We start from the raw sequence: 71658 nt of genomic DNA on the forward strand, positions 1-71658 counted from the left end.
GCATTTCCTCCCCCTTCCCTGCTACAGTGACTCGATGCTTCTTTTTCCCGCTACAGTGCATATCCTTCCCTTTTTCCCGCTACAGTGATTCGCCTTCCGCTTCTCTTTCCTGCTACAGTGCTTTGCCTTCCGCTTCCCCTTTCCCGCTACAGTGCATGTCATCCCCTTTCCAGCTACAGTGCTTTACCTTCCGCTTCCCTTTTCCCCGCTAAAGTGCATATCATTCCCTTTCCCGCTTCAGTGACTCGACGCTTCCCATTTCCCGCTACAGTGCGTGCCCTCCCCTTCCTCGCTACAGTGCTTCGCCTTCCGCTTCACCTTCTGCTTCTCTTTCCCGCTACAGTGCATGTCCTCCCCCTTTCCCACTATAGTGCATTTCCTCCCCCTTTCCCGCTACAGTGAATGTCCTCCCCCTTTCCAACTACAGTGCATTTCCTCCCCCTTTCCCATTATAGTGACTCAACGTTTCTCTTTCCCGCTACAATGCATGTCCTCCCCCCTTTCCCGTTACAGTGCTTCACCTACCACTTCTCTTTCCCACTACAATGCTTCACATTCCGCTTCCCCTTTCCCACTATAGTGCATGTCCTCCCCTTTCCTGCTTCAGTGACTCGACGTTTCCCATTTCCCACTACTGTGCATGTCCTCCTCTTTCCCACAACAGTGTTTCGTCTTCCGCTTCCCCTTTCCCCACTACAGTGCATGTCCTCCCTCTTTCCCACTATAGTGACTTGACGCTTCCCTTTTCCCTCTAGAGTGCATGTCCTCCCCTTTCCCTCTTCTGTGACTCGACGATTCCCCTTTCCTGCTTTCCTGCTACAGTGCATGTCATCCCCTTTCCTGCTTCAGTGACTTGATGCTTCTTTTTCCCGCTACAGTGCATGTCCTCCCCTTTCTCGCTACAGTGACTCAACGCTTCTCTTTCCCGCTACAGTCCATGACCTCCCATTTCCACTATAGTCATTCCACTATTCCCGCTATAGTGCTTCGCCTTCCGCTTCTCCTTCCCGTTACAATGTTCGCCCCCTGCTTCCCTTTCCCGATACAGTGATTCGCCTTCCCCATCCCCTTCCTGCTACAGTGATTCGCCTACACCTTCTCTTTCCACGCTACAGTGTTTCGCCCGTCCGCTACAGTGATTCACCTTTATCTTTTCCGCTACGATGATTCACCTCCATCTTTTCCGCTACAGTGATTCACCTTCCCTTTCTGTATCCCGCTACAATGATTACCCTAACCCTTTTCCGCTACAGTGATACGTCTTCCCTTTTCGTTTCCCGCTACAGTGTTTCAATTATTCACCTTCAGCTTTTCTCGCTACAGTGATTCGCCTTTTGCTTTTGCTTTTTCCACGCTTCCTAAGGTGTGGAAAGGGCACGTTTCCCAATACACAAAAAGATGCACGCTAAACGAGGTGCAAAAATGTCCACGCTTCCTGGGGCGAGGAAAGGGTCACGCTTCCTGAGGCGCAGAAAGAGGCACGTTTCCCGAGGAATGAAGCTGGAAGGGGCACACTTCATGATACGAGAAAAAGAGAACGCTTCCCAATGCGTGAAAAAATGTACGCTTAACGAGGAGTGAAAATGGGCACGATTTCCAAGGAACAAAACGGTGCATAATTCACGAGGCATGGAAAGGGGCACGTTTCTCCATGACATGAAAAGTGGCACGTTTCCTAAGGACCAGAAAGGGGCACGCTTCCATTGCGCAGAAAGGGCCACGCTTCACGATGAGCGAAAAGGTGCACGCTTCACGAGTAGCAAAAATGGCACGCTTCTTGGGACGCGAAATGGGACACGTTTCCTGAGGAACGAAACAGGGCACGTTTCCTGAGGAACGAAACAGGCCATGCTTCATGATAAGCAAAAATGAGCACGTTTCTCCATGACATTGAAAGGGGCATGCTTCCCAATGCACAGAAAGGGGCACACTTCACGATAAGCGAAAATGGGCATGTTTTTCGATGCGCTAAAAGGGGAACGCTTCCTGGGCGTGGAAAAGAGGCACCCTTCTCGAGGCGTAGAAAGGTGCATGCTTCCCGAGGAGCAAAACGGGCATGTTTCCCGATGAACAAAAAAGGCACGCTTTCCGATGCACAAAAAGTGGGCACGTTTCCCTATGTGTGGGAATGGGCATGCTTCCCGATTAGCGGGAAATGGCACGAATTTCGATGCACGATAAGGGGCATAGTTACCGATATGCAGGAATGGTGCACGATTTCTGATGCGCATATAGGGGCACGCTTCCCAATGCGTAGGAAAGGGGGACGCTTCCTGATGAGCAGTAAGGGACACGCTATCTGATGCACGAAAAGCGGCACGCTTGCCAAGACACGGAAAGGGGCATACTTCCCTCTGAGCAAAAAGGGTCATGTTTCCCTAGATGCAAAAATGGGCACACTTCCCGAGATGTAGAAAGGGTGATGCTTCCCGAGATGCGAAAATGGGCATGCTTCTCGATAACCAGAAAGAGACACGTTTCCCGATGACCGGAAAGGGCACGATTCCTGATGTGAGAAAATGGGCACGCTTCCCGAGCGAAAATAGCACAAAAGAAGTAGCGGCTTACAGAACAAGCTGTGATAGTTATCTTGAGTTGAAGCCTAAAGCGACAGGTTTAACGTTTATGCGACAGGTTGAGGCTTTGCCGCGACGAGCTGAGAGTTTGGAGTTTAGGGTTTAGTTTTGTTGATTAGGGTGTAGGGTTAGTCAATAGGCGACGGGTGAAGGTTTTAGGCGACGAGTTAAGGCTGTAGACGACGTGTTAAGGCTTTAGGCGATGGGTTAAAGCTTTCGGCGATGAGTTCAACCTTTAGGGAACGGGTTTAGGGTTTGGGGGTAGGATTTAGTTTATGGTTTAGGTTTTAGTTTTGTGGTTTAGGTTTTAGGCAACGGGTTCAAGCTTTAGGAAACGGGTTGAGGCATTAGGCGACGGGTAAAGGCTTTAGGCAACGGGTTAAAGTTTCTGACGACGAGTTGAAGCTTTATGCGACGGGTTTAGGGTTTAGGGGTAGGGTTTAATTTATGGTTTAGGGTTTAGTTTTGTGGTTAAGGTTTGAAGGTTTAGGCTTTAAGCGACGGGTTCAAGATTCGGGGTTAGGGTTTAGTTTAGTGGTTTAAGGGTTAATGATGAAGCAAAATACACGACTTAGTAGAGGACTCTTGGTGAAATGGTTTATTTACTCTCACTCCTAATAAGGCATTGCGTTTTCAACTCTTAGGACGATTACTAAACCTGATAAGTCGTGGAGATAGCAAATAATGGGTTTGTAAAGCACTTAAGGATACAAAAAACAAAATACACAACTTAGTAGAAAACTCTTATGAAGGGGTTTATTTACTCTCACTCCTAGCAAAGCATTGCGTTTTCAACTCTTAGGACGATTACTGAACCTGATAAATCTATTATTCATGCACCTCATCGTTATTTACTCTCACTCCTAACAAGGCATTGCGTTTTCAACTCTTAGGACGATTATTGAACCTGATAAATCTATTATTCATGCACCTCATCGTTATTTACTCACACTCCTAACAAGGCATTGCATTTTCAACTCTCCGGACGATTACTGAACTTGATAAATCCATTATTCATGCACATCATCATTATTTACTCTGACTTCTAACAAGGCATTGCATGTTCAACTCTTAGGACGATTACGGAACTTGATAAATCTATTATTCAAGCACCTCATCATTATTTACTCTCATTTAATAAGGCATTGCGCTTTCAACTTTTAGGACGATTACTGAACCTGATAATTACTTAGTATAAGCCACCCGACCTCAATGAAGTAAACGAAAGACGAAGAACGACCGACAAAGGAAGAAAGACGAAAGACGTAGGACGAACAAACAAAGACGAAAGACAAAATACACGTGTACCGCAACTTTAAACCTAAGGCGTAAGATTATCGCGACGAGTTAAAGCTTTACGCAACGGGTTCAAGCTTTACGCAAAGGGTTAAAGCTGTACGCGACGGGTTCAAGCTCTACGCGACAGGTTGAAGCTTCTCGCGAAAGGTTCAAGGCATCCCAACAACACAGAAAACGAGTGGGCCCAAAGTCGCGAAAATCGAGGAAGGGGACCGACATGGAAATCGAGGAGGCCCAACAGGTCTTGAAACAATGAGAACCAGCAAAACACAAATCAAGGCGACCCTAAACCCTAAACCCCAAACCCCTAAACCCCAACCCCTAAACCTTAAACCCTAACCCCTAAACCCTAACCCACCACACAAATCGAGGTGACCCTAAACCCTAAACCCCTAAACCCCTAAACCCCAACCCCTAAACCCCAACCCCTAAACCCTAAACCCTAAACCCTAAACCCTAATCCCTGAACCCTACACCCCAAACCCCTAAACTCCTAAACCCTATACCCTAAACCCTAAACCCCTAAACCCTAAACCCTAAGCGGAGGAATTGTATATGGAGGGCAGTTCAAAACCCTTTCAATTTCGCGGTTGTTCGGAAATTTGTAAAGGATGCGTGTTATTTGAGGATCCACCTCAACATAAAATAGGTTCGACGCCAGTGTTCAAAACTACATCCTCAGCTGCAGATATGAATGAATATGGAACTCCTACCATTCAACAAATAAGGGTAGAAAATTTGTCTTCAGGTGAAGGTACCATACCTAGGGCTATGGGACAAAACAAGGCACGAAGGTTGAAGGAAAAGAGCAAGGCAAATGATGATTACACCGCTCAACAGGAAGTGGCGGCCTCATTGCGATTAATGGCAGAACAAAATGCCTTTGCCGCGGAAGAAAGGAACGATAGGCATGAAGAACAGGCCAAACAAATACAAGAAAAGATGGATGATAAGAATATGGAAATGAACACTTCGAATTACACTCCAATGAGTAAGGCCTATTTTGATAGGACAAAAAAAAAAAAAAAAAAAATTATGACCCGGTGGCAGTTGTTTACCTCCGACTATACTCCTACAATGGTGGATAATGAAGATAATGATGATTTTAAATATTAAATTTAAGTTGTAGTTTTTAAATTTAAGTTGTAGTTTTTAAATTTTAAGTTGTAGTGTTTAAATATAAGTTGTTGTAGTGTTAGTAGTTTTTAAATTTAATTAATAAATTATGTTTGGCCCTTTGGCTCTCGGTTGGAGATGGTAAGAAATATGACCCTGCATTTTTCATTAAAATATTAATTTCTTGAAGGATCAGAAGACTAAAACGAGCTCTCTAACCCTCCTTCGATTAGAGATGATCTAACTAACTTGGCAGGCATGCATATATATGCATGCGTACGTACGATAACAGGTGAAGGACCTGCTCTCGTTTTGGGAAATGAATGATTTGAATTTCTCAAAATATATTAAAATCATTTGGATTTGGTCATTATCCTGACTGATTCCGGTTGTTCTAGAATAGCATTATCTGTTATATATCAAACCCCTTCCGACCTCGGCTCATAATGTTTACTCATATTTTTATTTTATTTTTAATAAAAGAAAAACAAAAAGCATGTTCCACTAGGCACTAATTTAATCTAAACTCCAGAAAATTAGTTTGAACTTGTAGCTATTCGCTGGTCTATATTTCCTCTTACAGCTATATATATATATATATATATATATGTGTGTGTGTGTGTGTTGTTTGAACTTGTAGCTATTCGCTGGTCTATATTTCCTCTTACAGCTATATATATATATATATGTGTGTGTGTGTGTGTGTGTGTGTGTAATATGGAAACATTTTTGTCATGAGTGTGATGGTAAGAATTTAAACTACTCTTATATCTGTTTTGCCAACGTGGATTTTGACAAGTTCGTACTGTTAAATTTTAATAAATTATACGAATTAGACATGCATGTATATGCATATGCATAGCCATGACTTAGCAATTGCTTGCTTGCTAGGAACAAGAATATTCATCAAAAGGACAGGATTTTATGGGACCTCATGAGATCTCTTGTCCAGCTGCGATGCATCATCATCTATATATATTGAAATCTTAGTGTCGTATCATAACTAATTGTCGTTACCATTAAAAAGTGTTTGATTTATGACTACATATATATACATATACAGATAATGATATAGTTACAAAACAAGTTAGACTTATTTTCGTCGTTCATTTTCATTAGTTTCATCTTTGATAAGCAACTCATCATTCCATAATATATGCATGTTGCGTGGACAAATGGGAAAAATATGGAATCTCTCTTTGCTTTTTTTTTTTTTTTTCATTTTTCAACAATAAACTCTTTAATTTCGAGTACAAAAATAAAAACAAAAAGTAGCACTAAATACGTAGCTTTTTTTTTTTTTTTTTTTTTTGTTAATTAAATTGAATTCCCCATCGACAAATGAAAGAATAATACTTGTATACATTTTGCTTGTTTCAAGAGTACTCTACATCCACACTCTTGATATATATAGCTCGCTCGCAGTGTTTTACTGTTGGACAGACTTTTGAGTATGTGTTTACAGAGGGTATGTGGGGGCTGGTTTTATGTGGGAGCTAAACCAGTGATAGCGAGACCGGACATCGACAACGGCAGAGCAGCTCCCATGAAGCCCACCGTCAAAGAGCTGTAAGCACTCCACGTGCCTGAACATGTGGCATCATCGAAGTGTATGTATATCTAACTCCAGCCTCTTATTTGCAGGCCGGTGACTAGGATGGAAACAAATCTGAAATTTCTCATTTTTCAATAGAGGGGAAGAAACACGTGGCGAGCGGTGGCTGTCCGTTCCATACTTTGGCCGATTTCGGCTGAGCTTGTGGCATGCAGTTGGTGTTACGTTGGGATGCCGCTAGCTACCACTACACTGGACAAGGAATGGTTAGGGCTGGAAAAAATTCTCGAAATTCTCAAACCAAATCGAAAAAATCTCGAACTCAAACCAAAATCATCCCGAAGTTCGGTAATTCTATCCCAAAAAATACCAAAATATTCAATACGGGATTGGTTTCTAAATCTCATATGTTCAGTATTCCCGAAATCCCGAAACGTTTTGTTTCTTTAGCTTTCAGTTCACACTTCCCAACTCAAAAGCAGGAGCCTTTGGGCTCCCACTAACAAAAGGCACAAAAAATAATATTAAAAAAAGGGGAAGGCACAAAAATAATATTAAAAAAGAAAAGGCACAAAATTGGCTTTTGGCTTTCGGTTCTCACACTTCCCAACTCAAAAGTAGAGGGTTTTGGCTCCCACTAATAGAAAGCACAGAGAGCAGCTCTCTTGGGGTTGAGAAGCAGAGAGAGGAAGGAGCTACTGCCAAAAGCTCTTGAGTTTGGTTTTGACTCCTGAGACAAAGAGCAGCACTCTTCATGTTGAGAAGCAAAGAGAGGAAGCAGCTACTGCCGAAAGCTCTCTCAAATCTTCGAAGCTCGACACATTTTCTCTATCTTCTATGACGCTTTCTCTAAATTAGGGTTCGAATTAGTATTTATAAATTAGAGATTTACTATTTAGAGCTTTTAACTGTTTCGATTTGGATTTGGATTTGGATTTCTTGATTAATTTTATGGGATTTCTGGATTAATTTTATGTGGATTTGGTTTATTTGGATTTCTGGATTTCCATGGTCGATTTCTGCTTTGCATGTTCGATTTCTTTTCTACTTTGCATGCCCAATCTGCAGGTATCAGCTTCTTCCATTAACAAGAAGCCAAATTTCTATTGAATTGGAATCCCGAGACCATACCGAAATCCCGAAAATATTTCGGGAATACCGTCTATTTATTTTATTTTATTCATGATGAACCGTCTATTTATTTTATTCATGATGAACCGTCTATTTATTTTATACCTTTGAATGATTAAACTATCTCCAATACAATGGAAGATTGGTAAATAAAACGGCTCAAATAATTGCCTTTATTTGGTCAAGCTACATTCGCAAATGAGAAAATACGTGTATCTAAATTACTAAACATAATATATTATGTGACGACTTATTTTTAGGGAACCCATAAAAGTTCTTCTCAAATCACAAGGATGACCATATGAGGCTGAAGTTGAAAGCATGACCACAACTGCAGACACATAGCACCAATCATGCGTGAGGGTGAGGCCTTCTCTTTGATCATCTTTCCCTCCGTGACCTGATTTGAGCTGTTTTGATTTGGGCCACTCCCGGTTCAAGCCTTCTTATTGCTCCAAAGTGTTGGAGTTTTGAGAGGAAATTTCCTTCTATCTCATTTGTCCCAAATTGGTCAAGTTAGAAAGTTTCACACACATTAGAACATGAAGTCCGCTTACAAAGTGATGGGAGAGATGAACCAGAGAGACCAAAATTGGGCTTAAACTTTGGGTTTAGACTTTAGGTTATGATAACTAATATATAATCAATATGTATTTAATTATCAAAAGATGGCCCTTGGGCCTCTTGAGCTCGGGTTGTAATAATTAAATTCAATTATTAATTATTTTATTAATTTCAGATTAGTTAATTAATTTTTTAAATCAACAGACTCATACTTTTGGATGAAGTCTGAGATGATGAAAGAATACCATAGCAACACACACCCCTTCTGAGAAGATGCCTCCCATAAGACTAGGGGTGGTTCGGTATGGGATACTGAACCAAAACCTTAGTCCCGATTCCCAAACCAAAATTTTCGGGATTCCCAGTTTCAAGACCGATCCCAAACCAAATTTTCCGGAATCCCGAAATATTTTTGGGCTTTTCGGCTATAATAACTTGGCTGTGGCTATGCAGTATGCAGAATAGCAAATCTGCACTGCATATCTTAGTAGTGCAGTGATCAAAATTTGGCTGGGCTATAACTTGGATGTGCCTGTGCAGTGTGCAAAATAGCAAATCTGCACTGCATATCTTGGTTGTGCACTGCGTATCATATCTTGGCTGTGCAGTGAAGTGATCATCAAAATAAATTAACAATATGCTGCCTATTCTACACTGCCAATCTGCCTATTCTACTACAAATCCATGCAACAAAAATAAATTAACAAATCCAAAACCAAGAGTTTACTAGGTTCCTTCAGAAATTCTTCTACGACTGGCATAATTTGAGTCAAATAAGCGAGATATGAACTTATAGTTTACATGTGTGCAAGTGTTTCCGTGAGTGAGGATCTATGCATGTGTAAACAGTTTAAAAGCACAAATAATCTCATGCTTTGATGACCATTCCAGTAACATTACGTTATGAGCAAAATTTATTTTACCTCGTAAACATAACGAACTATTCAAATCAAGGTTTCTTTTCTTGTTCTAAATAGTAAAAGAAATCATGATTTCACACCAGGAAGGATAAATCATACACAATTCATATTGGAGATGCATTCGCATAGCCTATAAGAATATATACATAACCATAATCGGTTGAAAAGAACGAATGGGGTACCTCGCTAAAATCCATATAAATGAATTCAAGTAGACAACCATGATAATTGATTTCTATAAAGAGAAACCATCAAAGCTCACAACTAACTGGTAGAAGACAAGGATCCCAAACACGATAAAAAGAAGGAAAACGTTTTACAAGGAACAAAGAAACAAAAGTAAAAAAGCTCTGATTGCATAAGGTATTTTAGAAAATATTTAAGTCAGGCTCCCTCCCCCCTTTAACCTCTCATTCTCTCTATATATATTCTAAATATATATTTAAAAATTAAATAATATATATATTTTTTTTTTCGGTTTGATTTGGGATTACCGAAATCCCAAAAACTTAAGACCGATTCCCGTACCGAAATTTCAGGATCGGTTCGGTATTGGGTACTGAAATTTTCAAGAATTTCGGTTTGGGATTTTTGGGAATTTTTTTCAGCCCTACATAAGACACATTCCAAATTCATACTTGTTGCGAATAGGTATATGTACATCATATATACATTCATGTGCACTGCATTTAGAATGGAGAAGGAGAAGGAGAAGGAGGAAGAAGAAGAAGAAGAGGAAAAAAAAAAAAAAAAGGAGAAGGAGGAAGAAAAAAAAAAATTTGAAAACCCATCAACCCCCCTGTGCGAAAGAAAAAGAAGAAGAAAAGGAGGAAAAAAAGGAGAAGGGAGGAAGAAAAATTGGATTTTTTTTTTTTTTTTTGGAATTTGCAGGTGGGGGAAGAAGATGAAGATGGGGAGAAGAGAGATGAGGGGGGAGGGGGAGGGACGAACTGAGGGTTTTTTTTTTTTTTTTAGTTTTTAATAATATTTTAATGATTTTTTAATATAAAGTGGGCCCCGAATCAAACCACGTCAGTATTTAACTAAAAAGTAAACATCCAAGTAATGGACGGTATAATATTGGACCAAATTCTAAAGATGAGGTATGACATTGTCAATTTAAAAGATAAGGTATGAAAGTGTCGTGACGCCAATAGTTGAGGTAGTTTTTTGTATTTTACTCTTTTGTTTAATATTAGTTTGGTATCTGTTTAATATTGTTTATTAGCATATTTGAATTTTTCATTGTCTTTCCACTTATAACAAAGAGTTCATCTTTTCCTTTCCTTTTTCAGATAGTTGTTGTACAAGCATCTTGCTCAAATGAAATTTATACTTCTGGAAGCCATAAAGGTAGTATTTTGGTGCAAGACAAGAAAGCTATGTGAACCAATCCATATATGAATATCACATTGCCAGTTGGTGTTGTACAAGCTTATTCTCCAATATCTGACTTTATAACTGTTTGGATTAATATTTGAATATTGGGCTAGACTGAAAGAAGATTTAATCAAAACAAGGTGAATCTACCCGAAGCCCAGCATCAAGCCCAGAAGAAAATTGAAGCCTTCTCAGCCAAGACACAAAACACGTGTCTACAACTGAAGTGACAAGTGATGGAGACTAACCTACTATCAGCTAAAAAACACTTTCCAGTGGCATCACAAGTAAAAAACTAATGACTCACTACCTTCCAATAGCTTTCGGGCAAGAGCAATGCCTGATAAGCTCATGTTTATATATATTTTACATCAAATTCACTTGTCTTTTCTTAGTTAGTTCCTTATATTTTTGAGCTATGTACTTTGTTTTTGTGTTTTGTAGGATTTGTCAAGCAAAGGAAAGAAAAATAGCACAAGTGAGATTTTAAGTAACAAATTCGTCAAAACTGCATGTGTAGGTTAGCTGACTTTGGAAGCAAGTTGCGAACAACTCAAAATGAATTAGAGAATGAACCTTATATTTTTGGAAAGCTACAGATGTCTATTTTCTGGAGCATTTCACGGATTGTTAATATCATTTTTCTAGAAGAAGTTATGGTCATTTTAACACTAAAAGGTTCACAATAGACTGAGCAGTTTGTAACTACAATGAAAGCAATAAACCCAATAAATCTAGCAGTGAAAACTGATGCAGTCAAGAACAAGTCAGCTGACACTTATTCAAATATAAAAGGGAATGGAATTAAAGATGAGAATTAAGAGGGAGTAATTGGCATAAAGGCTACCAAAAGAGTTACAATTCTTTTACCATTTCCTCTCACTTATTGTCATCACTAAATGGCTATCAGTGGGTGAGTTAAGGAGAAGAAAATGATGCAGCAAGAATTGGTTTAAAAGTAGCGTTGAGGAAGGAAGGAAAGAGGAGGAGGCCTCAGTCGATTTCTTTTGGTTCTATCTTCTCAAACTCATGTCTATCTTTTGTTTTAACTTAAGGATTATGTGTAACTAAATTTTTAGTAGTTAGGGGCTGTTTTGAAGCCCCGAATATGATTGCAAGTTTGTTATGACATTTCGTTTGAATTACTTTTATGAATGGATGAAAATTGGTTCACTACTTATGTCAGTGATGAATTCTTTATGTGTTTTCTAAGGATGCATACTTTGTAAGCATATCTAGGATTCTAATGCTATGAATATGTGTGTGTCTGCCCTTGTCAAATGAGGACCTACATATGTTCTAGAGTAGTACTTGTTAATTGTGATTAACATGTGAATCAATTTTTAGGATAAGTAAGATAACGCTAGTACTTACGATGCCTTGTGATGACTTAAACTCTTTTCGTTCTTAATGATTTCTACTTGTTAAATCTATGAACATGCCATTCTAGGGACTAAGTTAAGTTGAAAACGTCATTTTCTTAACATACTATATAAGAAAGAGTAATAAGTTGAGTTCTAACATTGAGCCAACTTAAGCATCTTCATCCGGAAATAAAAGGAATTTGAATGAAACCTAACATGCTTGCATGATTATTTGGTGGTGGATAGCAATTCCCCTAACTCGTTTTTCTTAATTTGTGAACTATTTAAAATTTGTTTCTGTCCTGTTTTTGTTTGATATTTGTGTGAGTGTAGCTCTGTGTGTCTAGTGTGTTCATATAAAATTTCGTAGACTTTAGATAAGTGTAAGTTGGTCTAATAATTATTTTTGGGTGGCTGGTCAATAGGGACAGCAGCTCAGCTTTTGTGACATTTTAAGTAGTTAGATAAAACAATCTTCTGCGGGAAAGACCCTTATTTTCATATGCTACAATTGACAAATCTTAGTGTTAATAAGGAAAATCAATAGGACATTTGTGTGCTACTTTGTGGTGTGCTTGTAATCCTATCAATGCCTTGATCCTTGGGCCAAATCACTTATAAAAGGAAAAAGAGACAACAGAGACAAGGACACTTAACCAATCAAACAAACAAGCATACAAACTCTGCTCTTAAGACAATTTGTACTCTTCAAGCCTGAAATCAACTTAGATTTAGTCATTTTAGCAATAGTTTCCTTATAAAAGCTATCTTTTGTCTAGTATAAAAGCTATGCTACCTCCCTTAGTGTTGTAGTATCGGTTTCCTCATGTAAACCTATTTCCCATCCATCTCTTTTAGTGAACAACCCATGAAAACTCAAAGAGAAGCGGATGCAAGAGATTCAACATTGCCAGACAAGGTGAAATCTTGCCTGAATCTCCTTGTTTGTTCTCTGAATTAGTAGATCTATTACTTAATGCATTCTCCAGCATGTATTCAAGTTATTTCCACTAGTTTTTCTATTTTAAGAGTCTCATTTGCATCTAGATCTGGTTAACTTAATAGATCTGTTTTCATTAAGAGTAACTTAGAATCAAACAAATGACTTAAAGGGCTCTAAACTCCCTCCATTTGAACATTCAAGATCATGAACTAGAAGTCCTTGGTCATAAGGCAAGAAAAAAAAACTTAAGGCAAACTTAACTCATCTGCGACAATCCTTTTATTACAAGAAGTTTGAGTAACTTAGGGTGTAAGTAACCAACTTAAAACACACTTGTTCTACATCTACTATACTGAGATAGCAGTGGCACGCCCAAACATTTAGTTAGTTTTGATTGTGAGCCTCAAGACCTACACCTAAAGCCCCACAAAGGTACCTTTGATAATTAACTTCAAGCTCTTATTGCCGTACACAAGACAAGCAAGAGCCCGACTACCAAACATACACATCCAAAGTGCCAATCCCTTGAAGAGCTGTGCTGAGGTCCAGAGACATTCTCCAAAGAAATCTTTACCCGAACAATAGCTCTACGCCAAGTTTTTAATTCTAGGTTTATTCATTTCTTTGCCATGCATCCTGAGGTACGGTTTCTCTTTTTGAATTTTTTTCCTCACTATTCCTTCTTCGATTTGAAAGACTGCTGTAAGCTCCTTGATTGGTCCTAATAAGTATGTTTTAGCAAAAGAAAATTTGAATATATAAACAAGAGATGTGGATCTCAACTGTATAGGACATGAATAATGCCTAAAAAGTGTTATATTTGGTTGATTTGGGTGACATATGACAGATTGAATTGACTTTTAGTGATTTTACTTGATAGGACCGAGAGTGATTATTTGGTGGCACCTGAGATGAAACAAGGCATGTCAGAAAGTTTGATCGAAGAATATTAGATGACAATCTCATTCTGTATGAAATGTATATGGATCGGATTAAGTTGATTTCAACAGATTAATTATGTTTCCTTCACTTGGGTATATACCTCTTTGCATCATGTATTTGATCAATCAGGTAGGTGATATTTTATATATTTGGGTGTTAAAGGATAAAATAAATTTTGGTGCAAAGGATATAATTATAACCAAATGCATGACATGAACTATAATCTTGATCAACATGCTTAAGTTTGCTAATTCCACACTACTAATTCAAAAGTCATTTTGGTTTATCGAATAACATACTCAAAAGAGAAGGCACACGTTGGAATGGAAATGGCTTTGCAAAATCAGTGAAGATATAGCTTAAAATATAATACTAGTACATTAAAACACTTTAGTTATATAAAAGCTTTATCATTACTATATATATATAGACACACACACACATACAGACTCTTTATGCAAATGGATCTTCATTTTTTTTCAAAAATTAGGACTAGGTGTGGGGCCCACTCTATATCGAACTTCAACGATTTGAACCGTCTAATTTGTAAGTTTCAATTCATAGATCATTCTTACGAAAATTCAATTCAATTCAAAATCATTTGCCTATTTAATTATCAAGATAAAATTTTATTGTTTATTATATAAAAAAGTATTCGTTAATTTTTTTGAACCCAATTAGATGTCTTAAATATTTTCGATTTGGCTAATCTTTTGCAAGGATAATCCATGAGGTGCAACTTGAAAAATAAATGGTTCGGATCGTTAAAATTCGATATCATGTGGACCCCACAACTAATCCTCAGGTTTATAAGAAAAAATAGAAATCCCTTCCCTTAAAAGCTTCATGTACGTATGTGTGTGTGTGTGTGTGTGTGTGTGTGTGTGTGTATGTTTGTATGTATGTATGTATATCATGTCAGTGAAGAGTATAAGCATATTAAAAGTATGAACACTGGTTACCAACATACTTCTTTAATAATACACACACGTCCATACATATACATATACATACAATATATATATATATATATATATATATATCTATCTATCTATCTATCTATTGACTCTACTCCCTACAATAGAACATTGTAGAGCCTAAAATAATCTCAAATATTCTGGAGGCAACACATGGACTTTTGGCCAAGAAAGTCAAGATTGTCCTCATTAAATGGGCACGCTTCTCAAATACTCTCATCCGCAGCTCATACCCCTGAAGATCCCCTGCAACTGAATACGACTGCTCATAGTTCACCTGCCCTTGGCAAGGACAAGGAAAAGTCAAAGCATTAAAAATAAGGATTAATTACCCTAATCATATCTTTAATACATTCCCAATTGAAGATTGACTTCATTCAAGTAAGTAATCCCTATTTAAATCAATTAAGGATAATTACTCCATTATCTTAAGATATTATTTCCTATTTAATATCTTAAGAATATTTCTCCATAAAACCTTGACCAATAGGATGCCGCCATATGTAGGGTAAAACCCTGACATCATGGTCGGCCACTCCCTTATATATACGCCATATTCTACCAAATTGCGGGAAGCTTTTACAATTCTAAAAGGCCCTAAACGCTTACTCTTCTAAGAGAAACTTAGTCATCGAAGATCCATTGGCCTTACCCTCCCACCTCGTGGGCACATGAGGCTTAGGTCCTTGATTAAAAGTGTTGATTGTTTTGCAGGTGCATTTTCGTCAAAGTTAGAGACAACAAAAATTTGCATCAACAAACATCATGTAAATCTCTTACAATTAAGTGCCCTTCCAGGAGTAGGAATCAATATGATATCGTATGTAATATGCACAATACAATGCATGAGAGCCAGCTATCATTACAGAACAACGCGAAGAGAAAGACTATTCTATAAAAACCAAAGTAGCAGAATAGACGAATTTAAATATGTAAACAGAATGATGCCCAGCAGCCCATTTTAGTTGATATTCAAACATATATAATTCACTAATATTAGCACAGAGATATTAAGTGGAAAATCAAGAAAGTAAGTCTTTAAACTTGAAAGAGAGCAAACCCTAAGAGAAAACGTCTCATCTAGCTAGTGAAGAAAACTGAAGAAAATAACATCTATTTACAGTGTGTGTGTGTGTGTAAGTCCCTGCAATAGAACATCATGTAAGTCTCTTATGGCTCATTTACTCATCCGTAATCAAAATAGGTGGAATTGAATTGAGAAAGAATTTGATTGATGGGGAATCAGAAATGGATTCCTATGAAAGGTGTTTACTAAACTGTCGAGAAACGGAATAAGAATGATGTCAATTCCATGTAAATTGTTTACCAATTCACTTCTGAATCAGAATCGAAACCATTTGATTACTAAACTGCCATTGGTCTAAATGAGTCATTTTATGTGATAATTAATAAAATTGAATTTTCATAACAACATTAACCCATAAATAATTGAATTTTCCATCTCTTTATAAACTAAACTTTTAACCCTTTTTAACCTTTTTAAACCTAATTTTTTATACCCACCCCTTTCCCAAGCAGCCCAATTTTACTACTTCTCCCAGTATCCTTCATCAGTTCTCCCCAACCAGCATTGCCATCGCCACCACCATCTCCCTCCCTCCCCTACATTTTATTTTATGCGCATCCTTCATTACCATTTCTTACAGCTCCGTCTCTCTCCCGCTCCTTCATCCCCACACAACCACGATGCCACAATCATAGAAGGGAGGCAGGTGGAGAGTCGTGCTTGTTGATTTTAGTGGCAAAATGGAGTTTTAGGAATTAGGTGGGGTTATAATAGGTAGAAAAGTTGTATTCCGGATTCCGATTGTCTCCCAGAATTCAAATGACACCTCCCACCTCAGGAATACAATTCTTCCAAAATCAAGAGTGCAATTCCATTTTTCATATGCATACCCATTTTGATTCGTCCAAAGTTTAGTAAACACAAGTATAACCCGTAATCAGAATCACACTCCAACTTTTGATTCCGATTACGGACACGTAAACACGCCCTTACAGTTAAGTGCTCTTCTAGGAGTAGAAATCAGTATGGCATTATTTACAGTACATGAGAGGTTGTCACTAAAGAACAACACGAATAGAAAGACTATTCTATAAACGGCTCACCTAGCTAGAGGAGAAAACTGAAGAAATTATATTTTATAGTACTAAAACCGGTGGGGAAATCTGGATTTTCAGTTTTACTCTAGCTTACTTTGCTGTTATTTCAATTTTGCCAGTTTGGTCAAACAGCGAACAAAATGGGATGCATGGGTGTTCACCGTTTCTTCCCTCTCCCTCCTCGACTAATTTATAGAAGTTCATCCTGCTTCTTCTTTTGTCTCACGCTCAACGCTTCATCTCGTTTATCCCTTCTGTTGCTCGCAATCACGACTTCATTCTTTCACTCATTTCATCATACTTCCCTTTTCTTCTTTCTCGACTCATTTGCGAAAATCTCTTCAATTTCAACAGCAACGGTCACCATTCTTCTCCAAACGTAAATTTCTCTTCTCTTTCTTACATTCAGAATCTTCAAAATCATTGTCTACAACGTTTGATTTCTGCACTTTCGATTCCACATAGACATGGACTTGCTTTGTTCTCTCTGCAACACTACCCATTACACCAAAATCACATCCCACACTGTTCCAATTTCGAACACGACATGGCCGGCAAAGGTCAATACCCTCACTTATACCCAATTTACCCAAAGATAATCTAATATCAGAGATGGGTTTTTAACAGGGGCTTCAATTGAGTTAGGGTTTTGTTCAATTAAATCTCATTAGTTTGATTCTAATTCAATAAATTTGAGTTAGGGTTTTGTTCAGTTCAACTTTATTAGTTTGATTCTAATTCGGCGAATAAATTTTCTCTCATAGTCCATTCACTTTGTTTTATTTTCTAATTTGGATTTTGAGAGTGATTAAATTTTGTATTTGTTTGCTTGCTACAATTATTCAACTTATGCCGCTACAATATTTGTTTACTTGTAGGTGCCGCAACCTCTAGCCATCGTAAGGGTTAATCTATATCATTTTTGTTCCTTACTGCAAACCTACATCTTTGCACCAACTTTTGAAATGACCATGACTATAGTCGAGCTAAAGAAAAGGACCGAGATGATCAAAAGCAACAATCTGTAGCACCTTACTTTGTTAAAAATATCGAACTAATCTTTGGTCAGAAGGAGCATTGATATGCAATAATTTAGTTCCTGAGAAACTAGTGTTGAATTTACTTTTAGTAAATGTTCAATTGATAATATAATCTTAATTTGTCTTCAATTTCTTTAGAAATAAGAATTTCAATTTCAATTTTATTTTGAGAATTCATATACTTACCTTTCTTTTACAGATTCCTTAAGCCTATGATAAACCTTCCTCTTTAGATATAGATATATCTTCATGCACTTTGATGCTTTAATTTTTTATGAACAATTGTTTTGGCTAAACAATTTGTATGTGCAGAGTAATGAAATCTATCATTGGCATCAGGGGCATTCAAACACATCTATCTAATGAATAACTGGAATGATGGAAATAATATGCATTTTCTTTGTCATTTCAATGCAGTGATAAGTTAGGTTTAAGCGTTGAATTAGGTTCTTTTGCGGTTGGACTAATTATATCAACTACTGATCTCATATGGTCAAGAAATATGTAAGCTATCTTTATACTCGAGAGAAATTAAGTACATTGGACACAATCATTCGTCCTCTTTGTTTTTTTTATTTACTTTTTTTAATCTAATTTTCCCCTCAATTTTCTGCCATGTTCTTTCATTTGGTTTTTGATTTTCCTACAGGTTTTCATTTGAAAGGAAAATATTGCATTCAAATGAATTCTTCGTTACTCAGGTTTATAATTTTTTTTTGTTTTTTTCCCTTGCTCAGGCATTATTTTCTTTTCACTGCATATTGATATTGAGTTTTTGTTTGGAAATGCCTCTGTTTTTTTTTGTTTTTTTTTTGTTCACTTGCTAAAAATGCCTCTACCAAATTTTAAGGGCCTTTTCTTTGTTTCTTTTTATCTTCCTCTTTCTTTGTCCAGTTATAAAGCAGTTTTTCATTTTTGTTGCTATAAAGACCTTTTCTTTGTCCAATTATGCCTAACCCAACTCTTTCTAATTTAAATGCACACATTGTATATGATAGAGCAGATGAATAAAAAAAAAATGAAAATCGGATTATATATGCTCCTTCTTTATCATAAGAAAACTTTGTCTTAACTTTTGGGTATGTGTCCCCCATTTGTTTACTTTTATGTTATACTGTTTTGAGTTAAATTTAACAAACCATCCACACTAAGAGCTTCCTTTTTCAAAATGCGAACCCATACAGAGAAAATTGCAAATTCCTTTTTTTTTTTTTGAATAACAAATTCCAATTCCAGCCTACTTTATATATATTCTACATATGTATGCCCTCCTCCAGTACAACATTGTATATCCATGTCTTCTCTATTTTAACTTTACATGTTACTCATTGGTATGTTGTTGCTCTCAGACTTCATATAATCCTCATTCGCTTTTTAACACGATTCCTTTATATATGGTTTCTTCGTGAAATTAATCACATCATATTATTACATCTTCGTCATAACGATACCTTTTTTACTATTTTAATTTCTTCATAAACATTTGTATTTTACTGTTTTTGTTGCTATAAGCGATTGATTTGAACTCTCCGACTCTGTTTAATTAGTATCACTGAGATATATTTGATATTTGACTGAAGTGCGAATAATGGGTTGGTTTGAATGCACTCATTTTAGCCTTTTTTGCATCTGATAGAGCATATGAAAATAGAGGGAGACAAAAATCTCATTTGCACCTTCAGGATCACAAATGAGCTCTATCTTTGTCTTTACTTATATGTCCCCCTTTTGTTTTCTTATATGTCCGCACTAACAACTTTTTTTTTTTTCAAAATTTGTAGGAACTAGCTGAAATTGTAAACCTCAACATAATGAAGATGAAGATGAGCTGAAAAGTGAAGAAGGAAAATCTAGACTCAGTAACATGTTCATAATCTATCTAAATATTTTGAATAATGATCAGTTTAATGTTGTTAATCTTTTTATCACACTAATATGTTGCTAATTTACCTTCTCAAACAACAGACATGTAAATATTGATATATAAAACTTATTTATATTAAATACCATTGTTTTAAACAGTATTCTTAAGGACATCTCCAACTGAAGGGTCCAGAGGGCTAGAGGGCCAAAAATAGCCCGAAAACCTTCTCCAACCGAGGGTTAGGCCAGAGGGCTCATGAAATCTGAAAGGGCCCCACGAAATCTGAAAGGGATGCAGGGCTGACCAGAAAACTGATTAATTCTGTATTTTGAATCCAACGGCTAACTGGTACTAGTTACCGTTGGATTCAAATTTTTTTTTTTTAAATTCTATTTTTTTCAATAAATACCTAAACCATTCCTCACAAAATTTTCACCATTCCTACACCATTTCAATTCTCATATTTTCCCTCCTCTTTCAAAATTCTATCCTTCAATTTTTTTAATAATTTTGAAATGGCCTCGTCTACAATGAAAGGTAGGGCTTGGACCCGAAAAGAAGATGAAGTTTTTTGCAAGGCTTATAGATGGGTGTCGAAAGATAGTGTGAGAGGGAATTGTCAAACAAATGACGGTGTTTGGACTCGTGTGTCCAAAAAATACTTAGAGTTCTATGAAGACACCACTCCAATGAATATTCGAAACCACGAGAGTTGTTCTTCAAGATGGAAGAAACATCTTCAGCCAAGTTTGAACAAATGGCATCAAGCATTGTTAGCAGCCGCAAGTAATCCTGAAAGAGGCACTAATTACTACGACGAAGTAAGTGTTTTCACAATTTATTTTAAATATTTAATTATATTACATTTAATTTCATAAATTAATTTCCTTTAATTTTTTTCTAGGTACTCCAAGCGGAGGAATTGTATATGGACAGCAGCTCGAAACCCTTTCAGTTTCACAGTTGTTGGGAAATTTGTAAAGGATAGGTGTTATTTGAAGATCCACCATAGAGAGCTCCTATGCCGATGTTCAAAACTGCATCCTCAGCTGCAGATATGGATGAAGATGGATCTCCAACCATTCAACAAACAAGGGTAGAAAATCCATCTTCGGGTGAAGGTTCCATACCTAGGGTTAGGTGACGAAACAAGGCGCGAAGGTTGAAGGAAAAGGTTAAGACAAATGATGATTACGCCGCTCAACATGAAGTGGCGGCCTCATTGTGATTATTGGCAGAGCAAAATGCCCTTGAGGCAGAAGAAAGGAAGTGTAGGCATGAAGAATGGGCCAAACAAATACAAGAAGAGATGGATGATAAGAATATGGAAATGAACACTTCGAATTACAATCCAATAAGTAAAGCCTATTTTGATAGAAGAAAAAAAAAAATTATGAGCCAATGGCAATTGTTTACCTCTGACTATACTCCTACAATGGTGGATGATGAAGATGATGTTGATTATGGATATTAAATTTAAGTTGTTTTAGTTTTTAAATTTAAGTTGTTGTAGTTTTCAAATTTAATTTGTAGTTTTTTAATTTAATTTGTCGTTTTTTAATTTTAGTTGTAGTTTTTAAATATAAGTTGTAGTTTTTAAATTTAAGTTGTTGTAGTTTTTAAATTTAAATAATAAATTATGTTTGGCCCTATGGCCCTCGGTTGGAGACGATTTTTTGCGACAGGGCTAAAACAAGCCCTCTGGCCCTTTGGCCCTCGGTTGGAGATGGAGGCAAATATGGTCATGTACTGTTCATTAAAATATTAATATCTTGGAGGACTAGAGGGCTAAAACGAACCATCTGGCTAACCCTAAGTTGGAGATGGTCTAAACCTCGCAGCAAAGTACGAGTATTCATGCTTGTAACATCTATTCATAAGAGAGGGAAGTCAGTCGGCATAGAGGAAGATGAGATCAAACCAAAAGCAAACTTACACCGCCTAAAAACTATGGATAGGTAATAAGAATAATATAAAATACTAAAGATATTTATAAATCCTTTCACACATGAATATTATAAAATATGATTTTAGGAAATGTACATATACACATAATCACAATAGGAAATAATTATTTTCTTGTAAATAATATATGCATTTAAAAATATAGGTCTTAACAGCTATTTACGTAAAACTAGCATATTGTACCTTTTCGCCTATCAGCCAGATATTCAACGGTGAAGTGATAGGTGTTCAGTTGAAAGTGGTGTGAACCGAGCATCTTGCTCAACCTTGGTTATCCTACACGTCTCTTCGAGCACCGCTCCGAACACTTTTACAAAAGCAAATATTTATGTCAAGGGTGGGGATAAATTGATATTGAGCTCCTAATCTATGAAATTTAAACATAAGGCATCTTCTTACAAATGAATAAGAATAGCAATAACTGTATTGCTAAGTAGCAATTAAGCAATTGTTTAGAAAAACTTTTAAAGTCAAAGATGAATAAATTTTGAAGAAAGCGAGACATATGACCCTTTATTATAGTGATAGAGAGGAGTGTTACATTTGTATCACTGTGTGGATTTGAATTTCGTCGATTCTCTAATCTAACATTTAATCTAACAAACCTATTATTTGTTAAGGAAAAAAAAAGTTTAGAGATCTTAGATGGCACAAAAGATAAAATTAATGCAAGAGGTTTGGCTTTTCATCATTGCAAAAATGTAACGTAACTTGACAAGGTTTTTATATAAATTAATATCTTCGTAGACCTTGTTTATCACCTTAACAAATATCGTATTTGAAAAAGAAAAAAAAATTTCGTCCTTGATGCATCAATTGTATCAAAGAAGATTGAAGTTGATGTATTAATTGTATCAAAGGAGATACGAACATGATGGACCAATTGTATCTTATCAAATTAAAATCCAAAATAAGTATAAATTTAAATTTGTTCATCATTTAAAAAGAGAATTATTATTGACACTTTAAATTTTTCATTCTACACTTCAAATTTTCTATATTTAGAAAAAAAATTTAAAATCCAAAATAAGTATAAATTTAAATTTGTTCACCATTTAAAAAGAGAATTGTTATTGACACTTTAAATTTTTCATTCTACACTCCAAACTTTCTATATTTAGAAGAAAAAAAATATACTCCTTTATTTAGAAAAAATACACTTATAAAGGATGTAGAATAAAATTTTTAAAATGCCAATAACACTTCCTAAAAAAAAAAAAAAAAAAGTGTATAACCTTTGGGTCTTATTTTCATTTTCTTTTTCAGTAGCCCATGCAGGCTAGTGTACATCGCATCAGACCCTAGCAGGAGGGCGGACGATCTGCCTCCGAAAACCTAACCATAGCGCCGTCTGAGGTGAAGGCTTGGATTCATAATCTTTATATCTTTATCCCGAACGCAAAAACCATAGCAGGGAAAAAACCCCCAAATCCCCCAACGCCAAGGTGAAGACTTTCTCACTCACTTGCTCTCTCTCTTTTTGTCAATCCTTTATTTTATATATGGAATCTGTTTGTGATTTGTTTACTGGAAAGCTCGTTTGTTTTGATTTCGCTTGTGCTTGTTTGCTGGTTAATCAAATGATTGAGGATGGATTATTTAGCAGAGCACCCACTGTGTGTGTGTGTGTTTGTATTTTTCGCTGTTTGTGTCCTTGGAGGAGCTTGTTCGTTGGTGGGTAAAGCTAAATCAATCATTTCTGGTGCAAATATTGTATTTTTAGATTTCTAGTTTTGATCGTGTGGGATTCCGAATGAATCTGCTCAAGCTGTGCACTTAACGTTATTCACAAAGTTTAGAGCTTTGGATGTTTTTTTTATCTGTTTTGGAGAAAATATCTACTGGGTTGTATTCTTTCATTGTTTCTGCATTCTGGGCATTACCCAGATGAGATGATTAATGTGTTGAATCACAAAAATTTGAATTTGGATTTTGATGTTGATCCAATTATCTTGGGGGGCAAGTGTACAAGCATGTATGATTGTATTCAGTGATGGGTTTGTTCAGATGCGTGGATTGAGTTATTTCAGTTATTTTTGGTAGCAGGTTGGTTGTACTGAGGCTTATTTGCATTTTGTTTCGAAGCGAAAAATCGAAGCTTGATTTGGAAGAGATGGGGTATATTGGGGCACATGGTGTGGCTGCTTTGCATAAATACAAGTACAGTGGCGTGGATCACTCTTACACTGCCAAATATATCTTGCAACCCTTTTGGAGTAGCTTCGTTAAAATCTTTCCCCTTTGGATGCCGTAAGTTTCTTAATCTTCTTCTCTGATTTTATTGATTACTGAGTGTTATGAATCTTATGATTGACTGAAGTTAAGTTCATATACTCTTCTCTTTGGCTTTAATTGGTGGGTAAGATCATGAGTTTTCTGGTGTTATAAGCGCTCATGTTTTGTTCTCGAATTTAGGTGCATAAGTTTTCTGTTTTAGTAGTTTCTGCTGGGTTTATCTTGGATTTATGTTATTCACTAGTCTACATTTGATACATTTATTTTAAGAAAACTTCCAAATAGACAAGCAAACATTTGTAGTTTGCATGATGAGTTCAAGACCTTTAGCTGACTTACTTCATGTAAATTTACAAACCCATCAATATGCAGCTATGTTTTGCTTAGAAGATGGAGTACATCTTTTAGTTGATATTGCGGACTTACAAGAATGAAAATTCATAGCATTTTTTTTTCTGAGACTAGATAATCTCTCCTTAACTGATTATGAGTTTTAACATCACCTGTTTGTGATTTTTGCTGATGTTTGCTAACATTTACCTTTGTTCCTTGGTTTCTTCCCACGCTTCCATTTCTGACTTTTTCTTCAGGCCCAACATGGTAAAGTGACCTTTACTCCCAACTATGCTTTATCATTTTTTGAAACTGTTGCCTTTTCATTGATGATTTTGTTTTATTTTTTGCCAGATAACTCTAACAGGATTCATGTTCTTGCTCACATCCGCTCTGCTTGGCTATGTGAGTGGTTTTTTCTATCATCTTTATTTTCTGCTGTTAGGTTTTCCTGTTTATAATGCTAATCTTTTAACTCAAGCTTCACATTTAGTTTTAAAAATGTTCACATTTATCTTTACTCTGGTTATGGTGTGCATGATGCTTAAAATGGGAATGTTATTACTTAGTAAGCTTCCCATGAATTTGTGTTATGTGTTTTTCCCAGATATATTCACCACGACTGGATTCAGCTCCTCCTAGATGGGTTAATTTCGCTCATGGATTGCTACTTTTCTTATACCAGGTTTGCTTAAATACATCCAAGCAGAGTTGCCTTTGATTTTTCTGTGGAGTCCTCTTTATTGTTACACATTGCTATTTTATTTCTATCTTCATTGTCTCATTTCCCATCACTTTCCTGTTTGACCTTTTTCACAAAAATCTTAAGACGTTTGATGCCGTTGATGGGAAACAAGCAAGACGGACAAATTCCTCAAGTCCACTGGGGGAACTTTTTGACCATGGTAATGCACTGCTATCATGTTTTTTTTTTCTTCTGTTGCCTTTGTACATTCACAATTGAATATTGATGATTTATATTCTGGTGGATCTCAATGAATTGCAGGTTGTGATGCCCTTGCCTGCGCGGTATGTGTCTTCGTCTTTTCTAGTCATTTGGTACCCTGGAATTCAAGTTTCTTTTTCATGTTTTATATGTGTTTGTTTAGTTTGAAGCATTGGCCTTTGGAAGTACCGCGATGTGTGGAAGATCTACTTTCTGGTTCTGGGTGATTTCAGCTGTTCCATTTTACTTTGCTACTTGGGAGTCGTAAGTTGTCCAACTGAGTTTGATTTTGTTATTAGTCATTCGGGAATTTACCACCTTCTTTTTCTTTTTCTTGGGGAAAGGAGTGGGGGAGTGGGTTGATTCGATATGCTAGCATATAAGTTTGTTCACTCCATGGCCCTGCATAGAATATTTCATATGCAAAAATAGAATGTTCTGATTTATGACTTTGTTGATCCAGTTACTTTACTAATACCCTAATCCTTCCTGCTGTTAATGGGCCCACGGAAGGTCTAATGCTTATATATTTGGCCCATTTTTTCACAGCTATCGTTGGTAAACTCCTAATTTCATTCTGCTACTCTACTTGTATGTACAGCTTGAAGTTAACTTCTAAACCAATATCTAAAAACTCTTCTTTTCTTTAAGTACATTTATTTCTTTACATTTTCAGGTTCTGAGTGGTGGGCTCTACAATTTGGAAAGTCTTTGCCTTTTCTGAGTTGGGTCCCCATTCTTAGTGGTAAGGCCAAGCCTGATTTAGTTGATACCATACAATTGATATTTGGCATCAAACACTACATTTTGCGAGACTTGACTGCATGCTATATTTCCGTATATAATTTGCAGTACCTATCTATATAGAGCTCGTATGCAGTTTGATTACCTTTTTTATATTTGTTGTGGATGACTATTTCTTTGGCTGCTTCACAACATACACTACTTCCATTGCAGTTGGTCTGAAATTTAATTCCTTTTTTTTTTTTCACTTCAGAAATCCCAACATACAAAGCTGTGTTGTATCTAATGATAGCTTTTGCTGTCATCCCAACACTCACATTCAAGTATGTAATTTTCTGTTCCCTAATTTTTTGAAATTTGAGTCTAACTTTCTCATGTATAATAGTTCTTTCTGTTTTTTCTATTATAACTTATTCCTGAGCTCTTAATACATGTATCATGACGTTTTCAACTCAATTGTAATTTTTCTAATTGTTCTATATGGAACCTTGTAAATTGTTATCCATACTACGCTTGGCATATCTGTGAAGACTTAAGCTACGGAAGCAGGGTTGCATTGCTAACTACACATTGTGGGCATGAACTTAGAACTATTATGTTGCTATCTTCATGATCTTACTAACCTAGAATTCCTTGGGGTATGGGATTGAATTGATATTACTATTTTCTATAGATATAACAGCAATCTGGTGTTAATATTCACAAGATTTTTTTTTTTTGGCTGAGTGCCTTGGTATAGTTTACCACTTCCCCAAACCATTCATGTGTCCGAGATTCAGAGCTCACGTATAAACTTAAAAATAGTCCTTTGAAGGCCATTAGACACTTGGACCTTATGTTGGATTATGCTTGTGTGCAGTGTATCCAATGTTCATAAGGTTGTTCAAGCAAGGAAAGCAAGTATGCTATTGGCACTGGCAATGGTATTGTTTTTATCTTTCGGATTTTATGCTAGTTCTAGACACTTGATTGGCCTAATGGGTGTTTCATGTTGTTTCTTCTCAGATTTACCCTTTTGTAGTCCTTTTGGTAGGAGTTTTGGCATGGTATGTCTTTATTCTTTGCGTCCACCCCTGTTTTTTTTCCTTAAATTTATTGCTATATTTTATTTCTTTTAAAAAATGGTTTCAAAGTAGTAATAATTTATTTGCAGGGGTTACTTGTCACCAGCTGACATTATGGGGAACTATCCACATTTAATCGTTTTGGGAAGTGGGCTTGCTTTTGGGTACCTTGTGGTAAGATATCCGTGTTTCTTTATAACCGTATCTTTTGAAAGTGTGGGTTTTCCATTCGAATGTAATTGCTTACTATCGGGGCTGTGAGTGCTAGATTTCCAATGTCGTTCTAAGGGGTCTTGTAGACAACCAAATTGTTTATTCTACCATTGTTGTTGAAAGGAAAGCTCTGTTTTGGCAGGGAAGATTGATTCTTGCGCACTTGTGTGATGAGCCAAAGGGTTTGAAAACTGGAATGTGCATGGTATGTAACAATCCCAAAACTGCTGGAAATTTAGAGTCTGTTGAGTGTGTATTTCTAGCAACGCAGTAATAGCAGCATCATATTTCTCAGAATTGGTTTATATCAACAACTTCTGCATGCTTTTTTTTTTTTTTTTATAATTCAAGACCAGATTATATTACTAACTTCAATATTTATTATTCTGTGCAGTCATTGTTGTATCTTCCATTTGCCATTGCAAATGCACTCACAGCTAAACTGAACGATGGGTATGTTGTATTTGATATAATGTCGGGAGCTTTAAGTAAAGACGGGATTCTTCTGTTCTTGACAGTCTAGATGTTTCTGATTTCTTGAACTTCCTGTGTACCTTTTTGTTGCAGAGTTCCTTTGGTTGATGAGAGCTTGGTTCTTCTTGGTTACTGTGCATTTACAGGTATGGTAATTTGTTATGAAGGTCTGCGTATTGGAAATACATGACACACTACCATTTTTATGGATGTAGTATGTACTTACGAATTTCATTACACTGTACCATACCTCGTGGCTGAATTTCACTTTTCCCTGAATGCAGGGACACTCTATCTTCACTTTGCAACGTCAGTCATTCACGAGATCACAACAGCCTTGGGAATCTATTGCTTTAGGTGAGAATGTGTGTTACATTCAAAATCGAATCATATTACTCACCAAGTCCAAATAATTTTTTGACTAATACAGCCTGAAATTTGATTAAGCGCGGTGTTCTGTGCTCATTCTTTCACCTCGACAACAGTTTGCTTCCGTTCACCAAATTTTGTTCCTTTTCTTTGGAGTGCCCATTGATACCGTACCTTTGATCCTAACTTGCGGTTTCTTGTTGAATTACAGGATAACTAGGAAGGAAGCTTGAGTGACATTGCATCAATAAATAGAACATTAGAAATATTGACATTGCAACCATTTTCTCCCTTCTCTACATCTTTTCCAATTTTTGTTTCAGCTCTGCGGGCTAAGTCGAGAATGATGCAGTTTGAGCGAGTTTTCTCGTCAGTATAATTTTGTTTTAAGATGAGTGAAGAGTGATTAAAATCCATTTCCATTCATTCTTGCTGTTGTATAAGATTTTGTTTTGTTTCTTTCCGAAGAGAGTTACCGATTTAGGCATATTTTCTCTTCCCTTTGATGCATCATTTGAAATCTATGTAAGTACAAGTTTGAGCATCCGATGGTGTCCGTTTTTTCTTCTCTTTCACCTCGTAAAAAGTCTCCAAGTCTGAAAATGTGAGCAGTGGATATCGACATTTGCCTGTTTTCAATCCAAAATGTAGTTTTATGTATACATGACAGGAACGTAAGCAAACAATGACAACTAATGTGACGATACATGATACTGAATCTTCGCCATGTTCTTACTTACAGAAATGAAACCACAGTTGCGGTTTTATTTTTCCGACCTATAACATATGGGAAGTCAAATTATATAGCCTTCTCCAGCCATCTTGGCAATCGTAATGATACTTTCATCCCGTGCCTCGTAAGGAACACCGAATACAGTAGGTGGAACAAGAACATGAAGGATCCGCTATTAATCAATACATGTTACAAATATAAAGCCTTAATATATAAAGAGTGCATATGCGAGAGGCAGAGCGAGAGAGAGAGATACCTGAGAACCAAATAAAGCATAAATCGCTTCCATTGACGGGACTGAATAGATGCCCGATGCAGTAAATATGAATGTTAGAGAAGCATGAATGTTTATAGTGATCTGCAAGCAAACCAAATCACAAACAAAAAACATATCAAATCTCGGTACTACAAAAAACGAATATCAAACAAAGGATGGTTAATTACCAAAGCAAGTATGTTTTCCCTTATCAAGAATGATGATATCAAGACATACCCTACAGCACCCAGTGATCGAACCTGCACATATAATAAAACTGTTACCATCAACTAAAGCGTTTTAACTGGTTAAGAGACAACCACTGCTTCGAACAGATTCAATTAACTTTGGGGGATAAGGGAGAGAACATTACAATTGTGCACAAGAATATTGAAAGACCCCAGCTTGCTCCTAACCTGAGAAGTTGAAACATAACAGTTAAAACTGAAGTAGACTCACCATAAAACTGTGATGTCAAAAAAGTAATCCGTAGCCACTGCGTAAACTAATTTGAATCACTTCATACCTCCATAAACTTCCCATTGTAAAACCAACTAAACCGTGCTTAAGCTGCACAAGATAATTAATTAGCATGTTAAGTGCATATCATACGGTTCTTACCAAAATTTTCAAGAAAAAAAGTTCAAAGTAAAAGTGACGGTGGCTAGAACAACAATGAACTAGCTAGTCCATCTTGGTCAATCGGTATGGATCACTAGTCTGGAATGGCTTGAGAACTATGAAACTAACCTATCTCAGCTATTCTACGAGAGGAGAGATTCCCAAGTATTAAGAAGCAACTTTTTTGAACACGAAGAATCAGAATACATACTAATTCACAATAATGAGAACAACAACAGGACAGATAGCATGCTCACCAAATAGGTTAAGGCTTTCACCGGACCAGACAAGACTAGCAATAGCATAGTTGTTGCAACCTAGCACGATCAGAAAACAATGGCAATTATGTAATGAAAACGCCACATCAATCTCTTAAGTTTAAACATGGCGGGTCATTGATGGTCACAAACCATAGTTTTTCTTCCAGTAGCGAAGCTCCACCTCATTGAGGTGATCACTATCGGCAGCGAGAAGAAGCAGCCAAAGTAATCCTGCACGAAAACCAAGCCTTTTTAAGATAACCTATACAAGAATGCATAAACTCTCGTTAGCCCTATGCCTCTTAGGCTCTTATCATTACGTCTTCCACCACTAGCTCCGACCATCCTTGCCTTCTCTACTTTGAACTTCTTCACATAGACATGAAATGACTCTTTTGGGGTTCTTCTTGACGTTGAACAAATGGTCGGACTTCTTTTTGATCGAGCGATAGGATGAATATTCTTTGGTAAAAACCAAAGAAAGTTCGTCGAAACTTCGGATAGATTGTGGCAGTAGGGTGTAGAACCAATCTTACGCCTCGCCTTGTAGAGTGGTGGCGAATATCTTGCACATGAGATCGTCGTTGTTTCGATAGAGGATCATTACACTTCGGTAGTGCTTTAAGTGTCTCTCCAGGTCTTCATCCCCTTTGAAAGATGTGAAATGTGGCATACTGAACTCGCGTGGAGGCTCTGCCTGCTCAATCTCGTCCGTGAAGGGTGACCTGCTTATGTTGGTCATGTTTCATCATAGTGCCTTGTCGGTGACCTTGTTGCGTTGGAAATCACACAATCGCTTGGTCAAGAGTCTCTCTATTTCTTCCTGAATTTTCCTTTATTAGGGTAACAGAGTTCTCGGCTGCCCCCAGTCGTGACTTGTTGTTCTAGGCTGCTCTTCCATGTGTTTGGCTCGTCTATGCCACAGATGCGGTGCGTTCCTAGCAGGTGAGCGAGTTCTTCGTAGGCTGCCGGTTGAACTTGAGCCGAATTGAATGACTACTTCTCTCCGTCCGTCATGCTGCCTACTCCGATGTGAGGTGGATGATGCTCATTGCGGGCTTAACCGTGAATGAACACTTCGCTTGGAAGGTTACTCATGTTGACTATCAGAGTGTGACCCCAATCGTGAATGTATGCTCGTCCGTGGGCCTAGCCGAGAGTGCACGCTCCTTCGCGCACTAAGACGGGAGTATACACTATCTTAGGGGCCCAATCAGGAGTGTACACTGCCCAAACGCTTGGTTCATGGCTGGTCGAGTGGCTGCTTGCAGGGACGCTGCTGAAGGGGTTCTTTGTCTGCCTTTGTCCTACTTCAGGACACCTCGTTTGGGGCATGTTGCATCTTGGTGCGCTACAAAAGCTGGTTCACCAAAGTCATTTGTTGTGCGAGGGCGTTCGTCAACTCTATGACTTGTCGAGACAAGTGTTGTTCTCCATTTGGGTTGGAATAGCTTGGAAGAAATGTGTCTCCTTGAGCTATGGAAGTGTGGTAGACTTCGAGCGCTAGATTTGAGTTAGGAAATGTCAAATCCGCATAAGAATGTGGTGAAAATGCTCCCAGTTCGATCGTTGGTCCGAAAATTTGGAGCTAGGACAGTTGAACTAATCTTGGATTGATTTAGGCTGCTTAGAAGGCCACGGGAGCAGGCTGGGCCACGGGAATAGGCTGCTCGACGGGAGCAGGTTGGGCCACGAGAGCAAGCTGCTCGATGAGAGCAGGCTGGGCCACGAGAGTAGGCTATTCGGCATATGGTGCACATGGGTGCGAGGCTAAGGCTTAGCTTAGCAATGCATTGGGCTCGCGTTGGGCTTGGAGTGACATGGATTGGGCCATGGTTTTGGTTCCGTGGGCCTTGGATGGCACGACTTGGGCTTGCTTAGATGGCACGGTTCGGGCTGTGGTGGTGGTGCCATGGCCCTCGTGCTCACCGCGGTGGTTGCCATGGTGGAGCCCCGTAGCGGTGGTGCCGCTCTACTTATGATCACATTTAGCCTTGTGGATTGCTGCGGTCCCATTTCTTGACTATTGGAATTTTCACTTGTGGAATTTTCTAAATTTCTAGCCATTATATTTCTCTTTTACGTTTTATCAAATAATCTTTGCAAATAAAAAATTCTAATAATAAGAACGTACGAAAAATATACAAATGGACAAGAAAAAATAAAGAAAAACTTTTTATGCGAGAGTCTTCTACGAGTGTGTGTACTTCAACTCTCAATGAAAGCACCAATTTGTGGATGCAAATTTCCGCCTTCTTCTTCTTGGACAAAATTGCACCTACAAAACAATTAACACCTTAGGTCAAGGCCAAAAGCCTCACGCGCCCACAATGAATGGGGGGGGCTTTGACCAAAGAACCTTGGATGTCAAAGTTAGAAATTAGAGAGAAAAATGTTTAGAGAGTTTTTGGAAGTTTTGCAAAAGTGTCGAACCTCCCTTTTTAGAGAAGATGAGGTTGAATATATAGAACATGGCTGGTCCCCTAAGGAGAGAGGGTGGCCGGCCTCTTGGGTATTTTTTGAGTGTAATTGGTGATTTAATTGGTAATTAATGGATTAATTAGGAATAAATCCATTAATTAGCCAATTAAATCAATTTATATGGAATGTTTTGAAGGTTATGAAATAATTACGTTGTTGAAAATATAGGATGATGATAGATGAAATAACTTTGAATTTGTTACCTATTTTGGGCATTTTTGACTTGATTGTGGAATGTTTGTCCACTGCTCGCGCGTAGGAATTCCAGTGCTTCTCAAAGGTAATTTTGTCTTTTTTGTCCAAAATTCCACGTGTCACCTCTTGATTATTTTTTGCTCCACAAACTGTATAAAAAAAAAACATAGCAAATTAAATGGCTTCAACACAATTTTTATGCAAAATAATTATGAAGTGCAGGTACTTCCTGCAATTTGCAACAACTAAGTCAATTCCAACCATTTCAAACACAAAAAATTATCATGGTTGCAAGCAATCATTTCTTATTTGACAATTGGAAAACTTTTACATACACCATATTTTAACCCAAAAGCATTGCATCACCTCAAAGCTATTGGGGCAATGCTTTCCTCTTTTAAATTTTAAACCAAATGCCAGTTTATAATGTAGATAATCTACAGTTAACAATTACATGCATAACTACTACATGTAGGAAATGACAGACCACCATCTCAAGATATCGTATCACTTGCTCAAATAACTTTCCCTCTGGCCTTGCGGTGGGGCCTTGTCTATGGAGTCTATGTTATACTCGTACGGAAAATATATTTACCATTTAAGGTCTACAACTTACAATGACATATGTGACAATAGCTTTCACTTTTCCCCTATGTGTCACGGTCAACTCCGCAAATCTTGATATGGTTTCAAGGTTCCTTAGCCTCCCATTCACAGTATTTCTATAATTGAATATTAACTCTACAATTAGTCACATGTACTATCATTATTTCTTAAACTGAACAATGATTATTTCTAGAACTGAACAATGATTTTTTCTAGAACTGAACACGAGTATCATCACTATTTCTTAAACTAAATACTGATTATTTCTAAAACTGATACTGACTATTTCTTAAATAGTGTAGGTTATTTTGCTGTATTTCTAGAAATAATGTTTATTTTATTCACATCCAGAAATAGTATGAATTATTTTGGTTTACTTCCAAAAATAGCGTAGATTATTTGGGTTCATTATCAGTAATATTGTGAGTTATTTTGGTTTACTTCCAAAAATAGTGTAGATTATTTGGATTCATTATCAGTAATATTGTGAGTTATTTTGGTGTTGTTCCATAAATAGTGTGAATTATTTTGGTTCGTTTCAGAAATGATGTGGATTATTCTGATGTAGTTACAGAAATTGTGTGAGTTATTATAGTTCATTTTTAGAAATAATGTGGATTATTTTGGTTAAGTTTTAGAAATAGTGTTGATTATTTTAGTGTAGTTCTAGAAATAGTGTGAGTTATTTTGGCTTATTTTCATAAATAGTTTGAGTTATTTTGGTTCAATTTCAGAAATAGTGTGTAATTTTGCTTATTTTGCTTCCAGAAATAGTGTTTATTTTGTTCCCTTCCATAAATGGTGTGCGTTATTTTTGTTCAGTTTCAGATAAAACGTGGGCAATTTTGTTATAGTTTCAAAAATATTATTTATTATTTTGGTGTAGTTCCAGAAATTGTGTGAATTATTTTGGCTTATTTTCAGAAATAGTTTGAGTTATTTTGGTTCAATTTCAGAAATAGTGTGTAATTTTTCTTTAGTTCCAGAAATATTGTAGGTTATTTTGGTTCAGTTTCAGAAAAAGTGAGTTATTTTGCTATAGTTCCAGAAATAGTGTTTATTTTGTTCCTTTCCAGAAATACTGTGCATTTTTTTTGTTCAGTTTCAGATAAAACATGGGTAATTTTGTTATAGTTTCAGGAATTGTATGGGTTATTTTGGTTTAATTTCAGAAATAATGTTCGTTATTTTGTCGTAGTTTCAAAAACAATGTTTATTTTGTTCAATTTCAGAAATATTGTGAGTTATATTGTTGTAGTTTCAGAAACAATGTTTATTTTGTTCCATTTCATAAATACTGTGAGTTATTTTGCTTTAGTTCCAGTAACAGTGTGGGTTATTTTGGTTCTATTTCAGAAATAGTATGGGTTCTTTTGTTCCCTTCAAGAAATAGAATTTATTTTGGTTCTATATAAACGAGCAACATGCAGCAGGACTGGGAGAATTATTTGTTTTGATCTCTATCCTTTACAAGCATCTTAATATGCTGAACGTCTAATCACCCCATGTGTGTTAAGATAAAGAACAATATAGTGATTATTTCCATAATTCAATTTTACTGAATGTCAGGAGCGAGATCATGTTTTGCTGTGTCAATGGAAGTAGAATCAATCTACACGAAATCAGAATTACAAATATAATTACATGGATTAACAAATCAAAAGGAACAAAGACTACAGATGCAAGCACATAAATGATCACGAAATAGGCTCAACGGAAGTAGTATTATGGTTATAGTATTTTCCTTTGAAAAAATGTTACTAAAACAAAATTTTATCTGGACATAAAATGGTTAAAATATTTTCCTTTTGTGTCGACTGCCATCAACATACATACATGATCTGGACAATAAATATATCGTGTCAGATGTCAATGCACTAAGGTTGAAGATGCTGTGTACTTGAATCCATGGGTGTACAACTACAATTTTTCAAGATCAAGGGACTATATAATGTACAACTTTCAGGTCCATATGCTGCATCTTCTTCAACCTTAGTCATAAAACAAGAACATTGAATGGTTTAAGGAACTCAAGCTATACCCTTACTTGAATCCATGGGTGTGGAGGATTTTTCGGTTGCTATTCGAAGACTCCTTGTTACTCTCATTGTACAAATCCTCTCCACCTTGTGGCATATGCAGTTATGCACCCGGCATTTCTTCATCGCAGCAACTAAGACTTGGCAAAACCTAGAGAGTGGGTTGCCATTTTTGGCTTGAAGTGCCTGTACCTAGCAGTCCCACCAAGGAACAAGACCAAATTCCTTCATCCTCGTAGAATCATAATATGGTGATTCGAAAAAAAAAAACGGTGGAATTCGGATTGAATTGAAAATGAAAACAGAGATTGGGTGGAGAGATCGAGAGAGATATTCGATTGCTTCGATTGCAAAAATGGAAGAATTTTATTTGTGCAGGAGAGATAGAGAAAGGGAGACAGAGAAATGAAGAATAGGTGGAGAGATCGAGAAAGGGGGAGAGGGATTAAACGGCGGAGTCTGCAACTTTTTTCTCTTTGAGTTTTGACATCATACACTAGGGCTGGGCACGGGCTGGGTTGGGCCCAATTTTGAAGGGACCGGACCGAATCCGAGTTTAAAAGAAACGGGCCTGGTCGGGGCGGGTCCAACAAATTCTAATACAAGAACCGGACCTAACCCGACCTGTTTGAAATGGGCCAGTTTGAGCCGGGTCCACGGGTCCTTTTTTTTTCCCTCTTCTTCTTTAGTTCTCTCGAATCACGATCGTTCCAGGAGATCAATTCTTACAGGAGCTGTTCTTTAGCTCTCTCGAATCACAACAGATTTGAAAATTATAGGAGCTATTTTTTAAAACTGAGGTTGCATTGCACATCAATTCTTACATATATACACACACACACACATACATATACATATACTCACACACACAATCGATTCAAATTCAATTTAATTCAACAGAGTTTCAAACTCAGTTGATTCAAATTCAATTCAATAAAAGATTTGAAATTGGAACATAACAGAGGTCAAGGTTCAAGAACCCAACAAAATCCCTAAATCTAGAAAACCCTAATTTAATTTTCAATCCTAAATCCCTAAAATGTAATACCTTAAAACTGAAGAGGACTATAAGCAGAGTTGTGCGCTGCAAATATGAGTTCTGAGTCAGACGGAGGAGATGATTGGGAGCGTTCCCAACCACCTCATGCTCCGCCACCTCCGACGCGAGATTGGCGTATCGCTCGAAATCAACAGGACCCGGTTATGGCGTCGGACTCAGCCTTGCTCACGCTCCGCAGCAATCAAGTCGATAAGGAGACTTTGGGGGTGACGTACGTCAGCACCGATAGCGTCAGGGTCACCGGTGGGGTTGAATTTGAGGTGTACAAGAACAAGGACATGATTCTATCTTCTGTATGGGTCTCTGGAGCGGATGGAGGATGTTTGGCTCAATGGAAATGCAGGGGGATTTGAGAGCTATTCGAGAACCGGGTGGAGTTAGAAGGAGAGATCGAGCTCTGAGACTGAGTGAAATAAAGGGAGTTAGGACTCAGGAGGAGAGATCGAGAAGACTAGGATGAGGAAAATTGTAGAAATGGGCCAGGCCGGGGGCCCGTTCCCTCATATTTTAAGATCTGCCCCACCCTGCTAATTTCGTATACTCGAACCGTCCTGCCCCGTTTTGTGTTTAAAAATTTTGGACCTGCCTCGAACCTGAATTACCCACCCCTGCCCACGGTTCTTATACCCGTTTGCCCACCCCTATCATACATTAATACAAATCATTGCCCTTAGTGTTGTTATTTTGGTTATATTTCAGAAATAGTGTGAGTTATTTTGCTGTAGTTTCAGAAATAATATGGGTTATTTTGATTCAGTTTTCAGAAATAATGTGGATAATTTTGCTATAGTTCCAGAAATAGTATCAGTTTTTTAGCTTAGTTTCAGAAATAGTGTTTGTATTGAAGCTGAAACATATTAGCCCTTTAATCCTAGATAGGAGCTGGAAGAAGGCATCCCTTAAACCTCAGGAAAAACCATCACTTACATGTCAAGCAATTGCATTGGTGATGTATGGTATATGATAATGGTTATAAAGAAAGACTTGACACTTCACGGCAACAAGCAGCGGCCAACAAACTAAAAATTCCATTTTGGGGGGCTTGGTCGAATATGCTCAGATACAACCTTTCTTAAGCAAAATTCAAAGTTCTTAGTAGTACTTTTCATATATTAGATCCCTCAAAGGATTTTCTTATCCTCTTTTTGTTTCTTACTGATTAAATTAATAGGATCATCCATGTCGTAATTTGATTAGTTAACCAGAAATGCAATTCTTCTTCAAATTAGAGGTAAATAAGAAGGACAGCAGCTACTTCCTAAACTAACCCACCCAAAAGGAAAAAGCCATTCATAAAGCTAAAAAAATGGCACTCCTCCATCAAACCTCTTTGTTGTACTTTCAACAATCATGGGAGCAGCAAACCCGCACTCAGTAACTTTAAATGAAAAAAGAAAAATATTTCCTCACTCAAGAATTTCAATGCCGAAAATTCAATAACAAAAACAAACACAGCAGCTCCAGCTTCCCGGTCACTGTCGTCTCCACCTTCATCATTATTCCATTGCAGAAATTCAATAACAAAAACAAAGCCGTAAATTGAAATCAGAAACGAAATCGCAATAAGCAAATCTTTTAAACAAGAAACCGATCGAACGAGAAAGAAAGCGTGTTATATTGACAGGAGAAACAGAGCTCCACAGGTTCGATGCTGAGACGCTCGCCCGTGCTATCGGATTCGATCGATTCAGTTGATTCGAAAAATGGTGGAATTCGAATTGAAAATGAAAAACAGGTTGGGTGGAGAGATCGAAAGAGGGAGAGAGAGAGAGAGATTCGATCAATTCAGTTGCAACAACGGAGGAAGTGGAATTGAATTGGAAATAAAAATAATAGCAGAGAATAGACGGAGAGATCGAGAATGGGAAAGAGTAAGGTACCGTTTGGTACGTGGGACGGGACGGAACAAAGTGGGACAAAGCGTTCCGTTCCACGTTTGGTGCGCCTAAAACGGGTGGAACGAACTGTTCCACGGGACTAGTTTTGGATGAATTTTCGTTCCACCTCACCCCATGTAACGACTCGTTCCACATCTGTGGAACATAAAATTATAACCTTTCCGTCTCCTTCTTCTTTCTCATTGTTTCCATCCGAGAGCATCTTTACTTCCGTTTCGTTCCGTTTCGTCTTGTCCCGTCCAGTCTGCATACCAAACGATACCTAATTGAACGAGCAAAGCTTGGCATCAGGGTAAAGTAGAAAACTTAATGTTTGAGACATTTTGATTGAACTGGTTTAGTGGTAGGCTTCGTCTTAATTATTAATTATTAAATAAGAGTATATTTTGCTCACCACTATTTTGTATGATATATGTTCATCATCTTATTTATTACTATTAAATATGTTTAAATTTTGAAATTTGTACTTATTCATTATATGAATCTCGAAATTTAAACTCATTTAACAATGATAAATAGGATGATGAATATGCATCAAATGATGATAAGCAAAAATGCTCCCATTAAATAAAATTATTACAAGATTTTTGATTAACTTTTAAAATTTTAAAATTATTTTCATTAATTTTTTTATTAAAAAACTTAAAAAAAAAAATTAAAAAACTAAACCTAAACCTAAAAAATTTAAATTTGATTTCGTCGCCGTCACTCCTTCTTCGCACCCCACCTTCTTCCTCTATCTGTTTCTTCTTCTCCGCCCAGCACAGAAAAACACCAACCCCTCTTTCTTTTCTCCCTCTCTGCTCTCCTTTTTCACTTTTTCTTCAGCCTTCCTCCCCTCTCTCTCTCTTCTCGGTGCGAAATCATTCCGTGGTTTGAGATTGACCCATTAAAAAATCATAACTTTGACCGCATTCGTAAGCACCCCAAACCCACCAACAAAATTAAAGGGATGGGATTGAAAGAAAGACCTCATCTTTGAGCCTATGAAGCAACGTCGTCTTGCCGGCATTGTCGAGACCCAAAAACAAGATCTTTGCCTCCTTCTGCCACAATCCGAGCAATGCAAGAACCCCATAGAAAAAACCCAACAAGAACATGGTGTCTCCACCCAAAAATAGTTAGATCGAAAGCCTCGCCCCAATCAGAGTAACAGAGAACTGTTACTGGGTTTGGTGCGATCAGACGGTTGTGATGTGGCTGTGAACCATTTGGGCATCGTGGGCCGTTAGATTCTAAATTTCGACCAGTAGGCCTCACGACCCAGTAATTCACATCACAGGTTTGGGAAAGGGGATGCTGCGTTTTCAACTGGATTAGATTGAAATTGAAATTTTCGAATTTCTTTCTCTAGAAGTTGGCGGCGAGACACGAATCCCAGGGCGGTGACCCAAGGTCGTGACGAACTGCGGAAAGGGAATTGAGGGTTTGGGAGAGGGAATTGAAAGTAGGGCGGGAGGGGGGGGGGGTGGAAAGAGAGCAGCGGAGAGAAGGAAGAGAAGAAAGGCGATGAGAGGAGGGAAGGAGATGAGGGTTTGACGCCGGCGAGAAATAGAGTGGGTTGAGGTCTAGGAGTAGGAAGTGCTGCGTTTTCAACTTTATAATTTTTAATTTTATAATATGCACGGAGACATAGATTGACACGTGTCGTCTAGTTATTGTCTATGTTTAGAGATTCTAACGGAAAATTTAGTCGATGTATGAAACTATTTTAGAATTATAACTTTAAATATCATACTGGGACGAAAAAAACACTTGATGTATGAAGGTTGAAAACAAATAAATTTCAAGACAGTAAATTGAGATTGATCATTAATTTTATTAATATTGAGTATTTATTTTTTAGCCCAATTTTTAAACTCAAATATCTAGAAAGGCAAACTTGAAGCCCAAATGTTTTGAGCCCTCTTCTTTCTCCCAAGCAACTATCTTATTTTTCTTTTGTTTCTCTCCGAATGTTCTACAAGTGTTTTACTTTGCATTTTCTCATTGTCAAACTGTAAAAATTGTGGTGGTGAATTTGATTGTGTCTCAGTCTGTATAATCACAATCCATCTTGTGATTTTATACCTTTACCCCTGCTATGGTATAATCATTTGATTTTCTTGCAGTAAGAGATTGCGATTTTTAGGACAACATTCTTCATCAATTCTCATATTTTTATAAATAAAAAATTCAAATCAAACCGAAAAAAAATCGAACTAATTTGAACCGAAAAAATCCGAAGAAAAACCAAGTTGAACCGAACTATAAGTTAAGCTTGATTTTCAATTTCAACTAAAAACCAAACCGAATGGAACCGCTCCGAATGTAAAGTGGCTAGTGGAAACTGGAGGCCGAGTCTGAGTGGGTCAATCTCGCCCTCACATGACATTCCCAAGGCCCAAAACCCTAGATTGCATAACTGGCAATCGAGGAGCAATTCCAAGTTGAGAAGTGAGATCTGAGGGCTGACACCTACCAGGTAGCAAGTTACCCATCAACCAGGGGTCCACAGCTTCCGTCGGTGGTTTGTTTCAACTCTCAACTCAATAACCAGTACTAGTGGCGAAGTGGCAAGTTTTATTTATTTGAACTAGGATTAGGATTACGAAATAACATAAACAGAAAGATTCGGAGATGGAAGGGAGTTCGGGGGGCGTAGGAGGCGGTGCGGCGGCAGTAGGTGGTGGAGGTGGAGGTGGCGGCGGCGGTAATGACGTTGAGCTCCTGTGTAAGACGCTGCAGGTTGAGCACAAGCTCTTCTACTTCGATCTCAAAGAAAACCCTCGCGGCCGCTATCTCAAAATTTCCGAGAAGACGTCGGCCACCAGGTCCACCATCATCGTTCCCTTCTCCGGCATCTCTTGGTTTCTCGATCTCTTTAATTACTATGTCAATTCCGACGACCAGGAAGTCTTCAGCAAGGAATTGCAGCTCGACACCAAGGCAAGTTCCCTCCCTCTCTCATGCTTTCTTCTTCTTTAATTTCTTTTTTCTGACTGACCTAAATTTCTCCTCCTTAGGTCTTCTACTTTGACATTGGCGAAAATCGCAGGGGCCGCTTCTTGAAGGTCCGTTTTTCCCTTTCTCTCTCTTCTTCTTCTTTTTTTTTTTTTTTTTTTTTTTTTTGCAATATATTCTATCGTCTGTTTCAAAAATCTTACAAGTATCCCATCCGATCAAATTTTCATGCTAATTTGCAACCACATCCTTGAATTAGTTACAGACTCTACTTACTGGGGATCAATTTTTGGTATTTTACTTACTTGCATCTGCCTGCGTGTGCATAATGACATTTGACTACACACTAGGCACACACCAATTTAGCCTTGCATCTGCGGTTGCCTCATCACCTTGACCTGGCCTTAATTTAGTTTTTCGAATTATTTTTTTCATAATTAAGATTTGTATGCTAACAATTATGTTTCCATCTGTGTACATATATTTATGGGTGTGTAGATATGTTCTGGATTACATGGTATTGACATGTACATCCTTCATCCTTGTTTTAGGGAAACTATCGATAAATTAAGCACGGAAATCTATGCAGTTGAATAGTCAAGGACTATTTTAATTTCACAGTGAATTGTTTTAGAACCCTTTTTCTTCAAACTTTACACAAGAGAAGTGCCTGATTCTATAAGGAGTCCCCTGAAATGCCTTAGAAGTTGGCTTCTTTAGTTGGACGACAAAAGTAATGAATCTACAACAAGCAATATTTTACCTCCGCTCCCCTGCCATTCCCACCCCACCACCACCAAATTCATAAATACTTTTTCCTCCTCTAATGGATAATGAGGATGATTTTCTAGTTTAATGTTGTTTTCAAACTTTTCTCTCACTAAATGTTTCTAATCCCCAAGTTTCGAAAGTGTATCCATGAAATTTCATATTAAAGTAGTTTAGCATCTACTTGTTTTTGTGCATTTTTCTGTTAAATATTCCAACGCACTTGGGGTAATAGTCACTTGTTAAGTCAAGGTTTGGATGGAGGATTATGTAGTTGGTGAATGTATGGGTCCTTCAAGTAACTCTGATGGTTTTTGTGAGGTAAGAAGAATTAACAGGATATTTAATGGTAGAGATGGAGATTGGTTAACACTTTGGGATCCAGTTTCATGTGAAGAACCATCAGTGGTGCTGATGTCACGTGCAGACATTTTATGTGTGTTGTCTCTGTTTCCTGAGTGTCTTCTACTGATTTTTGCTTCACCTTTGTACTTATATGTACTTTGCTTGTATCTTTTGTTTTTTTATAAAACTTTCCCTTGTTTATTTCTATTGAGGAATATCTTTAGTCTTGGGGGTTTTTATCACCTACCTTTGACCAATGGCAGCTGACACGTCTTTACTTTTTATGATATATGATTGCATAATAGTGTATCATGGGTGAGGTTGAAAATTTGGATATAGATGAACAGATCAGTAGAAATACAAGTAAAGGTTCCCTTAAAATTGCTATTTCATTCAATTCATGGAGATTCTAAAGGGAACTTTAGGAAATCTCTACTTTATGCCCCAAAAGGAAAATACTTAGATATTTCTAAAAATAAACATTAACCCGCATTTATCCCAAATCATTACAATTTCAGCCCATTTAAATGTTTACTATAGAACTTGAAAAGCCAAAACTTGAAAATCTATATCATTGGAATGAATAATTCGTAATCCTTCTAGCGTTTCTTTTCACTGTTCTCCTTTTTATTTTCTTATAACATGCCATAAAGTGTTTTTGTCTAAAGTGGGTAGGATATTTTGTTTTCCCATCTCCCCAAAGACATGGTTAGGGCAAGGTGTTGCATTTGCTATAAAGACGGGAAGTTGTGGGAACCCAACTAAGTGCTTCGTCTGCGATTGATGGTGGTGACTTGTAAGTTCATGTCCGGTGGTGATGAAGCTAACTCTGTAAACCAGCTATTTCAGAGATATTCCTGTATCTTGGAAATTTAATTGTATTGATACGGTTTTGATGTGTTGCCGAAATTTCAGAATTTCAGCAACACCTTGGGAAGAAATCAAATGACCCCCTATTCCATATGGGTTCTCTATAAATTCTTAATGTCATCAATATCTTAGACAGACTTCCAGATTTTTGCATCACTGCTCAAATCTTATTAAGACTAAGGTAAAGTTATTTGTGCTTGACACAATTGTCGAAGAACTATATCTTCTACTTCTCAGTAGCTCATGTCTGCTGTTGGGCTGGAGCAGCTTGTGAATGATTTGAATATTTTTGTGGGCTTGATATAACATGGAGCCCTACGGTACTTACTAAATGGTATTTGTTGCCCAAATTCCTTGATGTGAAGTAATTTAAGGGGAAAGTTTCTATGCCTAAGTCGTTGGATGAAAATCTGACATCAATAGGAAACATACCATTTACTTAAGATCTTCAACTCGTTGACATTCTAAATGTTGGGATTTTTATTTTTATTTTTATTTCTCCAACAACTTAAGAGCTTAGTATATATCCTATTAAGGTACTTGGCATCAAAAGCTTAAAACATTGTTGTGTATGTACACAGCTTCACAACGTGTTTGGTGCAGGTTTCTGAAGCTTCTGTTAGTAGAAATCGCAGTACTATCATTGTTCCTGCAGGAAGCACCCGAGATGAAGGGTGGGCAGCATTTAGAAACATTTTAGCTGATATCAATGAAGCATCAAGGCTTTTTATACTGCCGAATCAGGTGTCCTTGTTTTTCATGCATAAACTCTTTCCTACTTTCTAGGTAATATTAGTTTCTCTTTTGGGAGTGACTTACAAGTCTTGTGAATTTTCACCTGGTTGTTTCCATGCCAAAGCAGCAAAGTTCTGAACCTTCAGAGCGCCTTGTTGGGCTTTCAGATGATGTAGGCGCTGGCTTCATATCTGGCCACAATAGTCAAACTGCTCCAACTTCTGAACTGAATGTTGACAGATCCGCAGAGTTGCCGGCACAAGATGAAATTGGTAACATGGGGGTGTCTAAAGTGATCAGAGCTGATCAAAAGAGATTTTTCTTTGATCTTGGGAATAATAATAGGGGACATTTCCTAAGAATATCTGAGGTATGCTTTAGGAAGTGAAAGAATTTTTTCTTTGAGACTCTAGAAGGATTTGCTTGTTCATTTTATATTTTATATTTTAGGTTTCTGGCAGTAAATGAAATCATAATATCTTTAGAATTCTGTTTAAATTGCAGGTTGCAGGTTCTGATCGGTCCTCCATAATTCTCCCCCTGTCAGGGCTCAAGCAGTTCCATGAAATAGTAGGTCATTTTGTGGAGATAACCAAAGACCGAATTGAAGGAATGACAGGTGCAAATGTTCGGACTGTGGATTCTCCCCAGAGATGAATCCTTCCCCTGGGGTTTGGTGATTAAACCAATAATTCCAGTATATCAAGACTGCTTTAGAGGTACAAGTAGGTGTTGATTAGGGTGGGATTCTCCTTACAGTTGTGTTCTGTTATTTTATTCTCTTCTTCTGTTCTCTCATTCAAGTCTGAAATAATATCCGTTTTCTGATTGCTCAACGTAGAATTCGGAGATGATTGCCAAGCTTAATTTAAACATCAATAACACAAAAAAGAGACAAGATACTTGTAACTTGAGTTTGATAGTCTGTCAACCTTCCACTTTAATAATAATGACCATTCTAGCTCTGCTATATTTTGTTCAGTAGCACAAATGCATCTACTTGATTTGTTTCTAGTTTTATGGCTTGTGGTGCAGGTTTTCACTTGTCACCTTTTTTAAGTGTAACCTTGTGGTTGGTAATGTTACCCTTGAATGTTAAAAATTACGAGGAGAGGGAAAAAACTTGGTTTTGAGGAGGGCTATACTAGTCGTCACTCTGCTGGCAGTAGAGATGATTTAGCTTGAGCAGCAAGTGTTACCGTGCCAGGCAATCGTGCAATATTATATCTACATAACTGGGGCTGCATTTAATTATTTAGTTATTCATCTTTTCCTGAGTATATTTTCTCTGAGGCATTGTGTTCGCACATTTGCCTTACAGATTGATCTAGTATTTCATGGAACTGCTTTAAAGGAAACAGAGCTACCCGTAAACATATCGTAGTTAGTGAATAAACCTTGTAGGCCCTCCATTTACCATCTTTACTTAAATAGCCTTCGTAAGTATCTACCTATCATTTCTGTAAAATACCCTTAGAAACTACTCACCAAATTACTTAAAATACCATTTCCAAGAACCAAGAGATACCCATCATTGTGAAATAGATTTCAACATGTAGTGAGTATCGACCCAACACCTCGATCCTAGTGGCTCGTGCTCCAGCCGAAGTTGTACACCCATTGTTAATGACGGCTGACGAAGATGATTTAAGCTACTGAAGATGCGTTGGTAGAAAGCAACTGAAAAGGTTGCAGATTTTAAGATTTCAACTATTGAATATGTGTGCCACTTAGTATTACGGTCTAATAGTATTCTTCTTCATTTGTAAGTGAGAGGTTTTAGGTTTGATTCTCGCCAAAGGCGAATTCGCACTAAATTATTATAACTAACTCATTATGAGACTTCGCACATTCCTCCGTCAATTAGATAATATCATATGTTTTCAAAAAAAAAAAAAAAAAAAAAAAGCACTGAATATGTGCACAATTTTCGGATGGTTCATATTGAATGATGGGACACATGATGATTTCAAATCTTCAGGAAAAAGCAAGAGCAACCGAGATTTTTAGTTGCTGGCCACTGAAAATTATATTGTCTTCGGTTCGTTTCTACCGAATACGTGGACTCTTCAATAATCAATTGGCATTATAGAAAAAAAATTGAAATTAAAAATGAATGGAGTGCTTTGAGGGTGGCAATAATGGAAAAGGATCCTCACCGGCTAGAGCGGATTTCTTAAGGGACCTAGGTGGTTCCAGGACCACCCAAAAGCTCGGATAAGTGGTTGTGAAGACTTCCGATGACCACCCAAGTCCGAGCAGATACGGGAGGAGAGGAGCGACTGTTGTACTCTTTTCTGGAATTCTGTTACTAGAAGGAGAAGAACAAGAAGACTGCTTATTCCTTTTTAAATGACTTGGTTAGATGAAGTTGTTTTACCCAAGCCATTTGAGTGAAACAGTGCGGTTTGTTATGGGTTTGAAAACAATCTCTAAGTCACCTGAGAGGTTGAGTTTCGTAGGGGCTTGACTTTCAAAAGAGCCCATTTTGCCAAATCTTCGTATAACCCTTTAATTGCTACCCATTGGGCCATTCCCCAATCCCCATCCCACCCAACCGAAGGCACCACCAGCCAACACCAATCACCTCTCCAGTCTTCAGAGACCATGAATATTATGACACATTTTTAGGTATGACACTTTATCATAAACAAATTTAGTCTTTGTTGCTTGTAATGTTATTGGTACAAACATTATGAATGAAAAATTGTAGTTTACGGTTTAATTTTTTAATATTATATTGGGACCACCTGATCTTAAATTCTTGGATCCGCCAGTGCTCGCCGGATCATTTTTCTAGGGATCCTGTGATCGTGACCGTTCATCGTACATTATGCTGTTAGTTATCGTTAGGTACTATTTATATTTCATTTTAAATTTTGGAATAATTTCTGACCGCACGATATACGATGAACGGTTACGATCACAGGATCCTTAAGATTTCTAGGAAAAAAATCCGACAATGATCATTTTTTGGCAATAATACCCCCAACACACACACACACAAAATTCATATGGATAGATATGGTTTATTATAGCGTTAAGGGTGCACCTGACACACCCCGACCGAGATCAGGGCGTGCTGGCCGTCACTCGAAGGTGACGTAGCCATGTGCGCGTGCGGAAGCGATTAAGAAGGTAAAATAAAAGTACTAATAATTAAAAACCTAATAGCATACAAGGTACTAGTGTATGTGAGACACAATTCAGAGCAAGTCTACAACAGTCCAAAAGGAAAAGATACGACATAATTACACCCGAAGGTGACCCTACAATGGTGAGTGTCTGTCAGAAATGCCGGGACGCCCTCTGGGATAAACCACCGAACTTGCTAGACCACTAGAACCTGGAGGGGCGCAAAACAAAAGCGTGAGTGGGCAAAAACAAAGTTCTTTGAAAACTCTTTAGCAAAATACATTCTAACCCCTCGCCGTAAAACCTGTATACTTCCCAGAAAATGAACATATATACGTATGTATAGGTATGTCAATCATGCTCCATGATATGCCATTCATGCTCACAATATGCCATTCATGCTTGAGAATATGCCACAACAGAATCTCATAATCAAATATAAATGCTCAAGCGTAATTCACATCAATAACGTATAATCTGGCAGCCGGGAGTCACCTAACGTGACATGTACCGCTGCATATAGAGCTCCAATCTCAACTCAACATCTGAATCTGCACACAAGTCGGAGCCACCTAACGTGGTCTGTACGACAGGACTGGGTGTAATATATACGCTCTAGTGCTACGATCACGTGAAGACTATGCGAATAATCGCGGGTCACCTACGAGTCGGAACCACCTAATGTGGTCTGCACGACAAGGCTTGCACCTAACTTGGATCCAAGGCGAGCGTGTGGTGCGGGTGAACATCACGTGAAGGACTATGCCCTGGCCCTGGGCGGGAGCACTAACACGGGGGGTGCAGATTATGAGCTCTCTAAGCATTTCAAACTACGATTGCATAATAAACAGGAATGCATAACCACATGAATACCGCTTACCTGACACTTACCTGTGCGTCCACAGCACCAAATACACATTTATATATATGTATGCCGCTACTAATGCATGTGATGATGCATAAGTATTAATAATAAAATGTATGGCATAAAACAATTACTCTTTTCTATTTAATTTCTGGGAATTAATATGTATATAGGTATATACGGAAAACAAAAGCCCACTCACTGATAATTAGAAGGGTCGTAGCCCCCCTGCCTCGAGTGTGTACGCTCGTCCTCGGGATACGAATCACCTATACGCGACAAAGTTACGAAAACATTAATTTAAAAGCTCCTAAGCAACTTCTCATAATAACTTCTCAAACATTGCTCAAAATGGACAATTGAATATACCAACGTGATCTACACAACCTCAGGATCACACCCATATTTTTAGAAAAATTTTTGGACCACGCACGCGCCCCCACGCGCCTGAACAGGCACGGACCTACGCGCCCCCCACGCGCGGCCACGTGCACTGCACACTGACGGTGTCAACAGACGCCGTCAGGAATATTCCGTCAACTAACAGAATATTCCGTTAAATCTAACCAGATTCCGTCACTGCCGTTAAGAATATTCCGTTAGACTTAACGGAATATTCTCCTTTCTTCTCCGGCGAGCCTCCGGCGCCGGCGACGGCGCCGAAAAACTGGGAATTTTTCAAACTTTGTTTTCTCCTTCGTTTTTCAACCATTTTTCACGATCTTTATACCAAAATGAAGCTTAGGACTAGTAGAACAACGTTAGACCACTTTTAAGGCCTAAAAACCATGGAATCTCACCTGCAACAACGATCCAAGTTCGGCCAACTTCGAACCTAGCCTTCCCGACGTCAAAACTCGTCCAACGAACTACTCCCAAGCTCCTGGGAACCTCACAAACACAACTACAAGCTTAGAATCTCCTAAAACAAGCTAGATTAGGTTTGCATGAACAGTGTTCAAATCGGCCATGGTGATATCGACGTGAAAACAACTATATCCTTACCTGAAAATGGTACCACTGGACTCCTCTCAGCTCCACGAACACGATGGTGGTCTTGGTTTCTTGATGGGTGAAGTATTGAGTTTGTTTGTGTGTGTGTCCGTGTGTAGAAGAAGAAGAAGAGAGGAACTCGGGGAGGAAGAGAGAGAGAGAGAGAAAGAAAGACAGAGAAAGACAGAGTGAGGGAATGAGGGAGGGAATCCCGGGAGAAAAGAAAATGTATGAGTGTGTGTGGTCCCACAACCCACACAACACAACACTTAACGTACACAAACAAATTAGGGTAAAATTGTAATTTCAATGTACGTTTCGTTAGTTTCGGGACGGGATGTTACAGCACCTCATTACTCAATCATGATTAACAAATTTTTACCGTTTAATTTAAATTAACGTTTACATTTTTACTTTGACAAATCATAGTTTACTTTTTATGTTGGTTACAATTACGATTCTCATCATGGAGTCATGGACCATGGACGCAAGCATTGTTGTCCAATATTAATTAGTTTATTAGTATTGTTAGGGAGACTAAATTTATAGATAAAATTTTGAAAACTAAAGGACATGGAAGTTGATGATTGATTTATTACATAAGTATTGATAAACGTGATCATTCATATTGGTGATATATCTTTTAGTTTGCAAATTTTGTCTATAAATTTAGGGAGCATTTTTTCTCACAACCATAACTATAGTGTATGCTCACCTAATCAATTAATATGTGTCATTTTACCTAACTCTAGTTAACTTTCACATTAAATGTTACTTTTTCAATTTTGAAAAAAAAAAAAAACCAATGTTAAGTGAAAGGGATAGTTTAGTCGCGGTTTCTGGTCCCTAACTGTTATAGACTCAAACCTTATACATTTAGGTTTTAGATTGTAGTCAACTCTCCACATAAATAGCATAATAATAAAAGATATGTAATAATATCAATAAAGACTCAAAAGATATGTAATAATATCAATAAAGACTCAAACCGTTATTTTGGTTTCATTTACATCACCAATTTAATTATTGAAATTTGCTTATGGGTTTCAACAAAAAAACAATGATTATGGGTGCATTCTAGATTTTTTTATTTATTTTTATTCTCGACGGTACGAGGAAAATTTGATTGATATTGAAAAAAAATATACCTAGTCAAGAGGGACATAAACCTAACATTTCATAATACAAAAAAAAAAAAGATAAAAAAATACATGAAAAGAAGAGGAGACATAAACCTCACCCTTTTAGAAACAAAAACAACAAAGAAAGAGAGGAGGGGGGGGCATGAAACCGAACCCCACTAAAGCTGAACCTAAATTATAGGTCTAACAATAAAACAGAAACCAAGAAAGCCAACATAGTTTGAAAATAAAGCGAAAACCAAGATAAGCTAATACTAAATTTATTCAAATTTGATGAAGGGTATCCACCAAAGAGTTAATTTGAAATATAAATTCTTTTAAAGGAAAACTAAGAGAAATGGTTTGAAAATTTTGAGTTTTAACGATAAGGACAAAATAAAGGGTAAAGTGAATAGTACCAGGATTGACTTTTTAGTGTAAAAATGTGGTTTTTAGTTAAATTGAACAGTACTAGAAGCTTTTCGTTAAAATTCCCTTCTTTTAAACCATATATTTATGTTTCAGATTTTTTTTATTATATGTATGTATTGAGTCTAATGTTAATAATTCATAGCTAGCTAGCGAGCATCGACTTGGTAATGTGGGCTGGAACAGGAGAGATGGATATATGATAATATTAGAACTGTAAATTTATTGCATTTTGGAAAGGGTTGATACATGCATGATCAATCAGCCACTCCATTGCTTGATGGCCATTCCTTTTGGTGTTACAGTACTAGCTAGCATGTATATAATATGCCAGTGGATGACGATGTGATCGTTTACGCGCTGTATGGAGGTGGCTTAGGCAAATCCATGACAATGCCACAGAGTTGGGTGGTCTCTGGGAGGTTGTACTCGTCCCTGAGGGAGTGTGCAGGTGACAGGACGCTCACGTAGAACTGTTGGCCGAGGTAGCGCCTCTCCGGTTGTTCCGACCTCACGTTCCACATTCCGGCATTGTCGAAGGTCAACATTATGGCCGCCCAGGATTTGGGGAACACTTGGATGGTGTGCCTGCTCACTCCGTCCAGAAGGTTGTAGTTCTTTCTCTTTTCTGGGGTCCACCTCCCGGGCTCAATGCTGCACGTAAGAGTAGCATTGATTGATTATATTATATATGAATATGTAAGTAATATTAGCTACCTAGTTAGGTATAAATATGTAGAGATTACATATTACATAGAAGAGAGAGACTAGGTAGGGGACTTACGCGACGGCAAAGAAGGAGTATCCATCCAAATGCCATGACTGAATGCTCTTCTCGTGGTTCTCAAAGATGATCTCTACAAAGTCACGGAAGGTCTGGTTGACAACGTTGGGTGCCAAGGTGACCTTGTCCTCCACGGTGGCTCGGGGTTCATCCTGGATAGTGTCGTACTTGAAGACCTTGTCGGCCACACCAAAGTACTCAGCCAGCTTGAGTGGGGTTTCGGATTCCACGTGGGAGACTCCGTTGATGGCATAGCGGAGCTTGCCATTCACCCTCGAGGCGGAGTTGACGATCTTGATGGTACGGGTGATGTTGATCTTTCCGTAGTGGTAGGAGCCCTGAGGATTAGGCCTGGCGGCGCTGGCAGTAAGGTTCCAGCGGAAGGAACGGAACTGGTTGAGAGACCAGGCCCATCCTACGGGAGCTTCGGGGAGCTCGGGGGATGCAGGGCCGTTACCGTTTTCGTAGCGGATTATGCCTTTGCCGGTGAGCACGGTCTTGGTGAATCGGGTCGAGGCCACCATGTAGTAGTCCTTGCGCTCTTTGTCGGCAGTGACGAGCAACGAGAAGCATTGCCCCACGTGCACGTCAAGGGACTCGTAGGTGTTCTGGACGGTGTGGGAGCCCTCCATCTCGACAAGCTTCAAGGGGTGGCCTTGGATCCTGAAGTTGAGGGAGTTCTTGAGCCCCACGTTGCAGACCCTGTACTTGTAGGTCTTCCCTGGCTTCATCGTGAAGAGGGGCTCGTCTTTGCCGTCTCCCTTGGCGTTCTTGCCGTTGATTAGGATGCCATCGGGCCTTCCCATGGTGCGGCCGCTGTCCAATAATTTCTTGAGAGCGGTGTGGCTTTTGGTGTACCAGTCGCCGATCATGACGGTGTATTCATCCTCGGGATCAGCATAGGGGACGGGAATGAGCAGACGACTGTTGATGCGGAGTCCACCAAAGCCGCCTGCTGCCCTGTGCATGGCAGTGACGGGATAGTACATGTAGCTCCCGATCTGATCCTTGACTTGGAAGCGGTAGGTGAAGTTGGTGCCAGGGGCGATGGGGCACATGGTTCCAAGGGTTCCATCCTGCCACGAATTCTTCCTCTGCTGGATGCCGCTCCATGTCAAAAGGAATGGCTCATCGAGGTTGTTGAAGACGTTCAGGACGATGTTGTTGTTGGAGGTGGAGTTGATGTTGGGTCCTGGGAACTGGCCATTGATGAGAATTGCTTGCTGGGGGACTCCGAGGGGAGAGATGGTTCCGTAGGTGACATTCCATGTGAAGAACAGGTAAGGGTCTTCTCCCTGGACCACCGAAAGTGCCCCGGCTGAGAGGCACAGCAACAGCGCATACATCACGGAAGCCATCTCTCTCTCTCTCTTATTCCTATCGATCTATTAATTTCAACCCTTTCCTCACGCAATATATAATTAATTCCTATCGATATCTATGGTTTTATTTGAAGAAGACTGTTGCTTCTTCTTCTACGATCTTTCTCGTTCCCAATTCTTCCCTTTTTATACACTTGTTTCATAGTTTTTCCATCGCTCAAATTAACTTTCCGGAAACGTCTCTCAGCCCGCGCTTCTTTCTTGTCCCTTGCATTGCGCCTGCCCTTGCATTTTCTTTTCCTCCTATTTTTTCACCTTTGGACCCCTCTTCCTGACAAACACCACCACGCATGCACTAACAAAACAACCAAGAACACGTCAAAAGATTCAACCACCCGTGGCTAAGGGTGGTTGTTTTAACCGAAAATATTGTGCCGGGAGATTGCAATACATAAAATGAGCCATTTTAACTTGAGAAACTTTCATTTTTTTTGTTTGTTTATTGATAGGATTAAATTTACACCACAAAGTCGCATAAAAATGTCCTGTTAATTTTCCTTATTAACACTAAGATTTGTCAATTGTAGCATACGAAAATATAGGGGTTTTTCCATGGAAGATTGTCTTGCCTAACTACTTAAAGTACCACAAAAACTAGGCTGCTGTCCTAATGACCAGCCATTGAAAAATAATTATTAGACTAACTTACAGTTATCTAAATTCAATAAAATTTTATAAGCAAATACTAGACACATAGAGGTACACTCACACAAAATTTCAAGAATTTTGGAGTTGGTTTGCTATTTTAATTAAATTAAAAAAAAAAGCATAATAGCAACAATGATAAAATGACGAAAAATAGAATTTAGTTCACAAATTAAGAAAATGAGTTAGGGGAAGTGCTATCCAACACCAAATAATCGTATAAACATGTTATATTTCATTCAAATTCCTTTTATTTCTGGATCAAGATGCTTAAGTTGGCTCACTATTAGAACTCAACTTATTATTCTCTCTTACGTAGTATGTTAAGAGAATGGTGTTTTCAACTTAATCTCTAGCATGCAATCTAGAATGGCGTGTTCATCAATTTATGAAGTAGAAATCATTAAGAACGAAAAGAGTTTGAATCAACACAAGGCATCGTAAATACTGGCGTTGTCTTACTTATCCTATAAATTGGTTCACATGTTAATCACAATTAACAAGTACTACTCTAGATCATATGTAGGTCCTCATTCGGTAAGGGTAGGCACACACATGTTCATAGCATTAGAATCCTATATATACTTACTAAGTATGCATCCATAGAAAACACAAAGTTTTCATCACTGACATAGGTAGTGAACCAATTTTCATCCTTCATAAGAGAAATTCAAACAAAAAGTCATAAGAAACTTGCAATCATTTTTGAGGCTTCAAACAACCGTTAACTTCTAGAAATTAGTTACAAATAATTCTTCAATTAAACCAAAAGAAAGACATGAGTTTGAGAAGATGAAACTAAAAGAATAGAGTGTTATCCTTGTTGCCTTTCCTCACTCGCTCTTGCTGCCTTCTTGTTCTCTTCTCCACATTTGGCTTCTTTTCTTTTCTTTTCTTTTCATAACCTTTCAAATGTGTTATGGTTCCCATCATCATGACAATTCATTCCTAATTAAAGCCAATTAGTATGGAGACTTGTGGTTTTCTTTGCTGCATCAATTATGGCTGCTAAGATTTATTGTGTTTATTGCTTTCATTGCTTTCTTGTCAATTGCAAACTGCTCAGCCTTTTGGGAACCTTTAAGTATTAAAATGAGCATAACTTCTTCTAAAAAAATGATATAAAAGTCAAAAAGTGCTCTAGAAAATAGACATTCGTAGCTTTCCACGCACATGAGGCTCATTCTTTGATTCATTATGAGTTGTTCGCAACTCGCTGCCAAAGTCAGCTGATTTGCACATGCAGTTTTGATGAATTTGCTATTTAAAATCTCAATTGTGCTCCTTTTCTCTTCTTTGCTTGAAAAATCCTACAAAACACAAAAACAAAGTAAATAGCTCAAAAATATAAGGAACTAACTTAGAAAAGACAAGTAAATTTGATGTAAAATAATATATATATATATATATATATATATATATAAAATAATCAGAAAAAAATGATTAAAACGTAATATTCCCATGATTGAAGATAAAACTCTCTTTAGCGCAAAGTCAAGAGTGTGCTGATAACGCTTATCAAATACTCCCACACTTAGCTTTTGCTAGTCCTAGAGCAAAAAAAAGAAAACATGAAAAAGTAGCAACATGGAAAACATTAGCATTAGCTTCCCCCCTTATGTGACCATAGAATTTCATTCAAGAGAACAAATCATTAAGAACCTTAGTTCGCACAAAACAAGCTAATCCAAGCTAATCTTTCTTATTCAAATGTTAGCAGTAACTTTTTGATCATCATTGAAGTGTAGTGTGTGTAATAGCCATGCTAATACAATTTCAAGTTTCTTTAAAACACCACATGCAGACAGGTGACCTTCTCACAAGACATACACTTCATTCCCACGTATGTCAAGGTTAACGTGTTTTGCTCAAGAAATCAAATGCGAAAGATCCACCATAAGCTTGCATAACGATCTTATCTCCACAATCATAATTGCAAAACACAGTTGTTTACTATTTTGCAAGTTTCTCAGGTTTACTTGGATTTGCGCTTGACCACCATCCACGGAGGTGCATGAATTTGGTTTCAACAATTAGTGTTTTCATTGAGAGAAGACTCATATTCTTCTCAGCCAAATCACTCTGCCTTATGGAAGTTATGTCCAGAAGAACATCCCATGATCAGGACACAGGCACGGGGGACGATTATGCCTCATTTATAAATCCAGTCTAGGAAAATGCTTTAATGATACGCACATCAACAAGAGATCTTAAAAAGAACTTATGAACCAGGGAACAAGCTAGGCACTCTAGACTAGATGAAATGATGAAAGCTATCAAAGACACCATCGCCCATCTCGAAGTCTTTGCCTCTTAGGTTCCTCCAGGACAGTGAACCCGAATCTAAACCGCATGGCCTCGAAACTTGTCCCAACAAGAGGCAGAATGACCATCAAAGACCTTAGGTTTACTACCGCCCCACTATTCGGGAAAGAGATCTTTCCAAAACAATAGCCTTAAAGGAAGAAACTGGGACTATTTCAAAAGGGCTTGGAAAGGGAAAAAAACGATGCGAAAGGCTTATCATCCCAGAAATCGCGCCACCAGGCCAGAATACATCCGCTCCTTCCCTATGGTGCCCTTGTGGTCAAGTTGTAATTCTTTGATGCCATGGTAGGCAAGGTTCTAATTGACAACGAGTCAAATGACAACTTCATCTTCATATGCATAGCTAGAATGATGGGTGTCCTCGACAAAATCAACTTCAAAAGATCCACCATTCAAGCTCTTAATGGGGTCCCACACAACATTATGGAAACTGTACAACTTAAGGTATAGGCAAAACCGTCTAAATATTTGATGGCTTTCTATGTGATATGTAACGACCCGTCTTAAAAATTTACTTTTTAATTCATTAAAATTATGAAAATACCCCTAATGACGAAAATGTTGACTTCCGTTGACATGTAGGAAACTTTCTTTTATTTTATTTTCATAGCACTCGTTGATACGAACGTGTAGACGAGAACATAATCAAATTCAAAGCTAAAGCTTCTATGAATTTTTGAACGTCAAGGGTATTTTGGTAATTTCACAACTAGAGATATTTCTTCACTTTCGACTTCTCTTAGAGTGACAGGTGTCAATTTCCCCCATTTTTGGGGTGTTCTTCCCGTGACCCCACTTTCCTTATTTTCCTATTCTTATTTTTCTTTTCCTCTGTGAACTTTTCTCTTTCTAGAACATTATCACTCACTTTCCCCATTTCATATGTGCACTCTTCTCCCCTCTTCGGGAAAACACACGACAAGACTTCCACCACTGTTCACATCATGCTATAGCCGATCACCACCATTTGGTAGCAATGGGAATCACTTATCCTCGACTAGGCACCCATATATCTCTCTTTCCTTCTCGATATTGTAGCACAGTCACTGTGCTTGTGTTCTCCGGCGAGTTATGTCGTCTACAACCAAGGTGAACCTTTTAGAACTCTTTAGATCATGTTTTAGGTTAGATTAGAGTAGTTGGTAAGTGTTAACCAAGTGTTGCATGTTGGAAACAGCTCAGGGGGAACTTTTCCCAAATTCCAACGAGAACTGTCGCCTTCCATGCCATTTTCCGGCCAACTCCAGCCATGACACAACTCCAAGATGGTATAAACCTTTTCTTCTCATTCTAAGCTTCATTTCCATAGCTAGAACGTTGAAAATGATGAAGAAACTCTCCGGTCCAACCCAACAACTTAAAACCCAGATTCGACCTGACCTTGACCCAATCCTAGTTTCCATGGTTGGCGCATGAGTTGCGTGTGGGTAAGCGTGAAGGGTTGTCCTACCCAGCACGTGGAGCACGCGCACCTCTGCTGGAGGTACTGTGCTTTGCTGTTGACCACGGCAGTAACGGTGAGTTTTCCGACTACCTATCTCAGCGCATGCGGTGGCGTGTGGCCTCACGAATCATTGCCTCATGGCGGCGCGTAGGGAAACCCAAGGTCCCTCCTTAGGTTTTTCGACGTGCTGAATCTGAATCTGCAATCTGTTTTCCCAAATTCTATCATTTTAGTAGAGTTTTATTAAATGGTCTTTATTTGTGTTTAGGTACGTCTGTTGGAAGTGACCCTGTCCTTCCTAGTTCGAGCGGTTCCTCGGTAGCGGAATATTTGTGAGTGGACCCCTTCTTAAATTGCATATTTTTATATAATGCTAGGCTTGCATTCATGAAAAGAATGATTTCATGATTTTACGTTTTATGCATTATTTATGATTTATTTAATTTACGTTTTACAAAAGGTTATGAATTATTGGATTTTCGTATATGAAATTCTATGAATTTATGAATATGATTTATTTTGGATTTATGAATTGAGGCTTTTAGCATTTGAGCTCCAAATTTGATATGAGATTTTTTTAGATACGTTTTCAGTGCTTATCTAGTGGGTTATCATACAGCACATTCACACAACTGAGTATGTTGACGCATTTGGCCATAGGACACAGTTGATGATGTTTATGACATACTCCCAGCTTCACTAGCCACGGCTAGTGTCGGTGTATTATGTTATATGTATATGTTTCTTCTCTGGTGTAACCCAGAGTTGTACAACTTTATCGTCGGGTGATAGACCCCTATATTTCTTCATTAGCATAACCCAGTGTCGTACAGCTTCACCTTCGGGTGATGGACCCATTATATATATTTCTTCTCTGGCGTAACCCAGAGTCATACAGCTTCACTTTTGGGTGATGGACCCCTATATTTCTTCACTGGCGTAACCTAGTGTCGTATAGCTTTACCTTCAGGTGATGGTTATGCCTTCGGGCCACTATGATACCCCTAGTTAAGTATACCATTGATTTGAGTTATGAGATTTTTGGGTTTTGCCTTCGGGCATTTTGATACCACCTTTAGAGATGATTTTTATTACTACGAACATTTTTGGCATGTTAGAGTTTTAGAGAACCTATATGTAGTATTAAATACATTTTCAAAACCGGAAGGGAGGGCGGTTAGTATGTTCACAAAGAAATTGGCTTTTATTATTATTAGTATTAATATAAATTATGGTCCACTCACCTTTTGTTTTTAGCACCCCCTCAGGACATAGTGACGAAGAATATGACTCGAGCATCAAGGCATTTCCTTACCAGTGATTTAGCGTTCTTCCACTTACGTATGGCTTTCTTTTATGAATAATTTTAACTTGATGTCTTACCTTTCACTCGTATTTCCGTTTAGTGGTATGCTCTTGACATATTCGTACATCTTTCATTTCAAAATGGTAGCTGTTGGACATTCTGTTTTGATCATGTTTAATTTGGATCATTATTATTGCCTCTTAGCGTTTATATATTCCTGATGATGTGATTTTTTGAATTAATTGTTCCCTCTTGTCCTCGCAAATTCATATATTCATGGCTTTCATCACTCTTGAATGGCGGCGAGCACGTGCCATCCATGTGTCATTTAGATATCTGGGTTGAGGTGTGTCATGATAAATAGCTCATCCCCTACAACTATATCCTCGATCGAGAATGGTTGCATTGACACTATCCTATCAACAAGCAGTACCCTACCTTGTTACCTAAGAATAATGATGAACAGAAGAGCCCGAGAAAGAGAAAAACCTGTGAAGAGAAAAACTTGTGCTAAGAGATATGATCCCGGCTAAAGAAAATCAAACCCATTGCTGATTCTTCTAGGGAGTACCTCACTCGTTTAAAACAGGGCCTAAACTTTGAAAACTTCACACATATGCAAGTCTAAAAACATTCAAAGTTACACTGTTAGAGGACCCTTTTTAGCCAGTTCGTCTTGAACAGTTAGCAACTTGGGCTCAAGCTGTAATAAGAACGGTAACGGTTGGCGGGCTAGGGGCATGGGCACGTGCGCCTTGACCCGAAAGTCCAATGCACCATCCGGCCTCCAAAAAGTTTATACAACCAGCAAGGTTATGAGTTATAACATTAAAATTTGGGCTCTACGCCATTCAAGGGAATAGTAAAAAATGCAATCCAAAAATCATCAAATGGTGGCTCTGAAGTCCGATCCCGAGTACAACTACTTCCATCCTAAACCAACATACTAAGCCAAGTACGTTCTACAACACCATATGTTAGCAGGTTCGAATAGGGCATCATCCAGACTAGGTAATCCCCAAGAGGAATTTTATTCCAATGGAGCTCTGATACGTGAAAATGCTTTGGTCAAGCCAACCAAGGTAGTCTGATCGGAAACGCTAAGGTCCGACAAATATGATTTAAAAAGTGTTTCCGGCCCACCTGCGGGCGACTAGGTCTCCAAAGAACTTTTGTTTAAGATTCAATAGAGTTGAACACACAATTTGGGCTAGGAAGATTTCCCCTTAGGTATCACGTTGCAATCACGAAAGTCCATGACCTGAGAACTAGGGCAAGGAGTAAAGCAATCAACACATGTTTACAAAATATTTTTAGAACCTTGATTTTTCAAGGCTGGAGTAAGGTTGATCTAAATACAGTTACCTTAAATGTCTAGTCATCGACTCACTAGTTCCGAGTTGAGCTGTATCGGACGGAGTAGCGGTGCTACCATCAGATCCTATAAGTCTTTGAGTTCCTACAACCTAGGGATTGGCGTGTGCTGTAAGTAATCATAATTCCTAAGAAGGTGCAATATCTACTTCTAGATATCCTCTAGGATTCTCCCAACTTAGAATGAGAATTATATCCTAAAAATGTCTCTCTACCCATGGTATAAATACACCGATTTAGGGTTCATCTATGGTAACACAATTTAAACACTTGAATCCTCTTACTAGTTGCTTGAGTCTAAAATCATTCACTAACTTGACTGTTAGAGAGTCTTTGGCCGACACACACACCCCCTTCCCACAGTCTTAGGCTTGTTTGTTGTTTTGCAGGTTGCTCAAGTTTACTCAAATTTGCACTCAACCACCGCCCATATAGGTGCGCGAATTTGGTTCCAACATTAACTGATAATTTGGCCTTCAAAGTTATGCATTAGCTCTAGTGAATAACTATCGAATAACTAGGTCTTTTTGAAATTCGTGTGTTGGCACTAGTGACGGACTATTGAATACCGGCTGGGCTATTGAAAAATCGTGTGTTAGCTCTAGTATAATAACTTGACCAATTCTCGATGTTTGAACTGGTTTCCTGAGTGACTCTGTGTGAAGTCACTTGTGAAGAGGCTTGTTGGAGAATAAGATCTCACATCGATTACATGACAATATAATATACAATTAATATATGGGAGTTTCCACCTTTAAATTACTGAGGCTTTTTGTGATAAAACCAACAACTAGTAATAAGTTGTTCAGTTGGGATGATATCGATGATGTTGGTGGTGGATCATGTTGTGCCTATCTGTTTATCAAGAAATGTTACTCTTACCACATTTGTACCACCTCAATAGAGATGTGACCTACATATGTTGGTGTGTCTACCTCTATTAAAAAGGTTGTACAAATACAGTATGAAAAATGTGATAACTGTATTACTCTCTATATATATGGAAAATGGTAGAGAGACCTATCACATTTTGTAAACCACATGATGTAACGATAAGTAAGACTTCATGATTTAAAGAATTTAAAAAAGAAGACCAACGGTCAACCACATTATGTAATTTACAAAATGTGATTTATAAAGATAATCTTTCTAAAATTACCCTACATATACATAGAAGAAAAATAATAAAATGGGAAAATAAACCAAATAAATATGTGTAAAAAAGAGATGATAAAATATTCCAAATTAAATATAGGGTTAATATCAGTTGACAACCTTGAAGTTTCTTGGTTTTCAACATTTAGTACATCAAGTTTTTTCATTGCAGAGTGGTACTTGAAGTTATAATTTTGGGACACTTTCTTACATCCATTAAGATTACTGTTAAATTAGTCGTTAACCAATGACGTGGCACCCACGTAAAGAATGAATGGACATCATGTGTCAATATGGGCCTACGTTATAAAAAAAAAATTAAAAATTCACAAAACTCTTTTGCTCACTTGCCAAAATTTTTGTTTCTCTTCCCTTTTTTCCCCTCTACCCTCTCAATTTCCTGTATTTCATGTTTTTGGCATTTCCTTCCCAAGAATTGAGAAGCTCGTCATAGAAGGAAGCGAACTTCCAACACTTGGACCTACCCCAACAGAGCCATCTCAACTACCTTCCTCTTTTTTGCAAGAACCAAGAAGTTGAAATCGAAGTCTAATTGGTTGGTTGAATGGGACGGAAAGAAATCGAAGTCAAAGTCAAATGGGTCGGAAAGATTTTGGGGATTAGGGTTTGCTAAGTTCGGAATAGTAGGAAGAGAGAATGGAGGGGAGGTGAAGAAAGTGCAGGAGAGGGAAGAGGTGAGTTGGGTATGGAGGGATCAAGGAAAAGATGGGTCGGGAGATTCTAAGATCGGGAGCGGAGAGAAGCATATGAAGAGGCGGTGGTTGCGACGTTGACGCCGGAAAATGACGACGGAGAAAGGTGGTCAGAGATATGGGAGGGGCAGGTGGTGGAACCAAGTGTGAAGATTGTGAAGCGCATTTTGGAGTAGGCCTTCCAACTTTTTCCAGCTATATATACAATCCTTTTTTTTTTTTTTTTTTTTTTTTTTTTTCAATTTTTCTTTTGGGAAATTTTATTTAAACCCATGTAACCTCTTTCTACACCCAACTTAAATTATAAATATTAATTGTCTATTTTACCCTATTACATAATTACTATTAAGTACAAAATGAAATTAATAATAAAACTTAAATTTCTCAATAAACCCAGACATTATAATTAAACCCTAGCATCACCCTTTGTATCCTACGTCCATTCCGGCTAAAACCTTAATAGTTATGATAGAGAAAAACAAGCTTTTTTATTGATGGATAGTGATTTTGAAGTTTTGAATCCTCCAACTAAGGTATGACTCAATTTATGGATATTTTGTTTGTTTGTTTTTTCCTTGGATTAAATTTCATACTTATTATATTATATTGTATAGTATTTGTTTTTCTCTGTCGTCTGTCTGCCCCCAAAACACCACTGCAAGAACTTTTGATTAGTACTGCAAATACATATAACTTGATTCTTGGTGCAAATAACGATTGTCTAACCTCATAAACCTTGACCACTCACTAGCGAGTGTCATGTCTCTATCCAAATCCAAAGCATCAAGGTCAAATGTTTCTGACAAAGTGATGGACTGAACTAGACTGAACTAGAGCTTGCATTGCATTCTTTGGCAAATTAAAATCTATGGAAGGATCCCTGAGACGATAAAGATCTTTACATCCGTGAAACATAAACCAGAAAAACAAATTTAATCCAATCACTTGGAACTTATATGTTAAACTTTACCTTCACAGCACCAGTCCCGAACTCTGGATCAACGAGAATTTCATCACATACTATAGGAATTCTTCTTCCATTGAAAGGATGGATGGCATGTTTTTCATGAAGGTGTCTATACCTCTCGTCATTTGGATGTACAGCAATGGCAGTATCACCGAGCATAGTTTCCACTCTAGTGGTGCCCACCACAATCTCACCAAAATCTTCCTCCAGAGTGTAAGCAAATGAAGTTAACACGCCAAATTCAACAGGGTTCTCATATCCAGGAAACCTGAGTAATGTCGTATCTCGAATATCAATATAATCCATTTATACAAACCCAAAAAAAAAATCCATAAATATATGCTGCAAAATAAGGAAGAATATGCAGGTAAAAGAAGAAGGCTGACCTCAATGTCAGATATTGCTGTAAGCAACCCACAATCCCAATTGACTATGCGATTAGCAGCCAAAGTGAAGAAAAATTCAAAGACAAAAAGGTAATTTATAAACTTATAGATGTGGATGATTATATAAGGTAATGGGTGTACACGGTTGTCAAGTTTCAATCCTTATCCCGAAAAAAAACATTCAGTTAGAAATGCTATTTTATAAAGGGAATGGGTGTAAAGATAACTTTACATTTTGAATTGGGTTTGAAAGAGTAGTATAGGTAATAAATTTGGATATAAAGAGATATTAATTCTTTAATTAAAAAAAATAGGTGAAGAGAGTAAATTGAATGTAGAAAGAGGTTAGATGAGTTCAAATAAAAATTTTCTTTTCTTTTTTAATTACTCCTCTAAATTTAGTTTGCCAACAATTTTGGGGAAAAAATCTTTTGTGCCTCTGCTTCCCAATTCCTGTATGCACCGAATAAAAAAAAAAAAAAAAAAAAAAAAAAGGAAAAATCGAAAGGTGGGAGGGAGTGGAGTTGGAAGACTGAGGCGGGACGAGAATGCGACAAATTTTGGGATTTCAGAGGGAAATGCACAAAACACGAAAGAGTTTTGCGAAATCTTCAATTTTTTTTATTTTTTATTTTCTAATATTCATGTGGACTGATATTGACATGTGACGTTTAATCATCGTCCATGTGGCATCAGATCACCGATTAACGATTGATTTAACAGTAAACTTAACAAATGTATGAAAGTGTTCCAAAATTATGACTTTAAATATCACTTTGAGATGAAAAAAACTTGATATACTAAATGTTAAAAACCAAAAAACTTCATGGCAGTAAATTGAGATTAACCCTTAAATAAAAGTACAAAAATGTAACGGGATTTCTTTTCATTTTTTTCTCTGTAGGAAAATGTAATGCCATACATTCCAACCCTTCTTATTCTTTACCATTCCCTAACTTTGTTTGCTTAAATAGCTGCGAAGAAATACATAAATTGTAATGATCTCTCCTGTCTCACACTCACTCACACGCGCACACTATTCGAATCCTCCGCTGTCCTCTCCATCCATGTCGGTATCTCTGTCATATATAGCTAGTGTGAAGCGGCATGGCATGGCGGTGAAATATCTTACGTGCTGTAAGGCGGGGGCTTAGGCATGCCCTTGACGAGGCCACAGACAAGGGCGCTGTCTGGCATGTTGTACTCGTTCCTGAGGGAGCGTTTAATATTTTCAACTCCCACGTAGAGCTGTTGTCCTAGGTAGCGCCTCTCCGGCTGCTCTGACCTAAGATTCCACATTCCAGCGTTGTCGAATGTTAATAGGATGGCAGCCCAAGATTTGGGGAACACTTGGATGGTGTGCCTGCTCATGGCGTCGAGAAGGTTGTAGTTCTTCCTCTTTTCTGGGGTCCACTTCCCGGGCTCCACGCTGACGATCAGTCACACAGATAGAGAAGAAATCATTAACAATATGATACAAATTTTGACGAAACTATACAAGTATATATTCTTAGTTAAAAGTGAAGTAGCTATATATATGTGTGTGCGTGCGTGCACGTGTGAGAAAGAGAGAAAGAGAAAGAAAGAAAATGCAGGCATGCATAGCTGCACTTACGCGACGGCGAAAAAGGCGTATCCGTTCAAATGCCAAGTCTGGAGGCTCTTCTCCGGGTTCTCAAAGATGATCTCCACAAAGTCTTTAATGGTTATATTGAGAACATTGGGTTCCATGGTGATCTTTTCTGCAGGTGATTGGGGATCAACCTTCATGGTGTCGAACTTGAAGACCTTCTCACGGATTCCATAGTAGTCGGCCAACTTGAGTGGGGTTTCAGGGTCCACGTGGGAGATTCCGTTGATAGCATAGCGAAGCTTCCCGTCGGCCTTGCTAGCAGAGTTGATGAGCTTGATGGTGCGGGTGATGTTAATCTTTCCATAGTGGTAGGATCCCTGAGGGTTAGGCCTAGCTGCGCTGGCAGTGAGGTTCCAGCGAAAAGAACGGAACTGGTTGAGAGACCAGGCCCATCCCACAGGAGCCTTGGGAACTTCAGGGGAGACAGGTCCCTTACCATTTTCGTATCTGATGATGCCTTTACCGGTGAGCACGCTCTTGGTGAATCGGGTGGAAGCCACCATGTAGTAGTCCTTGGGTTCCTTGTCGGCAGTGACAAGCATAGAGAAACATTGGCCAATATGCACATCAAGCGAATCATAGGTGTTTTGGACGGTGTGGGAGCCCTCCATCTCGACAAGCTTCATTTGGTGGCCTTGGATCCTAAAGTTGAGGGAGTTCTTGAGCCCCACGTTGCAGATCCTGTACTTGTACGTCTTGCCAGCCTTCATGGTGAAGAGGGGCTCGTCCTTGCCATCTCCTTTTGCTGATTTGCCGTTGATAAGGACGCCGTCAGGCCTGGCCATGCTACGGCCGCTGTCCAAGAATTTCCTAAGTTGGCTGTGGCTTTTGGTGTACCAGTCACCGATTATGACAGTGTAGTCATCCTCGGGAGCAGCGTAAGGGACGGGAATTAAATTACGGCTGTTGATGCGGAGGCCTCCAAAGGCACCGGCTGCCCTATGCATGGCCGTTGCAGGGTAGTACATGAAACTCCCAATCTGATCCTTGACTTGGAATTTGTAGGTGTAGTTTGTACCGGGGGGGATGGGGCACATGGTTCCAAGAACTCCATCTTGCCATGGATTCTTCCTCTGCTGGACACCCACCCTGCATGCATGCAATCAAATATATATAATTGGGATCGATGGATGTGATGGTTATTAATTAATTAGGAAATTAGATTTTAATCGCAAAATAAGATGAAGCTTAGAAAAATTGTCTTATACACTTATGTTCTTACATATTTTCTTATGTGCCACTAATTCACTACAATATATTTAGGTACGAACATTTCAGCATACTAAACTATAAAATATATTATGATAAGTTAAATAAAATTAATGAATTAAAATGTGTATAATAATAAATTAAAATTTTAATGTAATGACATTAAATAAGATATCTATTAAATATTAAAACAAAAATATAATATGAATTTGAATTAAGTACACATTAAGAAAATAAATATCCAATCTAACACTAAATTTTTATTAATTTTAATTTTCTTGAAGGATTAAAGTTTAAAAATCCCTTAATTAATTTCTTGTTAATTAATAACTAAAGGTGTAGGGCTGGATTGCATTGCAAATTTGCAAATCTATAATTGCTTGCGTAGTAGTAACTAGTAAGTTAACGTACGTACCATGTGATGAGGAATGGCTCGTCAAGGTTATTGAAGACGTTGACGATAACGTTGTTGTTGGTGGTGGAGTTGATGTTGGGTCCAGGAAATTGGCCATTTATAAGAATGACTTGCTGGGGTACTCCTAGGGGTGAGAGGGTTCCGTAGGTCACATTCCATGTGAAGAAAATGGTAGGATCTCCACAATAGACTACCGAAATTGTCCCCAGTGAGAGGCATAACAGCAGCATAAGCATCATCCCAGACATCTTTTTTTATAATTCACATGCACACGCACAAATCGATGCCTCTTTCTCTGTCTCCCTCTATTTCTATATATTTTGTATCGGTGGGAAATTGGAAGACGATGACTGTCTTCTTTTGCTATTGTTGTCCCAAGTAGCTCCGCCTCCTCTTATATACTCGCAAATGACATTTTTCCAACCATTCAAAGTCCCCGTTATTGTCTCCTACCTTACCTTTCTCTCTTGCTCCTTGCAATGCGCCCTTCCTCACATTTGTCTCCACATCCCTTCGCTTCCCTTCCGACCCTTTCTCCCCAAAACCATAAAAAATTAATTAATTTTTCAAAAGGAAATATGAAAACTAAGTTGATAGTATTTGGAGGAAAACAAATATGTATTTTATTTCAACGATTATTTATAATTTTAATTTGAGTTTGTGACCATCTTTCCATATAGGATACGTATCCTTTGATTCGATTTTGTCTGCTTGACTTTTATTTTAAGTTTGTCACCTAGTAGAAAGTCATCTAAGGGCTAATGTCTTGACACCCAATATTATTAAAAAAAAAAAAAAAACTCTTAACACAATTTAGGTTTTCTTTACCGCTAATTTCTGTCTTATTTTTTTATTTGTTAAAAAAATATGAAAATCGAAATGTTCTTCAAAATGAATAACTTTTATGACAATGAACACGATAAACAATTTAAATTAAGGAAAACTAATGAAAATAGCTCGAAATATTTGAGTTTTAATGATAAGGACAAAATAAGAAATAAAATGAATAGTATCAAAATTCACTTTTTAGTGTAAAAAATGTTGTTTTTTGTTAAAGTGAACAGTACTTGAAACTTTTCGTTAAAGCTCCATTTAAATTATGATATTTGTATGGTAAAATGGTGTCATGTGAGCAAGAAATGTGGATTCCTCTCATGGGTAAGGAGGAAAGTATTATACTTATTTTCTTCGTTTTTCTTGAATCTTAATTACAATATAGAACATCATTACAGTGATGCTCTATATAGAAATAGCCTATATTTGGTCATAAAAGGTTTTAGTCCCAGTTTGGGCCAATTACATATGAATAAACTGCAAATTATATAGATTATAATTTTTATTGGTCTCATCTTAAGAAATTTGTCTCTACATAGTAATAATTAGGGGTGGGCAAACGGGTCCTGGACCCGGGAGTCGGGGCGGATACGGGACAAGTCCAAAGATTTGAAACACAAAACAGGGCGGGGTGGGACGGGTTTACAAAACTAGTGGGGCAGGACGAGTCAAAAAATAAGAAGGAACGGGCCCCCGGCCCGGCCCGTTTGTAGCATGCAATAATGGATTGGAATTGGATTAAAGCGATGTTATGGCCCACTAGCCCTTGACTTACAAGGTCACCCACCATATTGCACCAGATTTGGGAGGCCCTCAAGAAGGTCTCTGTAACCAATACGTGTCAGAGCATGCGTCGAGTTCTCGACAACAGTCACCCAGACCTCAAAGACTTTCAGCTCTCCAGCTTTTTTATCCCCTTCTCTAATCTCAAAAACTTAATTATATGGTTTAATTAAATCCAACTGTCCAGCTTTTTTATCCTCTCATCTGATCTCAAAGACTTTCATCAATCTTCCATTTTCCATTCATTCACACTTAAGCATGCGTCGAGTTCTCGACAACAGACACCCAGACCATCACCGCCTCACGACCACCACGATTGCACCGCCCTCGAGCTCTTGCTGAAGTAGTTGGACCGTCAGATCTTGGTCGTTGACCACCCAATATGGTCCGACTCCGCCGATTTCGCGGCATTCTTGACTCGATCTACTACATCATTGCCACGATCCAGGACTAGGATAGACTCTCATGGCTACCGACTAGTCCGTCAGCGTTGTGCATGTGGGATAGACTCCCTAACTCGTCTTCTCTTCTCTCATTGACTCGTCTTTTTTGGGCTTTTTATGGTTATGATTTTGTGTTGGTTGGGTTTTTTTTTTTTTTTTTTTATGGTTCTGATTTGTCGCCTTTTTCTCTCTCCCAGATGACTAAGGAAAATGGCTTGAACGGTCTGAGCTGCATTTGGGTTATCGCAAAGGAAACGGGTTCAACGACTAAGGAAGACGACTTGAACGATGTCGTCCCCTTCTGTGTTGATGAAAAAAAAAATGTAAGAGGAACTGTGGACCTGCCCCGAACCAGCCCGTTTCAAACAGGTCGGGTTAAGTCCCGTTACATTTTAAAACGGGTAGGTTCGGTTCCTTCAAATTTAAGCCCAGCCTGGCCCGTGCCCAACCCTAGTAATAATTGTCAACATGACCCATTTATATATCATCCTAACCACTACATACACTAGTAGGAAAAACTATTTGTGCAACAGACGTTTGCACGATAAAGAAAATTTCGTCGCTCAAGGGTGCTTTGTACAACGAAAAAAATATCTTCGTCGCACAAGGTTGTTGCACTTTGAGCGACAGAGAACTTTGTCGCATAATAAAATTTGCACAAACAAAAAAAGATGCTCGTCGGGCAAAGTCAATAAGAAAACCAAGGATATATTTTTTTTGGCGCGAAAATGAATTAGCGACGAAGATTTTCCCGTGGCTACCTCAGGCGATAGAGGCGTCATCACGCAAAGTGCGTTTAGTTTTTGGGTCAGAGCATTCAGCGCATGGTAATCAGCAGAACACTTGCGCGACAAAGACTTCGTCGCGCAAAGTCCAGTCAGTTTTTGAGTTAGAGCATTCAGTGCATGTAAATCAAAGGAATCAATATTGTATTTAGTGCAGAGATTTACGCGACAAAGGCTTCGTCGCGCAAAGTGCTTAACCTTCCTATAAATATGCGCTTCTGTTATCCTCATTCTTCACAATTCTCTTCATGGAGGATAAAAACAAAGAGCAGAGCATGCCCTCCGGGCTTTATGATATAAGGCAATATGTGGAGTTTGCATATGCGATTGATGCAGCAATGCGGAGTCATTGTCCTACTGCTGAGTGGCGTTCTTGGAAATATGTGCCCGAGAATGTGAAGAAGGCGGTGATGGATCAATTATTAGTAAGTGTGACAAATGTTGAAAATATATAGTTTGTTAAATTTTTTGTTATATGTTGGGATTAATTATCTACATATATGTGTAACAATGTAACTATACTCTTAATGATACCAATGAGGAGTTGATGAAGTTGATGGAATAGGCGTTGAAGGGGGGTTACAAGCAATGACGTTATGCCGTGGAGTAGAATGAAGAACCATCGAAATAGTAGTTTTAAATTTATGTTTATGAGGACAATATTTAAGTTTAAGGTTTTATTTTTTTATTTTTTTTATGGGTTATGTATTTGGACTTAATTAGGCTTTAATTCATGTTTTGTTGTTTAAATAATTGCATGGAATATTAATTCAATTTACTTAAGTTTTTAATTATTTTAAGAATAAATATTATAACTGACTATTTATCCATAATTATGAAGTTTACGTAAATATAGATACTAAAGTATCTATATTTACGTAAACTTTATAATTACAATCCCTCACGTTTGTCGCGCAACATTTTTAGCGATGACAGCTTTATCGCACAAGGGGCGCAAAAAAGCGGATAACCTTACCGCCATATTTCAAATATATACTTTTTGTGCAACAAAATGTTTGTTGCGCGACAAAATGTTTGTTGCGCAAGGTGATAAACCTTGTGCGACAAAGCCTTCGTCGCTCAATGGTCGTTCAGTTTCTTGGTCAGAGTATTCAGTGCATGTAAATCAGAGGAATCAAAACCGTATTTACTGTAGATATTTATGCGACAAAGGTTTTGTCACGCAAAGTGCCTAACCTTCCTATAAATATGCGCTTCTGCTCTCCTTCTTCTTCAGAATGCGTTTTGGAAAAGCTTTACGATTTTGCAAATTATAATCAATTTGTTGTTTGATTGTTGGTGCGATGGCCAACAGCGGTGCCCTCCTCACTTAACGGCCAATTTAACTGATTCATTAGCGGAGGTTTAACATTGTATCAAATTTGTTGATGCACAAAATCGGCGAGGACTTTGGTACAACAGAAAGTGTGAGGTTTATGACCTTCGCTAGGTTGCTCTGGTCATTAGTGTGGATAAGTATGTAAATGAATAGAGACAGGGAAGCAAACAACATAAGATGTATGTGGTTCACCCAGATTGGCTACGTCCACGGAGTAGAGGAGTTCTCATTAGTTGTGAAGGGTTTACACAAATACATAGGTTCAAGCTCTCTTTTAGTGAGTTCTAGTGAATAGTTTAGTACAAATGACATTAGGGATTATTGTGGGAGAATGATCCCCTTTTATAGAAGAGAGTTTCTAGCTTTGTTCTGACATTGACACGTGTCATGTTGCGATTGGCCTCTGATATCGACACGTGTCGTGCTGTGATTGGCTTCTGATACCGACATGTGTCGTGTTGTGATTGGCTTCCTGGTTGGAGGAAAAGTCTTGTGGGTCCTTGACGGTATGCTGTTGACCGATACTTAGTAGTTTCGGGATTGATCAAGTATGGTACAAACAGTGCTTCCCTAAGTTCCCGAGTGAGAGAAGCTTCTCAGTTGGGGACTTGCAAGATTCAAGCCATTGAGTAATCACGAAACTTCCAAGTACCGAAGTGTGGTGTCACCTTCACTTGCCTTCTCTGTCCTATAAATAGATGTGGCATCTTCTATTGGGAGTACTTTTTCTTCATCCAGGAGTGGTATCTTTGGTTGGCGTTGACGCACAAAGTAATGTATCATTTTCAATTGAAGCTTACTTGTAGTTTCGGGTTTGGTCAAGTGCGATACAAACCATATAGTAGGAGTCTCCCAAGTCTCTAAGTGAGGAAATCTGCCGAAGGAGGTGACAGGCAAGGTAAGCAATCAAGGTTCCAAGCAATCAGTCTCAGATCGGTAGGTTGATCTTGGGTTCCGGCTGATTATACTCATTCTCCCTGTCTCTCATTCAGCAATAAGGATAAAGAGAAGAAACAGGGAGAAGAAATGATATAAGGTACTCTTGTTTTTGGAGAAAACGGACGAATCGGCACGTGCTTTGTTGTACTTGACTTTCCACAAGTGTATTCTTGAACTAGGCTGGAGGGTTTTCTGGTTTCCTCCAAAGGAGCGAGCCGACTCCAGAATTTGAGGGTCAAAACAAGTTCGTCAAACCTGGAGTATGTTCAATCCTAATGATATGAGATACTTTTGCTGTTTGAC

General features: G+C 38.1%; 4 protein-coding genes and 1 pseudogene across 7 annotated transcripts; 2 read left to right on the forward strand and 3 right to left on the reverse strand.

The window, feature by feature from the left end:
• The first annotated feature begins 23046 nt into the window (after positions 1–23046).
• LOC137715130 (choline/ethanolaminephosphotransferase 1-like) lies at positions 23047–28677 on the forward strand. 3 transcript variants are annotated; one of them, XM_068454362.1, is made up of 19 exons: positions 23047–23205; positions 23807–24010; positions 24586–24595; positions 24683–24733; positions 24936–25013; positions 25158–25233; positions 25335–25357; positions 25438–25538; positions 25738–25832; positions 25951–26019; positions 26272–26341; positions 26878–26941; positions 27024–27064; positions 27172–27256; positions 27438–27500; positions 27690–27748; positions 27863–27915; positions 28054–28126; positions 28350–28677. In XM_068454362.1, the coding sequence occupies exons 2-19, from the start codon at positions 23874–23876 to the stop codon at positions 28369–28371; spliced, it is 1170 nt and encodes a 389-aa protein (XP_068310463.1). In that variant the 5' UTR covers positions 23047–23205; positions 23807–23873; the 3' UTR covers positions 28372–28677. The 3 variants fall into 3 exon arrangements, with proteins under 3 accessions (XP_068310463.1, XP_068310462.1, XP_068310461.1); XM_068454361.1 differs by lacking the exons at positions 23047–23205; positions 24586–24595 and having other exon boundaries at positions 23872–24010; XM_068454360.1 differs by lacking the exons at positions 23047–23205; positions 23807–24010 and having other exon boundaries at positions 24024–24595.
• Positions 28678–28773: 96 nt separating this feature from the next.
• Positions 28774–30750, reverse strand: LOC137715539 (uncharacterized; annotated as a pseudogene).
• A 9800-nt stretch (positions 30751–40550) lies between these two features.
• On the forward strand, positions 40551–44913 carry LOC137716068 (transcription factor Pur-alpha 1-like). 2 transcript variants are annotated; one of them, XM_068455461.1, is made up of 5 exons: positions 40551–41215; positions 41293–41340; positions 43817–43957; positions 44073–44318; positions 44453–44913. In XM_068455461.1, the coding sequence occupies exons 1-5, from the start codon at positions 40907–40909 to the stop codon at positions 44603–44605; spliced, it is 897 nt and encodes a 298-aa protein (XP_068311562.1). In that variant the 5' UTR covers positions 40551–40906; the 3' UTR covers positions 44606–44913. The 2 variants fall into 2 exon arrangements, with proteins under 2 accessions (XP_068311562.1, XP_068311563.1); XM_068455462.1 differs by having other exon boundaries at positions 40558–41215; positions 44076–44318.
• Positions 44914–50689: 5776 nt separating this feature from the next.
• LOC137715786 (L-ascorbate oxidase homolog) lies at positions 50690–52739 on the reverse strand. The gene is made up of 2 exons (XM_068455134.1): positions 51276–52739; positions 50690–51145 (listed from the first exon to the last, which is right to left on the reverse strand). Exons 1-2 carry the CDS (start codon positions 52631–52633, stop codon positions 50845–50847), a joined length of 1659 nt encoding a protein of 552 aa, XP_068311235.1. The 5' UTR covers positions 52634–52739; the 3' UTR covers positions 50690–50844.
• Positions 52740–63736: 10997 nt separating this feature from the next.
• On the reverse strand, positions 63737–66583 carry LOC137715944 (L-ascorbate oxidase homolog). The gene is made up of 3 exons (XM_068455310.1): positions 66233–66583; positions 64591–65697; positions 63737–64404 (listed from the first exon to the last, which is right to left on the reverse strand). The coding sequence occupies exons 1-3, from the start codon at positions 66478–66480 to the stop codon at positions 64104–64106; spliced, it is 1656 nt and encodes a 551-aa protein (XP_068311411.1). The 5' UTR covers positions 66481–66583; the 3' UTR covers positions 63737–64103.
• Positions 66584–71658: the final 5075 nt, after the last annotated feature.

The sequence above is a fragment of the Pyrus communis genome, chromosome 14 (assembly GCF_963583255.1).
Source record: "Pyrus communis chromosome 14, drPyrComm1.1, whole genome shotgun sequence".
In the NCBI taxonomy this organism is placed as follows: Eukaryota; Viridiplantae; Streptophyta; class Magnoliopsida; order Rosales; family Rosaceae; genus Pyrus; species Pyrus communis.

Excerpts from the sequence above, each read along its gene's own strand:
- LOC137715130 (XM_068454362.1), top strand. The coding sequence starts at position 23,874 with ATGGGGTATATTGGGGCACATGGTGTGGCTGCTTTGCATAAATACAAG. Across the intron at positions 26,020-26,271 it reads TTGGGTCCCCATTCTTAGTG|AAATCCCAACATACAAAGCT; the intron begins GTAAGGCCAAGC and ends TTTTCACTTCAG. Across the intron at positions 27,916-28,053 it reads TGGTTACTGTGCATTTACAG|GGACACTCTATCTTCACTTT; the intron begins GTATGGTAATTT and ends CCCTGAATGCAG.
- LOC137716068 (XM_068455461.1), top strand. The coding sequence starts at position 40,907 with ATGGAAGGGAGTTCGGGGGGCGTAGGAGGCGGTGCGGCGGCAGTAGGT. Across the intron at positions 41,216-41,292 it reads AATTGCAGCTCGACACCAAG|GTCTTCTACTTTGACATTGG; the intron begins GCAAGTTCCCTC and ends TCTCCTCCTTAG. Across the intron at positions 41,341-43,816 it reads GCAGGGGCCGCTTCTTGAAG|GTTTCTGAAGCTTCTGTTAG; the intron begins GTCCGTTTTTCC and ends TGTTTGGTGCAG.
- LOC137715786 (XM_068455134.1), bottom strand. The coding sequence starts at position 52,633 with ATGGCTTCCGTGATGTATGCGCTGTTGCTGTGCCTCTCAGCCGGGGCA. Across the intron at positions 51,146-51,275 it reads TACTCCTTCTTTGCCGTCGC|CATTGAGCCCGGGAGGTGGA; the intron begins GTAAGTCCCCTA and ends TCTTACGTGCAG.
- LOC137715944 (XM_068455310.1), bottom strand. The coding sequence starts at position 66,480 with ATGTCTGGGATGATGCTTATGCTGCTGTTATGCCTCTCACTGGGGACA. Across the intron at positions 65,698-66,232 it reads GAGCCATTCCTCATCACATG|GGTGGGTGTCCAGCAGAGGA; the intron begins GTACGTACGTTA and ends GCATGCATGCAG. Across the intron at positions 64,405-64,590 it reads TACGCCTTTTTCGCCGTCGC|CGTGGAGCCCGGGAAGTGGA; the intron begins GTAAGTGCAGCT and ends ACTGATCGTCAG.